Genomic DNA, 72,089 nt, shown 5'->3' with positions numbered 1-72,089 from the left:
ACACTATTTTGAAGGGAATAGACTCTTTGATAGCTTTCTCCTCCCATTTATCATTTGCATGTAAGAATGTGACTGATTTTTGTTTGCTGATTTTGTAGCCAGCCATTTGCCACTTTGATGTATTGTCTTATTATTCTAGGAGATTTATTTTAATTCTTTTGGTTCTTCTCATGCCATCTGAAAATAGTGATAATTTAACATTTTTTCCAATTTTTATGACTTTACCTTCTTTACATTGCCTGATTGCTGTTGCTAAGACTTCTAATACAATATTGTATAAAAGTGGAGCAGCATGAATCCTAGCCTTGTACCTGGTCTCAGAGTTCTCATACTTTTATTATTCAGAATAATGGCTGTGGGCTTTGTGTGTCTGTATCTTGAAGATGATTCATTTCACCCTTACCTGTTGAGGGATTATTTTTTACCTAAATTGGAGGTTCAATCTATCAAAAGCATACCTTGATATTTTCATATGATTTTTATCTTTTCTTATACTGATGTGGTGAATTATAGTAATTGATTTGCGTGTGTTGAATCATCCTTGAATTACTGGGATAAATTCCACTTGATTATATTATATAAGTTATTTTATTTGCTGTTGGTTTGTGAAATTTTGTTGAAGTGTTTTGCATCAGTATTCATCGCTGAAATTGCTTTGAAAATTTCTTTTATAGAAGTGACTCTATAGGCTTTGGATATTAGTGTAATGTTAACTTCAGAAGGTGTTTTAAGGTATCTTATTTCCTCAATATTTTGGCAGAAATTAAGGAGTAAGAGCAGTAAATCTCTGAAAATTTGCTAGGACTCATCTGGACCAGTACTTTTGTAAATGGAGAGGCACCAAATTGCTGCTTTTTTTCCTTACTTGTGAGTGGCCTGTTCAGGTTAGCTATTTCCTCCTCGTTTAGTTTAGGGAGATTATTTAATTTTAAGAAACTTTCCATTTCTTCTAGGATTCCTAGCTTTATAGCATAAAATTATTCACAGTAAGCTCTCATAATACCTTAAGTATCTGAGGCTGATGTTTCAATTCCTCATATTTTGTCTCTGATATAATTTATTTGAACACTTTTTCATTTTTTTCTAGAAAGACTGGTTAAATGCTTGTTTATATTTTTATTATTCATGAAGAGCCAGCTCCTGGTGTCATTAATTCTTCATATTGCCTTTGAGGTTTCTATATTATTGATTTATTGTCTTGTCTTTACTGCTTTATTTTTTCTGCTTCTACTCTTCGAATTCATTTGTTTTTCCTTTGTTAGATTTTTGATAATGTGAATTCAGGTTATTAATTTGGGATTTTTCTTCTTTCTTTATATAGGCCTTCATTGCTATGAATTTACCCCTTAGTTCAGATTTTGCTCTATCTCACAGATTCAGAGAGCTTGTATTTTCATCCTAATTACTTTCTTCATTTCCTCTTTCATCTAGTTGTCATTTAGCGGTGATCTGTTCAGCTTCAGTTGAACGTTTTCCTCTTCTTTTTTTGTGATGGATTTCTGTTTTCACGGCATTGTGGTCTGAGAGGGTACTCTGTATGACCTCTATATTTTCAAAAATGTGCATATTTGCATTATTCCCTAATATGGATCTACTCTGGAGATCATTCTATGTGCACTAGAGAAGAATGTGTACTTGGCATAGGGACATAAGGGTGGGCTGGAGGGCCCTGTATATGTCCATTAATCTCAGTTCTTCTAGCTTCTCATTTAGGGCTCTTGTATCTTCACTTATATTCCACCTGGTTGAACTGTATAGTGGTAAAATTGGAGTGTTGATGTCTCCAAATATTGCTGTGTTTCTGTCAGTATGTATCTTTAGGTTTGTGAGCACATGTTGTTATGTCCAACTTTCAGATCTCCAATTGCAGAGAGACCCAATTCTACACACGATAATGCAAAAGCAAAGGAACTTTATTACTAGCCCAAGCCAGTGCTAGCTTGAGCTAGGGTCCAAGTCTCAGCCAACGCAATGGAGTCTTGACAAGGATCCCCACTCCGAATCACAAGCAGTTTATATAAGGTTCAGTCAAGAAGCAGTTTATATACTGATCTATGTTTAGCATTGCCCTATTACAACAGTGGTCAGCAATTAGACAGCAGGTACCAGTAACAGTTTGGGGCTCTTTCCAAGAAGGGTGCAGTGACCTCTCCTGACTGGCCAGATCCAACTGCCCAGTTTCTTATCTAGGTGGATTTCTCAATTGGGAGTTTACCAGAAACTGCAAGTCCTGCTTTGAGGAAACAGAAACTGAGGCCTAGCTGAGACTTCATGTGAGCTGAAGCTTGTCATGGCTTCTAAAGAGCCTGCTTTTGGGCCTCACAATATATGAACTTTTATGATCCTTTATTTGGTGCATAAATGTTGATAAAAGGTAGACATTCTTAATATATTTTTCACGTAACTAGTAAGTAGTGCCTACTCCTGTCTCTAGTTACTTTATTGAGATTGAATACTATTTGGTCTGATACAAATGTGATAGTTTCAATGGTTTTTCCTTCTACCTTTGGCTTGTAAGATTGTTTTCCATCTGTTTACTATGATCCTGCACATATACTGTGAGTTTAGATTTGTTTCCTATAAGCAGAAAATAGGCATATTTTCTGTCTTTGTTTACTAAGCTGCTGCATTCTTTTTGATAGGAGAGCTTAGTCCTTGATATTCAGATATAGGATTTAGTTATCTTTGCAAATAGCCATCTGGTTTTTCTAGGTGGCCGGCCATTCAGTATCTTTCAGGATTGTTTTAATTGTTTAAATATTGCCAGCTCTAGGTCTGCATCCCCCGAGTTTCTGAAGTCACTCCCTGCTTGCCCTGCGCACCCCGTCTCCCAAACTGGCTTGTAACTGCGCACGTCCATCAGGTACGAGGACCATCCCTCGGCCACACCCTCCCGCCCCCCCCATCAACAGGAAGACACTGGGGGCGTGGCCTGTGTCTTAGTGGGCGTGGTCTAAAAGTGGGAGTGGGTTCCTCTCAGAGCGGCCAACGCTAACGCGGCCGCAGTTATTCTTTGCTACCTCAGCTCAATCGGTACTGTGTATTCCTTTGAAAACTCACTTTTGCGATCTCAAACACTTACGCAAAATAGCCATTAGCTTAGGCTGACAGTATAAAAGCTATCAGTGAATAAGGGAAGTTTAGCACAATCGGAGCCCCTTCTTCCCACAAAAAGGAAGAGGAATAAATAACTACAAGGTTCCAACTCTACACTTCCATGACAATATGAAGAAGCAGCGAAAATCCCCCCCGCGAAGAGAGGGGGAAGAAGAGATACCAGAAACCTCAACAGGGGCTTCTCACATCTACGACCTCTCAGATAAACAATTCAGAGAGGAAATCTGGAGGAGAGTCGACCTACTCCAAGCAAATATGGAACAGACATCCAATAAATTAAGGGAGGAGATGAATGAAGCGCTGGAACGGTCTACCAAGAAAATACAGGAAGAAATGAGAGCAGAAATGAGAGCAGAAATTTCAAACCTTCGAACGGAAGTCTCACAAATAAAGGAATCGGTAGATGAAATAAAAATCTCACTAGATGCCCTCAACAGTAGAATGACTACAGCCGAAGACAGAATCAGCGAGCTTGAGGATGAGCTGCAGAAAGCTTATAGACAGCAACAAATCGTGGCCAAAGACCTCAAAATGGCTATAGAGCGAATCAGAGCCCTGGGGGATGACTTCAAGAGGAACAACATAAGAATCATTGGACTACCAGAACCGTAGGGAAGCAACCCCAATGAAAAAAACACAGTCAAAGACATCATTGCTAAGAAATTCCCAGAGCTGGACAAGGCAGGCATCCAGATACAAGGAGTCCGAAGAGTACCAGCAAAAAGAGACCCGAATAAAAAGACCCCAAGGCATATCATAGTCAGAATGATGGATACCATGGATAGAGACACAATTCTGCAAGCAGCAAGGTCAAGGAAGGAAATCACATACAAAGGAGCACCCCTCAGATTTACGGCCGATCTGTCAGAAGAAACCCTCCGAGCCCGAAGACAATGGTGGGACATAGTGAAAAAACTCAACGAAATGAATGCCTCACCAAGAATACTTTATCCAGCTAAACTCTCACTCAAACTCGAAGGAACCATACACTATTTCTCGGATAAACAACAGCTCAGGAACTTCATAGACTCAAAACCAATCTTGAAAGAAAGTTTAAAGGGGCTACTGTAAGACAAGGAGGAGCCCCATAAGAACAACAAATCCCACAGAAAGATGACACAAAACCACATCACAATAATCTCTCTCAATGTCAATGGCCTAAATGCACCTATCAAGAGACACAGAGTGGCTAAATGGATCCGGAAATTAAACCCAACATTCTGTTGCCTGCAAGAAACACACCTGAACAAACAGAGTAAACATAGACTCAAAGTCAAAGGATGGAAAACAATCCTCCAAGCAAACAACCCCCTTAAAAAAGCTGGAGTGGCCATCCTGGTATCCGACAACATAGATTTCAGGATGAAAAAGATCAAAAGGGACAGCGAAGGTCATTTTCTGTTTATCAAGGGATATGTACAACAGGAAGAAATCACACTCTTAAACGTATATGCTCCTAACGAAAGACCGGCTAAATATTTAAAACAACTCCTAACAGATTTCAAAGAGGACATCACTAACAGCACAATTGTAGTCGGAGACTTCAATACGGCCTTATCGCCTCTAGATAGATCCAGAAGAACAAAACTCAACAAGGAAACACTGACTCTGAAAGAAGAAATTGAAGAGAGAGGCCTAATAGACCTATACAGGGCCTTACACCCCAAAAAGAAAGAATACACATTCTTTTCCAGTGCACATGGAACATTTTCTAAAATAGACCATGTACTGGGCCCCAGAACATACCTCAATAGAATCGGAAAAATAGAAATTGTATCAACCATCTTTTCAGACCACGATGCGCTGAAGATAGAAGCTAACCACTCACAAACACGGAAAATCAAATCAAACACCTGGAAATTAAACAATTCAATGTTGAACAATGAGTGGGTCAGGAAGGAAATCAAGGAAGAAATCAAAAGATACTTAGAAACAAATGAGAATGAAGACACGAGCTACCAAAACCTATGGGACGCCGCTAAAGCCGTGTTAAGGGGAAAATTTATAGCTCTCCAAGCATTCCTCAGGAAGGAAGAAAGGGCCCACATAGATAGCTTGACTTCACGACTCAAGACCTTAGAAAAGGACCAGAAAAAGGACCCCAAACCAGACCGAAGGAAAAAAATAATAAAAATTAGAGCAGAAATTAATGACATCAAAACCAAAAAAACAATCCGAAAGATCAATGAAACAAAGAGTTGGTTCTTTGAGAAAATAAATAAGATTGATAAACCGCTAGCAAGACTCACAAAGAAAGAAAGAGAGAAAACTCTAATAAATCGAATCAGAAATGAAAAGGGGGACATCATAACAGAAACCAGTGAGATTCAAAAGATCATTAGAGACTACTTTGAAGGTCTTTACGCCACAAAAAAGGAGAACCTAAAAGAAATGGATGGATTCCTTGATTCCTACAATCTCCCAACACTGAAGAAAGAAGACCTGGAATACCTGAATAGACCCATCAATGTTAAGGAAATTGAAACGGTAATCAAAAACCTCCCCAAAAACAAAAGCCCAGGCCCAGATGGTTTCACTGGCGAATTCTTCCAAACATTTAAAGAAGACCTATTGCCTGTTTTCCTCAAACTTTTCCAGGAAATTGAAAAAACAGGAACTCTCCCAAACAGTTTCTATGAAGCACATATCTCCCTAATACCAAAAGCAAACAAAGACACCACTAAGAAAGAAAATTACAGACCAATTTCCCTGATGAACACCGATGCGAAGATCCTCAACAAAATACTAGCAAATAGGATCCAACAACTCATCAAAAAGATCACACAGCACGACCAAGTGGGATTCATCCCAGGGATGCAAGGATGGTTTAACATTCGGAAATCAATCAACATAATCCAGCATATCAACAAAAGTAAAGATAAAAACCATATGATCATGTCAATAGATGCAGAGAAAGCATTTGACAAGATCCAACATCCTTTGATGATGAAAACCCTCCAAAATGGGGTTTGGAGGAACTTTCCTCAAGATAGTCGAAGCCATCTATCACAAGCCTATAGCAAGCATTATCCTCAACGGGGAAAAACTAAGGGCCTTTCCTCTGAGATCAGGCACAAGACAAGGATGCCCACTCTCACCACTCCTTTTCAATATAGTACTGGAAGTACTTGCGATAGCTATTAGACAAGAAAAAGAGATTAAGGGCATCCAGATAGGAAGGGAAGAAATCAAACTCTCACTATTTGCAGACGACATGATACTATATCTAGAGAAGCCTAAAACCTCTACTAAGAAACTCTTAGAAACAATAGACTTATACAGTAAAGTTGCAGGCTACAAAATCAATACCCAAAAATCCATGGCCTTCATATATGCAAACAATGAGGCAGAGGAAAGGGACATGAAAAAAGCAATCCCATTCACAATCGTGCCCCAGAAAATCAAGTACCTCGGAATCAGCTTAACCAAGGAAGTAAAAGACCTTTACAAAGAAAACTACATAACGCTACTCCATGAAATCAAGAGGACATGAGGAAATGGAAACATATACCCTGCTCGTGGATAGGGAGAATCAATGTTGTCAAAATGGCAATACTCCCTAAAGCATTATACAGATTTAATGCGATCCCTATAAATATACCCATGACACTCTTCAAGGAAATGGATCAAGCAATCCTAAAATTCATATGGAATAACAAACGTCCAAGGATAGCTAAAACAATTCTTGGGAAAAAGATGATGGGAGGCATCACCATCCCCAACCTCAAACTTTACTACAAAGCAGTAACAATTAAAACAGCATGGTACTGGAACAAAGGCAGAGCCGTAGACCAATGGAACAGGGTGGAATATCCCTACACACAACCCCAAATGTATGACCATCGAATCTTTGATAAGGGAGCAAGAGATGTGAAGTGGAGCAAGGAAAGCCTCTTTAACAAATGGTGCTGGCAAAACTGGACAACCACATGCAAAAAAATGGGTTTAGACCTTGACCTGACACCATGCACAAAAGTCAGATCAAAATGGATTAAAGACCTCAACATTAGACCACAAACCATAAGGTACATTGAAGACAAGGTCGGCGAAACCCTCCACGATATTGAAGATAAAGGTATCTTCAAAGGTGACACGGAACTAAGCAATGTAGTAAAAACAGAGATCAACAAATGGGACTACATTAAACTAAAAAGCTTCTGCACCGCAAGAGATACATTTACCAGAATCCAAAGACTATCCACAGAATGGGAAAGGATATTTACACAATACCCATCAGATAAGGGGTTGATATCAATGGTATATAAAGCACTGGTTGAACTCTACAAGAAGAAAACATCCAACCCCATCAGAAAATGGGGCGAAGAAATGAACAGAAACTTTACCAAGGAAGAAATACGAATGGCCAAAAGGCACATGAAAAAGTGCTCTGCACCACTAATCATCAGAGAGATGCAGATCAAAATAACCATGAGATACCCCCTCACACCACAGAGACTAGCACACATCCAAAAGAACAAAAGCAACCGCTGTTGGAGAGGATGTGGGGAGAAAGGGACCCTTCTTCACTGCTGGTGGGAATGCCGACTGGTTCAGCCCTTCTGGAAAACAATTTGGACGACTCTCAAAAAATTAGATATTGAATTCCCATTTGACCCAGCAATACCACTGCTGGGAATATATCCCAGAGAGGCAAAAAAGTACAATCGAAACAACATCTGCACATGTATGTTCATCGCAGCACTGTTTACAATAGCCAGAATCTGGAAAAAACCCGAATGCCCCAGAACGGATGACTGGTTGAGGAAACTTTGGTACATCTATACAATGGAATACTATGCAGCTGTTAGAAAAAAGGAGGTCAGGACTTTTATAGTTAAGTGGATGGGCATGAAAAGTTTCATGCTGAGTGAAATGAGTCAGAAAGAGAGAGACAGACATAGAAAGATTGCACTCATCTATGGTATATAGAATAACAGAGTGGGAGACTAACACCCAAGAACTGTAGAAATAAGTACCAGGAGGTTGACTCCATGGCTTCGAGGCTGGCCTCACCTTCCGGGGAATGGTCAACTCAGAGAAGCGATCACCAACTACATTGTAGTCGAAGGCCATGTGGGGGAAGGGAGTTGCGGGCTGAATGAGGGCTAGAGACTGAGCACAGCGGCCACTCAACACCTTTATTGCAAACCACAACAGCTAATTAGAGAGAGAGAACAAAAGGGAATGCCTTGCCACAGTGGCAGGGTGGGGTGGGGGGGAGATGGGATTGGGGAGGGTGGGAGGGATGCTGGGTTTACGGGTGGTGGAGAATGGGCACTGGTGAAGGGATGGGTTCCCGAACTTTGTATGAGGGAAGTATAAGCACAAAAGTGTATAAATCTGTAACTGTACCCTCACGGTGATTCTCTAATTAAAAATAAATAAATTTAAAAATTAAAAAAAAATATTGCCAGCTGTAGTTTGTCTGAAAGTTTTTAGACTTCCTTCAAATCTAAATGGTAGCTTTTCAGGGTAATGGAATCTAGGTTGAAAGTTCTTTTCAATAAGTACTGAGAATATGTCATCCCACCCTTTTTATGGTATTACATGGGAAACGTGGTGTGATTCTTATTTTATATCACTTTTATTTGGAGTGATCCTTCTCTCTTAATGCTTTAGTCTGACTCTGTCTTTTCTTTTTACCTTTTTGTTTACTATATGTCTTGGTGTTGTTTTGTTTGAGTCCATTTTGTTTCGGCCTCTTGAATCTGGGGAAACGTCTCCCACCAGACACTGGGAAAGTTCTCAGTTACTTATTGTTTCTTCTACCAGTCAGTCTTCTTATTTGTCTTTTTCTTCTCTTTCTGATATTCCTGTAATTTTGAGATTATTCACCTTGTTATCCATTAACAATCTTACATTCTCTTCTATCTTTTGCTTCTTTATTTTTTTACCTTTCATTTTTGTGCATAGCTAGTATTTTCTCTTCAGTGATGTTGATACAGTTATCTACATGCTGACATCAGTTGCTGTGGCTTTCCGTTATAATCTTTAACTCATTAAATCCATTTTGATGGACTCTGACCTCTGAATTAATTTTTCCTTGAGTTGATTGCATTCTCTTCCAATGATAATTTAACTTCAGTTGACATTGCATGTAGTTTTGACTTGTGGCCCTTCTCAATGAGGCTCTAGATTTTTGTTGAGCTCAAAGATTTCCTTGGACTTTTATCCCCGCATTCCAATGCAGTTGAATAATTTCCCCAATACTCTTAGAGTTCTGTGGATGTTTACAGTTGAGCTTTAGATTCCCAATTATCTGAGCATTGATCTGACTTTTTATTTCCTACTAAGGGGCAATTGCTTATGATCTTATTCTATTTTTGTGACCCTGAAATAGAGTATCAGTGGATAAGAAAGTATTGGTCTAGTTACACCTATTTAGATATCAAGGTAATTATAGAAATATTTTGGGAAAGAATTAAGAATGTGCAGTTACTGCAGTTACCCACTATTCTTAAAGGAGTAGAGGTGTTGCATGAATGAAAACATGTTCAAACAGTATTGGATTTTGGAGCAACTACTGGAGCCATTTGAGACTGGCTTAAAGACATGGAGGCTTTGATGGGTCTTACTGGGTGATTTCGGGTCACAGGGCAGGTGACTGCGGGGTACTAAAAACCTGGAGAAAAGGAGAAGAGCTATCTCAGAGCTTGCTGAAATGGGGGCACAGAAGAGAAGGGCAGGATCTTAACGACACATGGTGAATCTGATTCAATTTAAAGGCAGATTTCATTTATGCCTGTCCAAATGTGTGATCTCTGGGCTCAGGATGGGAGGTAGGGGTGGCAGTTTCCAATGTCTTGTGACAGAAAGAAGTCCTTGAGTAGGAGACTAATATCCAAGAAGAGTAGAAATAAGTACCAGTAGGTTGGCTCCATGGCTTGGAAGCTGGCCTCACATGCTGGGGAAAAAGGCAGCTCAGATAGAGAAGGGAACACCAAGTAAAATGTGGTGTTCATGCTGAAAATAGACTAGAGACTGAACACAATAGCCACTCAATACCCGTATTGCAAACCACAATACCCAATTGGAGAGAGAGAACAAAAGGGAATGCCCTGCCACAGAGGAAGGGTGGGGTGGGGGGGAGATGGGATTGGGGGGTGGGAGGGATACTGGGCTTATTGGTGGGGAAGAATGGGCACTGGTGGAGGGATGTCTTTGTGAACATTGTATAAGGGAAAACCAAGCACGAAAATGTGTGAATCTTTATCTGTATCCTCATGGTGATTCACTAATTAAAGAATAAAATAAATTTAAAAAGAAAGAAAGAAAGAAAGAAAGAAAGAAAGAAAGAAAGAAAGAAAGAAAGAAAGAAAGAAAGAAAGAAAGAAAGAAAGAAAGAAAGAAAGAAAGAAAGAAAGAAAGAAAGAAAGAAAGAAAGAAAGAAAGAAAGAAAGAAAGAAAGAAAGAAAGAAAGAAAGAAGTCCTTGCTGGATGAAACAAAGGGCAGTGTTCCAAACTCAGGTATCACCCCCACCTGCGACTTTGTTACTTTATGATATTCTCTTACCAGTATCTAAATTGTCAAGAGTGATTCCTTTCTTTGCTCTTTCCATAGTAGTATCATTGTCAGGACTCTTGTAAGTCTAGAGAAAATTATACAAGAAATCTCTAGAAGTACTTGTAGGTGATAAAAAGAAAAGTTTGCAGCTATTCCTTCTAAGGAAGCTGCACTACATTATAGGAAATTGTGAAATCAATTTTAAATAAAATGGGTCCATAGAAATCTTTAAGTGTATTTAGTACCCCAAGAAAAATTAAAGTTATTCAAAGATAGTTCCTACTGAAAACAATGAACAACAAAACAATAGAAAACTAGTAGAAATTATATTATCCAATTCAAGAACTATGTATTAAAAATATGTCTCATTCATCTTGACATAAATCATACTAAAGGCACAAGATGGATCATTTAAATTTTTAAGAAATTATCACAAGGCATTTATGGCTGTCAGAAATCAGGAGTGTGACAGAAATTAGCTTGATATTTAAAATTGGAAGCACTGGATCAGTGCTCAGCACACTGGCGTCACCATGCATAATAGCAGAATGAGCAAATTCACCAATATCAACAGATGGGGCGGAAGTTTCAGAATGATCATATTACATCAGATCTTTTTTTTTTCTTTTTGGGTCACACCCAGCAATGTACAGGGGTCACTCCTGGCTCATGCACTCAGGAATCACCCCTGGCGGTGCTCAGGGGACCATATGGGATGCTGGGATTTGAACCCAGGTCGGCCGCGTGCAAGGAAAACGCCCTACCCGCTGTGCTATTGCTCCAGCCCCTACATCAGAACTTTTGATTCTGCACAAAGATGAGTTTATAGTCACATCATCAAAACTAGGGGAAAAGATGAAAGAAACTTCCTCATAAAAGAAACAAAAGTGTCCAAAAGAAATAAGAAAAAATGTGATAGATCACTTATCATCAGGGAAATAAAAATCAAAGCAATAATGAGATTGCATCTTACATCATTGAGACTGGCAAATATTACAAAGAAAAAAAGACATTCAGTGTTGGTATAAATTTAGGGTAAATGCTACTGTCATTTACTGCTAGTGGGAATATTTCATTTAAATAGAACCCAATAAGATAAAAATATAATAGCATGATTTAGCAGTAGAATGAAAAAAAACAAAACTCAAATAAGTGACCCTTAGGCACAGCATCATCAATAAGGAAGAAGTAATAGAAATAATAATCAGAAAAGTGGATAAAATTTAATATATTAAATAGGCATTATAAGAGGAGCAACTTGCAAATCATAAACTTTTCAAAATGAAGGAAATATAGAAAGGGCAATAATGTCTGGTGAAAGTTATACTAGCTGAGAAATTTTTCAGTCTGTTGAAGAAAAATTTTGCACAGATCCAAGAGATGCAAGGAGTTTCAAACAAAATTAACTGAATTAGAACATCAAGGCAAATTGTTCAGAAAAGAAAAAGAATTAAAGAGATGTACATATTCCATAAGTGAGAGAAAGAATAGCTCACCTACATTTGTGGGATAAATAAAAACCTTCTTAGAGAGTAGAAAACATTTGTTGAATTTCAATGATTTCTGCATTTCTTAGTAGATTTCTATAAATTAAAAGAAACAAATGTCAAATAGAAAAAATGACTAAAATTCTGTCAATAAATGGCTATAAATTCCTTCATGTGAATAATTTCTCTAAGTGCCAATGGACACAGTGTGTCTCCACTTCCTAATTCCAGAAATTTCTCCTAATTCCTAAATATACATTTCCTAATTATTCAGTACTGAAATTCCAGTAGGAGCTCACCAAATAATATGGGAAAATAACATAGAAGCCAAGTAAGCTCAACAAATAAAGACAATAACAAATGACAATAGCAGAAAACAGCTTAATAAATTCTAAGACAAAGATTTATCAACCCCTCTATCAGATATAAAAAATTTTCACATAAATTATTTTTTGTACTTATTGATTTTAATGTTGGAGCTTTTTTATCTAACCAAATTTAATTCTAGAACTGTAACAACAGTTGTGGCCTTTTTCTACATAAAAGTAAATTTAAAAATTGTTTAAAGAAGAATCATACACTGTGATCAAGTAGGATCCATTGCAGGAATGAAATATTGGTTCAATATACACAGCTCAGTTAATGAAATGCACCATATGAACTATAAGAATGATAAAAGTGATCTTGTCACATTAAGTGATATCTCAAAAGCTTTTGAGAAGTTTAAACCCCATTTATGATAAAAATTTTCGACAATATAGGGATATAAAGAACTAATATCAAAATAGTAATGACCATTTACAACAAACCCACAGTCAATATCATATCACTCTATCACTATATCACTATCATCCCGTTTTTCGTTGATTTACTCCAGCGGGCACCGGTAATGTCTCTATTAAACTCATTCTGAGATTTTAGAAGCCTCTCCTTACTCGTCTTTCCCAAGAATTGGAGGCTCTTTCAGGGTCAGAGGAATGAGACCTATTGTTACTGTTTTTTGGCATATTGAATACGCCTCGGGTAGCTTGCTAGGCTCTGCCATGCAGGCAAGATATTCTCGGTAGCTTGCCAGGCTCTCTCAGATGTATGTATATATCTTTTACTGTATTCGGCATATGATATTCCATGGGGAGCTTGTAAGGCTCTCCCATATGGGCAATAGATTCTTGGTAGCTTGTCAGGTTCTCTAAGAGGGAGAACAAGGCTATTAGATGTCTAACAAGGGTATACCAAGATTCCGGGAGCTTGGCTTATGGTCTCTGGGTGTTGGCCATTAGTGGGATTACATGGCACTAGGGGAGGTTTGTGGGTGTGGCTGCCAAGCTACTGGAAAATGGGGTTCTCAGTGGAGAAGGCCCAGTCCAAATCCAAGCAGGCTTGACTATCTTAGCCCCAAGTTCTGGACACCTGGGTTCCTCTGCTGGTCCCTTCATGCGTGAGGCTCGAATAAATTTTACTTCTTTATTTATATGAATAAATATTTTCCACATTTCCCACATTTCCCATTTTCCACATCTCCCATCCCAACTGATTCCTCCAGCCACCATTTTCTTAGCGATCCCTTCTCTATTCCATCAGCCTTCTCCCCTCAGCTCATAAAGCAGGCTTCCAGCTATGGGGCAATCCTCCTGGCTGAAAGTTACTATTGAAAACAAAAAAGGACACCAAGAAATGGGGAAATATCCATGTACATGGATTACAAGAATCAACACGGTAAAAATGATCATTCCACCTAAAGTACTATATATATTTGATGCAATTGCCATCAAAATTTCATTAACATTCTTTAAGAACTTAGAACAGACTCTACTAAAATTTGTGTGGAATTAAAAAACTCCACAAATTGCCAAAACCATTTGAGGAAAAACAATGAACTTGGTTGTATCACATTTCCTGACTTTATAACATGCTACAAAACTGTAGTGATCAAAAAAAATCTTTAAGTGACACTGTGGATATAACTGGATGGTAACAAGGTAAATGAAATAAGTTATAAGGAGAAAGATAAATCTTGGATGATCTTATATGCCATATAAAGGAAGCAAAGCGAGAAAGAAAAGTTCAAAGTAAACAAACTAATGGACTCATACCATAGTGCTGTGTTTACTAAAAAAAGGGTGGAAAAGGGATCAAAAGAGGTGAAGGAGTCCAATAAACTATGGTGGAAGTTTATTAATATTTTGGTTTTGGTTACGGTGTTATAACTTACTACAAAGAAGCAAAAAATTGTGCCCCTAAAAAGCCCAATCACATAAGTTAATATAAAATTGAAATATATAAACATAAATAAATTACTAAATATATTTAAATATTTCCAAGGAAAAGGAATAATAGTGTTAATGTATAAAATATAAATTATATATACCAGTTTTTTGCCTCTCTGGGATATATTCCCAGAAGTGGTGTTGCTGGGTCAAATGGGAGCTCAATTTCTAATTTTTTGAGAGTGTCCATTTATCGCAGCACTGTTTACAATAGCCAGAATCTGGAAAAAACCCGAGTGCCCAAGAACAGATGACTGGTTAAAGAAACTTTGGTACATCTACACAATGGAATACTATGCAGCTGTTAGGAGAGATGAAGTCATGAAATTTGCTTATAAGTGGATCAACATGGAAGTATCATGCTAAGTGAAATGAGTCAGAAAGAGAGAGACAGACATGAAAGATTGCACTCATTTGTGGAATATAAAATAACAGAGTAGGAGACTAACACCTATAATAGTAGAAATAAGTACCAGGAAGTTTTCTCCATGACTTGGTAGCCAGCCTCACATGCTGGGGGAAAAGGCAGCTCAGATAGAGGAGGAAACACCAAGTAAAGTGTGGTTGGAGGACCCACTTTGGATGGGAGATTCATGCCGAAAGTAGACTATAGATTGAAAACAATGGCCACTCAATACCCCTATTACAAACCACAACAACGGAAAGAAGAGAGAGAACAAAAGGGAATCCCCTGCCACAGAGGCGGGGTGGGGTGGGGGGATGGGATTGGGTCAGGGGAGGGATACTGGGACCATCACTGGTGGAAAATGGGCACTGGTGGAGGGATGGGTTCTCGAGCATTGTATGAACAAAACACAAGGACAAGAATATGTAAATCTGTAACTGTACCCTCATGGTGATTCACTAATAAAAAAAAAGAAAAAAGAGAAAAGAAAATTGGGGGAAAATAATAAAAAAATATCACCAGCAGAAAAAAAATTATATATACCAGTTAAAAAGTATACACTACACTGCCTCAAAATATATGAAAATTATAACAGAGTGGCTAAATGAAATGATTCCTATTGTGTCAGATATTTTCATGTCAATCTTAAGTTAGTAAGGAAGTAGAAATCATGATTAATTGAAAAGTGTATTTAGTTGACAAAGAATATTTCACTCAGGGGGCTGGAGCAATAGCATAGTGGGTAGGGCATTTGCCTTGCACACAGCTGCCCTGGGTTTGATTCCCAGCATCCCATATGGTCCCCTGAGCACCGCCAGGGGTAATTCCTGGGTGCAGAGCTAGGAGTAACCCCTGTGCATGGCCAGGTGTGACCCAAACAAGCAAAATAAAAAAATAGAATATGTCATACAGTAAGAGCAAAATGCATATTATTTTCAAATATAATTCATTTTGTAGTATAGACCATGTTTTGAAAAACTGAAAAAGTTCAATGAATTTAAATGGGGCTGAAGAGAAACTATAATGAACAGGGCGCTTACCTTGCACGCAGCCTACCCAGGTTCAATCCCCACCATCATTTATGGTTCCTGAAGCACTGCCGGGAGTAATTCCTAAATTCAGATCCAGGATTTACCTCTGAGCATTTCTGGGTTTGACCCAAGAAACAAAAATTTAAAAAAATACATTTGAAAGAATTTTAAAATTATGGCATTAAATTAAAATTTTATATAGGATATAGTCTAACTACAACTGAAATACATAATAAAACATAAATATGATGTTTATGAAACATTTAAAATACAATTGATCAATTTCATGTAGCTCTCAAGTAAACATGTAATAATCAAAGAAATTAGTAAATATTTTGAAGTGCATGAAATTAATTGTTTTCTTTTCAGTGTTTGGCTGCACCTAGGGGTACTCAGGGCTTACTCTTGGCTCTGTACTAAGGAACCACTTCTTCTAGTCAGGCTCAAGGGACCATATAGGATGCTGGAAATCAAAACCAGGTCAACCATGTTCAGAGCAAGTGCCTTAGCTGCTGTGCTGTTTTTCTGGCCCCAAATTGGATGAAATTGAAAGAACATGAAAATAAGTGTGTTGTAGCAATCATAAATAAAATTGTAACATTAACTGATTGCATTGAATAGGAATGGAGATATCAGTCACAAATGATTTTCATCTTCAGTTTCTAGAAATAAAAGCAAATTGAGAAAATAAAGCAAATGTAAAGAAAATATAATTACTGAAAATAATAGATGCACATATGATTCACTAAATCAATAAGCCAAAATGCTCATTTATTACAAACAGTTATTAAAAATATATGTGGTATACTTCTATCAAGAACTATGAAAAATGGAAAAACACAAATCAATACTTTTTGAAATAGCATATATCAAATTCATGGGATAGTGATTAGAAGGAAATTAGGAAATATGAGGAATAATTTATAACAATAAATTCAACAATTTAGGTGAAATAGACAAATTCCTTTAGGAAAAACTTAAGAAAAAACTCAGATAAACTAAAAATTTAAATATACTTACATAAGGGCTGGAGCGATAGCACAGCAGTTGGGCCTTCGCCTTTCACGCAGCTGACCCAATTTCAATTCCTCCACCCCTCTCAGAGAGCCCGGCAAGCTACCGAGAGTATCTAGCCCGTGCGGCAGAGCCTGGCAAGCTACCTGTGCGTATTGGATATGCCAAAAACAGTAACAATAGGTCTCTCAATGAGAGACGTTACTGGTGCCCGCTCGAACAAATCGATGAGCAACAGGATGACAGTGACATTTGCAAAAGCTTTTTAGTAACATAAAATACTTTTCTGAAAGTTATACTTCAGATACAGTCAACTAAACTTATGATCTAACACTGAAGAAAGAAGTAGTTGCTATACGTACAAAATCTTTCAGAGAATACCATACAGAAAATACTCCAATATTTTTGTTAAAATACTAACAAACTACTATGAAATTCACCAAAAGTAATACCAACAAAAGAGAAGCTGCACATGCCCGATTAAATAAATATACAAAATTATTCAGAAAAACTTAAGCACACTGAATACCCCACTATGAATAATGATTGGTATTACATCATTCTTTGGAATAATAAGATAATAATAATAATAATAATAATAATAATAATAATAATAACAAGATATTCCAGGTTGAATTTTAAAATTTAATTAGCCTAATTCTCCAAATTAAAATATGTGAGAAGAGAAATCATATAATAAAGCATATCAAAATATTTGAAAATTTTAACATCAATACATAGTGAACAAAATACCCAGGATTATTTAATCACTGTTAATTAGGAGAAGTCTATGTTGTACTTTTTTTGCGGTGTCTCTGTCCGATTTTGGAATCAGAACAATGTTAGCATCATAAAACTTTTTAAGAATTCCCTTCTATTAATATTGTGGAATAAGTTGACAAGCATAAGTATTGAGACTTCTTTGAGAGTTTGTTGAACTCACTAGTAAAACAATTTGGACCTACTTATGATTTTATTTTGGGGAAAAATTTTGACTATTTCAATTTCCTTGGTTATAATTGTTTGGTTAGCTTTTACATATGTTTTTGATTCACTTTAGGGAGTCAGAATTCTAAGGATATTTTTTATTTCCCCTAAGTTCTGCAGTTTAGTGGTACAGAGTTCTTTGTTGTACAAAATCTTTTACACTACTTACTATGTCTAGAGCAATTGTGATAAATTCTCCAATTTCTTATCCAATTCTATTTATTAAGAATATTTGGCAGGATTGAGAGATAGCACAGATGTAATGTCACTTGCCTTGCAAAACACAGAGTGTGATTTGATCACCAGAACCATAAATGACTCTCTGAGCAATACCAGGAGTGATCCCTGAGCACCGAACCAGGAGTAAGCCCTAAGTATTCCACTGGATGCAGTCCCAAGACCGAAAATAATTTTGTTTTTTGTAATTCTAAGTGTTTTTTATGTTTTCTTTTTTTTTTTGATAGAGGGTAGATGTGACTACATTTGGTGAATAATTCTTGGCATTATTCAGAAGGCCATGCATGCATATCTAGTTAGTGATGGAATCAAACTTGGGTCTTCTTTATGGAAGATAAGTTACTTGATTCCTGTGCTATATCTTGGGTTCCTCCTATAGCATTTTTCCATCTTATTCATGCTTTCAGAGAACCAACTATTTCTTTTATTGAGTTTTTTGTTTTGTTTCCATACACCTTTTCTTTAGACTTCCTCTACTCTTTAAAAAAAAAAACATATTCATCCTTCTAGTGACTTTGGATTTTATTTGTTCTTCTTTTGGTTGTCTATGAGACATAAGGTTATATAATGTATTTAAGCATGATGTTGAATTTTGCATCTGTGTCAATGTGAGATATTTGTCTATAATTTTCTTTTTTGTTTGATGTCCTTGTCCAGTTCTGGAATTAGAATAATTTATCTTCATTTACTATGTTTGGCAGTTTTCTCTCTTCTTCATTTTTATGAAGGATTCCAAGAGTTATGAATATTGATGTAAATGAGCAGGCACTAAGGACTCCATCTTGCTCTCCACAGAACATCTTTTGATTTTTAGCTCAACCTTTGCTTTATCTCTTAATACATGTTTTACTGTATCCCATTAGTTTTGGTAGCTTATTTTTTCATTTTCTTTTGTATCCAGGACCCTTTATTTCTTCTGTGATTTCCTCTTTGATCTAATGGTTGCTCAATATAATAATTTTGTTAAGCACCAATGATCTGAAATACCCAATCAAAAGTAATAGTGACTAGATGGATCTGAAAGTGGAACCCAATTTTCTGCTGTTCAGGTGAGGCTCACTTGAACTTTCTTGATAAACACAGTCTCAAAGCAAAAGGATAAAACTAATATATAAGCAAAGAGTAGCCTAGTAAATTCTGGAAGAAAAATAATTATATCTGACTACATAGACTTCTATGTGAAAAATTATAAACAATTTAGATGGCTATCTCCCACAAATGTCTTTTTTAAATACTTTTTTCCAGTCTTTTGTTATTTTCTCATGGCATCAACCATCTTGTCTTCTAAGATGCTGATTAGTTATTCTGCTTCTATCACTATGTTGTTTATTCCTTTTATTGTGGTTATTAGACCACTTTAAGTGGCAAGTTCTGCTTGGAATATCTCATAATTTCTTGTTCCTTGTTAGAACTCTCCTTTATTGCTTTCTTCAACTTATTAAACATCCTAATCATTTCTGCTGTAAAATTCTATTCTTGGACAGTATGGGCCAGAGCGATTGTACAGTGTACAGACAGAGCTTGCCTTGTACATGACTGGCCTGAATTTTAACCTTGGCACCCATCTGGTCCTGGAGCCTAAAAGGAGTTATTCCTTTTAGGACAGAGTCAGGAACAAATCTTGAGCACCTCCGGTTGTGGCTCTACAACTAACAAACAAAATCCTGGTCTGGAAGATTAGAGTGGTCTTCTGCGCTTGGGATACTTCCAGGACTTTTAGGTTGTTCATGAATGCAGATGAGTTCTACTTTCTTAATATGTGGGCTGTCTTTGAAGGTTGGGACACTGAGTGGAGGGTGAAGGAGTACCTGGGGTGAAGGAGTACAGATGGGATAAACCTGAGGTTTGCACGCTCCATGAACTAGGGCTATAATATTATCAAGGCAGATTTTCTTGATCTGGCCACCACATTTCTTTGGCTGAGGCTGCCTCACTGTTGCTATAGACAACACAGAAGATGTTCTTGGTGGTGACACAAAAGTGAATACTTCTTAAGCTAATCTCTCTAACACCAACAACACTCAGCACTTGGTATAGCTTGTATATGAGAACTGAAATAAACATGCAGACAATAAGCAGACCTCCAAGAAAATAGAACGCTATTCCATAACCTGTATAGCAATTAAATGAAACATAACCTGTTAATAGAAAGAACTGTGTAAAACACATTTCTTCTTAACACAAAAATAATGAAATAGATAAATATGAACTTGATTTTCCTAGGTTCAATGAATGGAGAAAAATTAGCCCAGAATAGTCAATAAGTCATTATTAACTGATAATCATCTAAAGTTTACTCCTATTTCCTAGTCAAGTCTATTTTGACAAAACTAAACATGTTCTCCTAAACAATCATATAGAATATCCTGCTTCCAATTAAAACATCTTCTTACTAACAACTTCCGAGCAAAATCCATCTGAACCCTTTGTTTTTCACTAGAAGAGCTTTCCTTGCCTAGTTATGAAACTCTAATAAACACAAGTCAATGTGGCTGACCCCCATGCTATACAGAACATTCTGAATAAACAGTCTCTCTTCTCATTTGGCTTGTCATTGTTTGCTTTTAATTGTGTGTATGATTTTGGCCACCGCAGACTTAAAAAGCAAAGCTTTATAACATACTTCCCATATCCAGGGGCCTTGTGACCCTCTCTTATATCAAGATAAGAGGACTAATTTGACTGTGGACATAGATATGGAACCATTTGAGCAAGGACTTCTGGGTGTGAGTTACTGGAAGAGTCTAGGATAAGAATCATCTGTGGATGATACTGTCAACCCTTTTGATTTTCATTCAAGGCCTAAGCATTAAAACTTTCTAATATTTAAATGTTTCTCCTCCCAAACAGGAGTCAGGAAACCTCAGCAATTTCTTTGTACTCTACAATACTCTCTCTATTACAATCCTTATACATTTTCATAATGTGTTTGATTGTCCCTTATACTTTTAGGACGGGAGTCTAAATCATCTTTTTTGCCCTGAGATCTGATGTAGCATAAGAATTCAATGAATTCTTTTATTTATAAAATTTATGAATTTGATATGAAGACAATATATTTTCTCATGTAATAGAAAGAATAAAATTGCTAAAGATCAATTAATGGTGGTTTCACACGGTCCAACTGACTTGGACAATAACTGGGAGTAGTTGTTATGTGTACTCAATGACAGCTGTTAAGATGATCTTAGTAACTACAGGGTGAAGAGGATGTTTTCCTCTTTCAGTATGTTAGGGTGGCTATTCTAAACCCAGACCTGTCAGTTGAGTCTCGCCTATAGGGTGTTTGATACCTGCGGTGTCTCTGAGATGAGTTTCTAGTTGCGTTCTCAGGAATCCCTGAGATCACTAGTTGGGGAAAACTTTACCCTCACTTTGCTGTGGACTGTGAGTCTCTAATCTTTCTAATCTAATCTCTTGCTGGCAGGGTGGTTGGACTTTTCTGGATCTTTTTTGCTAAGGGTTTTCTGGATCTTTCTTGCTAAGGGTTTTCTGACACCCAATTTAGAGGAGTTTTTCTTGGGTTCTGAGCCTATTAGGCCACTACATGCCTATTGCAGTCTGGGTCAGCTGGAACCTGAACAGTGAGAACTGTGGCAAGCTGACGATCTCATGTTGAATCTGAGACTAGGAGCCAGTAAGGGCAGAGCTGTGACAGTGATCTCCTATTCTTTGGAGCTCAAGCTGGGAACATGCTATGTGGTGCTCACCTCCCAAATGGCTACACCCAGCCTGGGCTTGGTGCAGCCTGGTGCATCATCTACATGAGTTTTTAAAGTCCTGAGACTTAAATGAAAATCAGAGAAGAAATAAAGTCTGCGAAAAACCTAATCGCTCAGTGGTAATAGGTCTGGGGATGGGGGTAAGGTTGTTTAATTTCAGGAGGAAAGCCTGTTGGGGCAGATTTGAGACCTCAATCCTTTTGACCATGACTCCCCTAGGGGAGTGTCTGTTCCATGCTCGCACAGGAAGCAACTACCTACTGTGTTCTGGTCCAGAAAACTAAGTCTGTTTACAATTCAAACCGTGCTGGTGTAAAATTTATGTTCTGTAAGCTATTTGCAGCAGCTCCTTCCTGCCCTTAGCTGAATTTGTCTGCCCAGTACCACCTTGTCTTACTAAATTTGCCATCTCTTTTCTCCTTTAGTCTCTGTGTGTTCTGCTTCAGGAGGGGAGACATACCCACCAAAGGGGTGCTCGTGAGCTATGAATGTCCATAGTTCTGTCCTCTACAGAGCTGAGTGTCCCTGGGGTGTTTCAGGCTCTTCTCTCCAGTGAATATTCTCAGAGAATTGCCACCACGGGGTGCTGTGCTACATTCAGTCAGTTTGGGTATTCTTTTGCTGATGCCACCTAAGTGTTTACAAATTTACAAGTTTTGTATTCTTTATTCTAGCCTTTCTCTCCCTCTGATTTCCTAAATATTTTTAAGCCTTTTCTCCTAATCTGTGGACATGGAATATATTTCAATTTCTTTGTATACTTTAACATTTCTTTTAAGCATAGCATAGTTTTTTAAAGTACACATCTTTTAAACATTTTGCTAAATTTATTTCTGGATAGTTTAACTATATAATATGATAGTAAATACAATTGTATTTAAAATTTATATCTTCTGTTTTGATGCTTTCGTATATAAATACAACTGGTTCTTCACATTTTTTTATAGTTTGCATCTTCATTGCATTGGTTTAATACGTTAATAATTATTTTCATAGAAATTTTAGAATTTTACATGTAGAATGTTATATCATCTTACTGATATTTGTACTTCTTTTTACTTTGGGGAGCATCTATTATCTTTTTTTCTCTAGCTAATATTGTGACTATAATTTTAATACTATTTTCAATAATAGTAATGAAACTGTCTTTATCTTGTGTCTGATCTTAGAGGAGCATTTTTCTTCTTTTAAATCATATCATTGATTATTATGTTAGCTAAGACATATATGGCCTTTCCTATGCTAACACATTTTCCTTTAATTTTCATCTTGTGCATTTTGATATTGTAAAATGGTTAGATTTTGTTGAAAGTTTTTTGCATCTATTAACATAAATATGTGATTTATGTCTTTCCCTTTTTAATGTGGTATGATACATTAGCTTTTTCTAATTATTGAATCATACTTGCTTTCTTAGACTAAATCCCACGAGGTCATGAAGAAGTATGATACTATTGATATATTGATGCATTGTTTATGATTTTGTTTCATTAACATTTTCTTGAGGATTTTTGCACCAAAGTTCATCAGTGATATTGATCTGACATTTTCCCTTTCCAGAGATATCCTTAGTTTTGGTATTACCAAAGAGAATTCGTATTACCAAGAAAATTTTATTGTCTTTAATATTTTGTAAATAATTTCAAAGCAAAGAAAGTTATATTATTTGAAGTTTTGGTAAAATTGCTTCTAATTCATTATGGTCTCAACTTTTTGTTTTGTGGGAAGTTTTAATTATTATTTAAATTTACTTACTTGTAATTGGCTTAGTTATGTTTTAATATATCCTTCTAGTTCACTCTTGAGGGTTTGTATAATTCTATTTTTTAAATTTTTGTCAAATTTTCTAGGTTTTCTATTTTAGAAGGAGAAAGTTGTTCACAACAGTTTCTTATGACTGTATTTCTGAGGTATTTCTGTGTTGTAACTTCTCGTTGGTATCTAATACAATTTATTGGGGTTTTCTCTTTTTTTTCCCATCAACTAAGTTACTGTCAATCTTTTTTTAACCCATTAAAGGGCCATTTAGATTCTTTGACTCTTTTTACTAACTTGTCGGTTTATATTTCATAAATTTCTTACTAATACATAATATTTCTTTCCTTCTACTAATTTTAAATTTCTTTCATTCTCTTTAGCTCCTTGAGGTTTGAAGTCGAAATTTTTTGAGCATTTTTCTTATTTTCTTATGTAAGACTGTGAAAGTCCCTCAGCGTACTTTACTTACTATGTCTCAGTCTGTTTCCTAACTTGTGTACATAATTTTTTTAAAATTCTCTCTAATTTCTGATTCAGCCAGTAGTAGGATTTTTGCTTTCCACGTTTTTCCAGATTTATTTTATAGTAAATTTCTAGTTTTATAGCATTGTGGTCAGAAAACAAACTTCACATAAGAGTTTCAATTTTTCGGGGCTGGAGAGATAGCATAGCGGGTAGGGCGTTTGCCTTGCACGCGGCCGACCCGGGTTCGATTCCCAGCATCCCATATGGTCCCCTGAGCACCGCCGGGAGTAATTCCTGAGTGCAGAGCCAGGATTAACCCCTGAGCATTGCCGGGTGTGACCCCCCAAAAAAAAGAAAAAAAAAGAGTTTCAATTTTCATAAATTTATTCACATTTGTTTGGTTTCTAGACATGTTGTTTATTCTCTAAATTGTTACATTTGCACTTGAGACAGATGTGTATTCAACTATGTGTAGCAGATAACTTGGTAAATCTCTACTACAACCATCTAGTTCAACTCATTTAAGGCTGTAGATTCCTTATCTATTTTCTGTCTGATGATCCCTTCATTGATGATACAGGGGTGTTAAATTGCACAACTACAGTTGTGTTGCTATCTATGTGTTCCTCAGGTTTGTTGGTAATTATTTTATATATTTGTTGAGCCTTCTTTTGCTATAGTATATGCTGATGAGTGTTAAGGTCTCTAGATCTGTGTCTACCAATGTGGTTATAATACCTAGTGCTCCCCCAAAAGAGGTGCTAGAATGATCCAAGATGGTAGTAGTTTCCAGTTTTCTCAGGTACAATTGAAGAGAACTTAGGGGTTTTTTGTTTAAAGAAGGTACATTCCATGAGGTTACTGGATTTTGCTTTTGTTATTCTGTAAACGGTGTTGTAGGTCAAATTAGTTTTTGTAAGTTTGCTCAGGATGAATTAATCCCTTGATTGCTTCATACTCTTTGTCATTATACCTTGTTAAATTTTCTAGTTAGAAAGTATACTTTATCTATTTTCTCTCATGCAAGAGATAAATTCCTAACCCCAAGGGACCCAGCCCCGTCAGCCGACCTCCACTACCCAACCACCACCATGCTCCAGGACGATTTCCACATGCTCGGGTGGAGACTCATGCATGAGTGAATATATTCCTGGACACATCATCATAGAGGGAAATAAATACATATGCCTCTTGGAGAGCCAGCAAGCTACAGAGAGTATCCTACCCACACAGCAGAGCCTGGCAAGCTCCGCATGGCGTATTTGATATGCCAAAAACAGTAAAAATAACTAGTGTCATTCCCCTGACCATGAAAGAGCCTCCAATCGTTGGGAAAGACGAGTAAGGAGAGGCTTCTAAAATCTCAGAACTGGGAGAAATGGAGACATTACTGGAGCCTGCTCAAATAACTGGATGAACAACAGGATGACAGTGATACAGTGATAAAGTAGCATCATGCAGGATGCTACATTTCATCTTCTTTAAGTATGTCTCTTTTTGAATTTTTGCCCACCATTTTCTTCTTATTATTTTTCAGCCTTTTATTTTGTGCAAGAATTGCTATTTGGAACTCAAATCTGTCTCATTTAGACTATATATGGTAGGTTTGTGTTGGGTGATAAATCCCATCACTGTGCTATTGATTGATATATCATGGTCATTGACATTTAATTTTACATAAATGAATTTACTGCTAATTTTATTTGAATTATGGATTTTATTGTAGTATTTATTATATCTTTGCAGTTATTTTGTGGTCTTTATTTACACTTGTTATCTGTCATTTGTGTAGTTATTTGCCTTGATTTTCCTCTTCTTATTAATTTATTCTAAGTGTTTTCTGCTAAGGTACCATGAGGCTTGCGTTTTTTATACAAATATTACTGCCTAGATTAAATTGAGATCAAGTAAATTCTGAGTTAACTGCAGAAATCCCAACATTTATTTCTCCTTTCCATATTCTTTTAGGTTTCAAGAGATATTTTTCATTTTATAGAACTACTCGAAATAGTTTTTGGATGATAGGTTTATTGAAGATAAATTTCTTTAGCCATTTTTGCCTTATAGTTTCCTTGTTCTTCTTTCAAATCTGAATGATAGCTCAAGTGGGGTAGAGTGATCTTAGTTGGAGGCATTTTAAATCCTAAATGCTGTGTATGGTGTGCCATTTCCACCTGTCCTTTAAAATTTCTTCCAAGAAAAGTCCTGATATTATTATGGGAATTATCTTGTCACTACTTATTTCCTTTATTTCTTTGCTGCTTTTAGAATTCTCTTTTTATCTCTTACATAGTTTGTTTTCATTTTAATGTGTCTTTTTGCACATACTTTTTGATTTATTTTATTTGTAATTATTTGAACATTGTATATCTAAGTCATTTATCTCCGCTTTGGGAAGTTTGTAGCTACTATCTTTTTATTCATGTTGCTTTTGTTGTTGGTTTTGGGTCACACTTGACAGTACTCAGAGATGATGTGTTTCTGCACTCAGGAATTAATTCTGGGGTTCCACAGGGGACCATATGGGATATTGGGCAGCAAACTGTTGACTACATACAAAGCAAATTCCCAACTCTCTGTTCTGTCCTCCAGTCCTTGCTACTCTTTTTGATATGAATTTTACCCCTTTCTCTCAATTTCTGAATAAATATATCACAGTACCAAGAGAAACAACATTAGTATCACAAGACATTCAGAAAATGTGATATCCTGCATCACATCTTGGAGCTCCTGGATCTTTTCCTGAGGTGCTATTATTCTGCTACTCAGACCTTCTACTGAGTTTTTTATATCACCTACCATAATCTTCATTTTTGTCATTTCTGATTGAAGTATCCTTGTTTTGGCTTTCACACGTTCTTGTGCTTTACTAATTATCGGTGCCATTGTTTCTTTGAAACTGTTAAATATTTGCAACATGGTGTCACTAAAGCCATTTTCTAAGAATTTACAGAGTTGTTTGATTGGTACTAGTTGAGTCTTCTGTTTTGCCGTTCTTCTCATTGAACTTGGTGGGCTTCTATGCATATTCCCCATTGAGTGCACTGTGCTCCTGATATGCTGAAAATGAATATTTGTAGTTAGCCCCCTGAATTTGAGGGATTAAACTTGGACTTGATCTTTTCAATTTCTGGGCATATTCACCCAGTGATAGGAAGTATAATTATGAGTAGTGTGAGATTTGATGAGAGGATGATGTGAGACCATGAGATTAATCTCACCTAAAATGATGCAGAAGCGAGCAGAATCTCTACTTTTTTCTTCTTTTAGTGATCTTTTTGGATGCTTTACTCTACCTTATCTTTGAGCCCACTAGCTAATGTGGCACACATTTTAAGTTTGTCTTTTCTGCTGTTAAACCACTTTATGTTTAGTTTAGCCTTTGAATTTTTTAGCTCTATTATTTCTGCTTTGTTATCTCATATTTTCCTCACATGTTGTTTTTGTTGAAGTTCTCTTCCCAACAAATAGACTAGGTTCACTAAGCATCGGTAGGTTTGTTGCTTTAGAATTGTCATCAGGTAGCTTGCATAATTTAGTTATATTAGGAATTATTGCATAGGCTTTTGTCTTGATTCATTGATGTGGATACTTTCCTTTTTACTCCCAAGGTCTAGAACCTCTTAGAGGTTGACTGAGGACTATAAACCTGTGTCAGAGTAAATCTGGGAATGGTTATAGTTTCAAAATCATGAGTGCCTCTGTTAATGTGATTGAGTACAATTGGGTTTTACCGAGTGATTTTAAATCATGAATGCCTGAACATTCATAAGCACCAAATTTATGGTCATCTGGCAATGGCCCAAAGTCCACAGCAATGATTGCCTAGCACTGGGAAAAGCACCAATCTTGAGAAGGCCCAAAAATTTTCAGGAGCTTCAAAATTCATGACATCAGTAGTAGAACTAGAATTTAGGAGACATGACAGTGACTGGGAGATTTGGTATATTTGCTGTCACATTCTGTGGTGTTGAGTTTATTGGGCCTCAACAATCATTGAAAATTTGACATATGGTGAGTAGATGGTACCAAATGAATTTCCAAAATAAAACAGGCACAGGCCACAAGAATGGCCAGAAGCTTGTGATTATGAGCATCTGGCTGCTGCTAACATGCCCTAGTTTCAAAGATGTGGAAGTCTTTTGGTGAACTCATGTTCAAATTGGTTATGAGAGGAGGCTAGGATTCCAACTAGCAGTGGAACACACACTTAAAAACAATTTGAAGACAGAATCTATATGATTGTATTACAATTATAGAGCAAATCAATTCTAGAAACAAAGCAGTCACTATCACAAGTGACTTGGGGATGACTTCTATCAACTTTGTGAATTTAAAGCATGTGGATATAGACCTAGGCGTACATCCTCACAAAGCCCATCAATAACTATAAGGCAAGTATATAAATTGGGACTTTCTAGGTCAGGAGAGCCCAGTCATTACGAAAGAGCTCAGTTCACTATGCCCCCCTGGGAAGTGACTACTCAGGAACCATTCTGGGGTGGAGTCATAGTAACCCAATTGTAGCTGTGTCCTGATTTCATCATCACAGAGTTTCTTAGATATAATTATTCGGCAACATTTAATATAAACTGTAACCATTCTGAAAGTGTACTCACAGATACCCAGCAGAAGCTATGTGTTGAATTCAGTGATTTGGAGTTTCTTTGTGGAGAGTATTCAAAAGCTACTTGTCGCGTGTGTTTACAGATATATGTGGATAATGGCCAGGAGATTATACAGCGGGGACTGACTAATTAGGAGTCTGTAGTCTTAGTTGCAGATGGTTACCAAGAATATACTCACAATGATGATTAAGTGCAGAGACTGGCTTGTTTTGGACTGTCATTGGTGTTTTTTTTATTTTAGTGTTTTATTACTTTTTAATTTTTTATTAGTGAATCACCATAAGGTACAGTTACAGACTTATAAACTTTCGTGCTTGTGTTTCAGTCATACAATGCCAGAGTACCCATCTCTCCACCAGTGCCCATTCTCCAGCCCCGATGATCCCAGTTTCCCGCCTACCCACCACCCCATCCCTCCCACCCTGCCCCACCTCTGTGGCAGGACATTCTCTTTTGTTCTCTCTCTCCTTTTGGGTGTTGTAGTTTGCAATAGAGGTATTGAGTGGCCATAGTGTTTGAACTATAGTCTACTTTCAGCCCGCATCAACATCCCAAGCAATCCTCCAACCAAACTATACCTGGTCTTCCCTTCTCTATCTGGGCTGCCTTTCTCCAGCATGTGAGGTCAGCTTCCCAAGCTGTGGAGCAAACCTCGTGGTACATATCTCTACTATTCTTGGATGCTAGTCTCCCATTCTATCACTTTATATTCCACAGATGAGTGCGATTTTTCTATGTCTGTCTCTCTATTTTTGGCTCATTTCACTTAGCATGATATTTTCCATGTTGATCCACTTATATGCAAAGGTCATGAATTCATCTTTTCTAACAGCTGCATAGTATTCCATTGTGTAGATGTACTCAACGTTTCTTTAACCAGTCATTTGTTCTTGGGCACTTGAGCTTTTTCCAGTTTCTGGCTATTGTAAACAGTGCTGCAATGAACATACAACTGCAGATGTCATTTCAACTATCCTTTTTTACCTCTCTGGGATATATTCCCAGGAGTAGTATTGCTGAGCTGTTGCCATGGAAGTGGGGAGAAAAGTGGGCTGTCTTTGGGACACATCAGGCACTTGAACACCTTTTTATTTTTTTTTTTGCTTTTTGGGTCACACCCGGCGATGCACAGGGGTTACTCCTGGCTTTACACTCAGGAATCACCCTTGGCGGTGCTCAGGAGACCATATGGGATGCTGGGAATCGAACCCGGGTCGGCCGCGTGCAAGGCAAACGCCCTACCCGCTGTGCTATCACTCCAGCCCCTTGAACACCTTTTCTAATTCCCTTGCCTTTCAGCTGTATCTAAACAACCTCCATCCCTGACCTCCAATTCAGCCAGTCCACCTTTGTATCTTCTGATCCTCTGCTTGTTCCTTCAACCAAGATGCAGTTTCTAGCAGATATCACTGGTTCTTTTTGGAACCAGAAGCAGAGTCTCTCTCTTCCAGATGAATCCTGGAAGCCTCCATACCTGATCACTGCTATTTCAACAGGCAAACCTCCACAGCTCCGAACTTCCACATCTAATCAAAGCTCACAAAACTCATATTTGTACTTTTGTCACTGGATTAAGATAAGAATGGAAGGGAAAGTACAGAAGAAGTCTAATGCTTAAGTGGATCCAATGACAATGGTTCACCCTCAGCACAGCAGGAACACAAAGCACAGTTGAGAATACACATAGAAGCTCACAAAGCTCAGTAAGTTAAAATATTAATACAGGCTACTCTACAAGTACCAATCAGTTCTTTAATCTTTCAAAGAATGGCGTTGAATGACTTTAGTGGCACTCTAACGAGAATATTTAATAGGTTCAAAGAAATGATGGAAGGTAGTCAGCAAAGCACAAGAATTTATGAGACGGAAATTAAAAAACTGCAACCAGAAGTGACAGAAATAAAGATTACCATAGGTAGCACTGCACTGTAGCACTGTTGTCACATTGTACATCAATTTGCTTGAGGGGCACCAGTAACATCTCCATTGTGAGACTTGTTACTGTTTTTGGCATATCGAATACACCATGGATAGTTGGCCAGGCTCTGCCATGCGGGTGGGATACTCTCAGTAGCTTGCTGGGCTCCTGAGAGGGACAGAGGAATTAAACTGGGGTCAGCTGCATGCAAGGCAAATGCCCTACCCGCTGAGCTACCGATCCAGTAATACAAAAATATAATAGAAAGTTAGAGCAGTAGAATAACAGTAGCTGAGGTAGAGATAGAGGTATTTTAAGAGGAGATACAGGAAACTTCTAGAAAACAACAGAATGTGGACAAAAATTTCAAAAGAAAGTGAACAGTACATTAGAGAACTATGGTATGAGGAACAATATAAGAATCATCTATTTGCCAAAGAACAGAAAGGCAAATTTGATGAAAAACTAGTGAAAGAAATGAAAGATCATAATTCCCCAGTGTTTGTAGTTCATACACTAAAGTGCTAGAGAAACATAGGGTCTTAGTGAAAATAGAACCAAATAGAAAAGCTCAAAAACAAAATTATCATCAAAATTACAAAATCCAAAGATAGAAACATAATGTTGGAAGCAGAAAAGGGAGGAAAGGAATGTAAACATAAAAGAAAAGTCTTAGGATTCTGAACAGTTTTAGTTATCAAATAGGACTCTACATACCGGAAGAAAAAAAGTAGAATATAGTAAAATAATATTCACCTAAATGAACATCACTGATAGAGAATATTCTATCCAGTGAAGAGTACCATTCAGATTGGAAGGAATCATGCATAGCTTCTTGGGCAAGAAACAATTAGGGATTTTGTATCTTTGAAAGCAGTTTTGCAGGAAGCATTATGCTAACATCTTTAAAAGACCAGACAAACCTCTCAGTAGTTTTCCATGGAGTATAGCATTCACTCATGGTACTTATAGTTGTCCTTTACTAGATTAAGTAAGGTCTGTTTAATCCTGACTTGCTAAAAAGTTTCACGCTCTTTCAATAATAACTTAATGTTAAATTTATATTGAATGTGCTGTGTCTACCAAGATAATATTGTTAGATCCATAGATATTTTATTATCAACTATTAGTTATTATTTGAGAGACTTAACTACTATCTGTAGCACTGTTGTCCCATTGTTCATTGATTTGCTCGAGCAGGCACCAGTAACATCTGCATTGTGAGACTTGTTACTGTTTTTGGCATAAATAAATTGAATATGTCACGGGTAGCTTGCCAGGCTTTGCTGTGCAGGCAGGATACTCTTGGTAGCTTGCCAGACTCTCCGAGAGGAATAGAGGAATGGAACCCGGGTCGGCCGCTTGCAAGGCAAACACCCTATCAGCTGTGCTATCATTCCAGCCTAACACAAAATCAAAATTCCCAATTTAGGATAAAACACACTTTTATACCTTTCTAGGCCAATTCAGATTTCCCCTTGATTTTTCTTTGTCTCCTAACTCTTATTTGTATCACTCCAAATTGGACATTGCAAATTTTTTCTATTTTATGCCAATTAAAAAATTATTAGCCAGTAGCTATAGTATAGCAGGTAGTTGTGTGCCTTACAAGTGGTTCCCATATTGCTCCCCAAATCCTGAGTACTGCCAAGTGTGGACCCCAAACAAAAAATAAAACAAACTAAAATAAAATAAAATGAAATAGTTTATTGTGTATGGATCTGGAGAGTAATAGTTTATTGTGTATGGATCTGGAGAGTATCATTTGAGTGAATTTAGACAGAGGGAGAGGAATGACCTCTGACACAGAATGATCTCTCTCACATGTAGGATAAAACAAAAAGTAGCAGAAAATCAAAAAATGCCCAAAGATAATAGAAGCAAAGAGAAAGAGAGCTGTTCTTCAGTTGGAAGTTTTTCTCTGGAGTGCAGGTGGAAAATGAATATAGGACATGAAAGGTAACACCAAAATAATATACACTAGAACCTCTCAGTAACAGAATTGCCTATCACAGAACCTAAAGAATCAAAGAAGGGGCTGGAGAGATAGCACAGCGGGTAGGGCGTTTGCCTTGCACGCGGCCGACCCGGGTTCAAATCCCAGCATCCCATATGGTCCCCTGAGCATGGCCAGGGGTAATTCCTGAGTGCAGAGCCAGGAGTAACCCCTGTGCATCGCCAGGTGTGACCCAAAAAGCAAAATAAAATAAAATAAAATAAAATGCTTCCTTTAAAAAAAAAAATTAAAAAAAAAATAAAGAATCAAAGAAAACACCTGCCACAGAGGCTGGGAAAGCAGTGAGTGGGACTCTGGGGACATTGGTGGAGGGAAGTGAACACCAATGAAGGGACTGGTGTTGGAACATCATATGCTTGAAATATAATCATTAATAACTTCGTAATTCACAGTGACTTTAATATAACATGCATTAGCATAGAATTATACATGCTGTTATTTTTTAATTTATTTACTCATGGTATGAGAAAGGTATATGACTTTAAAAAATATATCAATTTATCATTGGTTTACAATATTGTGGAATTTTAGGATTGCGGACTTATTCAATTACATGTGTACAGGTATCACCACATCCACAGTGTATTTAAAAAATCTTTTTTCATATATGGAAAATAAAGAACCATAGTAAGGGAACAACAAATGGCCAAAGTCATTGAAAACAAATATTTTTGTATAGTACTGGAGTGATTGCACTGTGGGTAGATTTTTGCCTTGCACGCAGACGACCCAGGTTTGATTTCTCCATCCCTCTCCGAGAGCCCGGCAAGCTACCCAGAGTATCCTGCCCACATGGCAGAGCCTGGCAAGCTACCCATGGCATATTCGATATGCCAAAAACAGTAACAAGTCTCACTATGGAGACATTACTGCTGCCCGCTCAAGCAAATCTATGAACAAGGGGATGACAGTGCTACAGTGCTAGTGGGATTACTTTGAAAGTGGGTGATAGCTGGGAGGAGCCCTTGACATGCTAATGGAGGGAATTTGGCTCTTTGGGGATGGGTATGGTGATGGGAATGAAGCTGTATGCATAAGAAGTCTAATAAAAAGTATTTTATATACCAGAATCTCAGGAAAAATGGTAAAGAAATTAATAAAACAAATAAAAACACCTCATTTAATGCCATGTTTTTAGAAATCTATAAGGAACTGATTACTTTAGGTACACAACTTGCTTGCTAGTGTCAGATATAGGTTGGCAGAAGCTGGGTTTGTTTGTCAAAAGCAAACAGCTTTGATAAATGTCTCTCTGACTCCTGTTAGCTCAGGTATTTTCTAGGGATATGTTGGACTATCCGCAGAGATTTGTCCTCAGAATCTGTTGCCATGGTTATAAAGAACATAGAGTCTACTAGCACTAATATCAGCTAGGTTGTGAGTGGTTGACAGAATAGTATCTTCCTCAGGTCACTTCCAATGTTTATGTCCCATAGTTTCTTGGTTCTGTTCCAGTGATCAAAGTATGGGATCTTAAGATTGAGCAAATGGTCATTAGGTCATTGCTCATTCCTAGTTCACAGTGTATGTTTCCAGAGATATTCTGATTTGTTTGAATTGTTTCCTTTTAGTGAGACTTATTTTTGGATCTGTAAATTTTTCTCTGTCTGTCTCTGTCTCTGTCTCTCTCTATATATATATATATGTGCGTATATATATATATATATATATATATATATACATACAAAAGCACTAGTGGGCCCAAGCAGTATATAAAAATTGGGCTTGGGCATCTGTAAAAAATACAAAACACGCACACGGGAGGGAGTGATGATGTGATGCATGTTGTGTTGTTCGCGGGCTCTCGGGGCGGTGTTCTCTCTCTCTCTCTCTCTCTCTCTCTGTCTCTCTCTCTCTCGCCACTTGTATTCGGTGCTCTTGAGCCACTGTATCAGGATGGCTCCTCCTTGTGCTTTGCTTCTATGTATGCCACTGTGCTCTCTTCTGTCTGTCTATCTGTCTGTCTCTATAGTCTCTCCTCTGGTCTCTTCAGTCCTCTCTCTGTCTCTGCTTCTGTGTCTTCCTTCTTGCTTCTGTATATTCTCCTGTGTCTTCTGCCTTGCCTCTGTGTCTTCTCTCTGCTTTCGTCTCTTCTCCTTGTTTCTGTCTTACTGCTGCCCTTCTTCTTGCCCCTCTCCTCTCTCCCGCTTACCGTCTTAGTTTATATAGCAATTACATAGGGTGGTGGCACAAAGGTGGGTTGAATATTAACAAATGAACAAAGAGGGGTAAGACCATTTCTCCAAGAGATTAACAAAATCTCATCAAAGGAGATTACTGCAGATTACCAGGAGATCTGCTCAAGGGTGAGAACCAAACAAGGGTGTGTCACTTTCTTCCTTCCTCAGTTAGTAATCCACTTAAGGAGTTATAGTAAATTTACTTCTAACATTTATAGCAATGTCATTCTGTGAGAAATAGATCAGACTTAAAGTTTGGTTCTTCTGAGGACATTCACTATATATTCCAGACCACAGTCCTCAGGTCAGGTTAGTCTTCCTAACCGCAGCAGGGTCCTAGTCTCGTAATTACTTTTAGATCACGAGAACATTTATCTATGACCATGTTCTCAACTTATAGTTGAGTATTGTGGCGCTTTGGCCTGGCCCATTTCAGTGCCAGGATAGCTCACAGCTTGCTCTGGGCCCATTCCATCCCTCATCGGGACCCTGCTTTTGGGGTGCTGGGAACTAAGGGCAACTGAGTGGAGAAAGCAGATGCCTAGATGGAGTAGATGCTCCAATATTATTGGAGTCAATCAGCTCTCAGGTTACAAAGCATAATATTAACTCTCTTCCTGTGTCCATACAGAAAGGTCATTGCTTTAAGGTAAACTAAGTTCCCTGCGGCAAGGCTGAAAGGACAAACCCAATGTTATCCTACAGGCATATAATAATTTTGTCCAGCATTTCTGGTCTAGGTATCATTGGGCAACTGCTAAAAAAGATGAATACTTGGGATATGGTATTTTAATCAGATTTAGAAAAAAAATCTTTGCAATATCCTTCTTTAAGGTTTTTCTCTAAAACCCTCTTTCTCCTATACATCCCTTTCTAAGACTCAAACTATATTTCCTTTTTATATTATCCCAGAAGTCACTAATACAATTTTCACATGTTCCTTGTATCTTTGTGTCTTATTTATTTTTCTTCACTGTTCTTTATAGATATATACCCTTCGGTAAAATCTGACTTTATTGTTTTGTTATTGGCTTATGATACTATAAGATTTGGGAAATACAGTTTCATGCCTCTGTATGTGTATAATTCTCAACACACATAACACCAGAGTCCTGGTACCACTGAACAATCAAAAAGATAGTTCTAATTCCCTCCACATCCTTCTTTTCTCTGGTAAACATGTATTTGTTAGGGTTTGAGTTATTTTTGTTCTCTTTGGCCTTAGCTGCTTATAGTCCATCTATTAGTAAAATTGTCCAGTAACTGTGTCTCAATTTTAGACTTACCTAACTTAGCAAAATTCCTTCAAGTTCTGTGAGTTTTCACACAACATCACAAGAAGATAAAAAATAAGGGGTAGAAAGATTTCAAGGTTTGAGATAGTGAGCCCATGAGTGAATAGAATGCAGCAGTGGCATTCAGTAGCCAGGTGACTCCACCTCAGGCTCTTCCTGACAATGATTGAAGGATGGCGATGGGCATACACTCCGACATCATCCAATCTCTCCCGTAGTCATTATTATGGCTGTAGAGTTCCATCATCCAAGTCTCCTCGCAGACCTCAAAGTCCCCGAAGTTTCAGTTTGCCTCCTCATCTTCAGTGTCTTGTTGTAGACCTTTTTGTTTTCAACAGCTAGTCCTCAGCATCTTGCTTCAACATCTATTATTCAGCATCTCGGCTTCATCTAAGTCTTCTCTCTGTGTCTTCTCTATCCTTAAGTCTTTGTCTTCCCCTTCAGTCTCCTGTCTCTGTCTTCCTCAGTCTCTGTATCTCTATATCTCAGGGTCTCTAGTCTGCTACCACTGTCTTCCTTTTATCTGTTGTCTTTTTCTTTTTAGTCTCTTGCCTCTATCTTCCTCTGCCATTGTCTTCTCCTTCTTCTTCCAAGTCTTGCTCCATCGTCTCCAGTCTTCAGTCTCTGTCTCCCTCTGCAACTTCATTTTTAGTCACTCCCTCTATCTTCCCCTCAGTCTCCATCATTGTCTTCTTCTTCTCAGTCTTGCTCTGTTGTCTCCAGTCTTGAGTCTCTTTCTCCCACTGCAACTTCCCCACCAACACTTTACAGTACAGTTATACAGGAATCATGCAGGGCAGGGATACAAAAGTGGGGTTGAACAATAACAAATCAACAAAGAGAGGAAAAGGCCACTCCTTCTCAACGACAAAATTTCATCTAAGGAGATTACTCAAGATTACTAGGAGATGCACCCAAAGGCGGGATTTCATCCAGGGTGTATTGCTTTCTCCTCAGCTATTAATCCACTTAAACAGTCATAGTAAATTTACTTATAATATTTCTAGCAATGTTATTTTGCATGAGCACAGTAAGAGATATATTAAGCTTAAAGTTTATTTCTTCCTGGGGACATGTGACTGTATATTCCAGACCACAGTCCTCAAGCCATGTTATTCTTCTTAACCTCAGCAGTGTCCTTATTCAGTTACCTCTATTTTGGGTCATGACAGCGTTTGTCCATGACCATGCTCTTAACTTATAGTTATATATTATGGTGCTTGGCTTGGCCTATTTCAATGCCAGGGTATCTCACAACTTGCCCTGTGTCCATCAGTCCCTCGTTGGGACCCTGCTCTTGGAGTGCTAGGAACTAAAGGCAACTGAGGCTTAAGTCAAGAAAATATGGGTGCCCAGGAGTAAATATTATTTTGGAGTCTGTTAACTCCCATGTAATTGCATGGAGAAGCCTCACACCGACAGAGCCCCAGGCAGGCATCAGGCACTGCACGAGAGTTCAACCAGTGCTTTGTATATCCTTGATATAAACCCCTTGGCAGAAACTAGCAGGCTACCCATGACATATTTTATATGCCAGAAACAGTAACAAAACATGCTCTTTGTGTTCCTGGAGTGAGCAGACACCATTGGGCTACACTAGCATGCGACAGGGACAAATAAAGACATTATTGGCACCCACTCAAACAAATTGATGAACATCGCGATGACAGTGACAGTGGTACAGTGATAACTCCCATGTTATATAGCATAGTATCAATTGTCTTCTTGTGTCTATACAAAAAGGACATTACTAAATGAACCACATAAATGATATAAAGGAATGAAAAAGCTGTATAGGTTTAGTAGTTGTGCCTCAGTTTCACTGTTGTAGGAGTGGCACAATAAACCCTAAGCTCCCTGTGGGACCATTAAGTTATCCAACAAAGTTATATTCATATATATTCATATTTTCTTGTCTCAAAAATCAAGACACAATTATTTTAATTGCTGAGAATTAATAGTCTATTGGCATGGCAGAGCCTGGCAAGCTCCCTGTGGTGTATTCGATACACCAAAAAACAGTAGCAATGATGGTTCTCAATACCCTGACCCTGAAAGAGCCTTCAATGTGGCACAATTGGAAAGCAAAAGTAAAGAGAGGCTGCTAAAATCTTAGGGCTAAGACGAAAGGAGATGTTACTGGCACCTGCTCGAGCAAATCGATGAACAACGGGATGACAGTAGCAGTGACAGTGACTATTCTATTGAGCTTACATATACCACAAATTCTTTATCAAGTGTAATATTTCCAGCCTTTTAAATGTGTTCTTAGCATCTTACACCTTATTTCATTTTTTTTGCTATAAATGTTTATCTTTATATATGATCTGAGTTTTTTATTAGCATAATGTAGGTACAAGTTGCTTTTTAAAAATCCAGCCAGCCACACAGTGCCATTACATTGGTGATATGGACCTTTCACATGAAGGGAGATTATTGATATGTGATGCTTAAATATCACTGTTATATCTTTTATTTTCTTGTCGTATAATAGGTTGAGTATTTCTTCTCACATGAGTTATTACCTGGTTTTCCCTTTCAATAATATTCCCTGATGATACTCTCAACTCCATTAATTTCTACTCTCTATATATTTCTACTCCAAATCTTTGTTTTGCGGTTACAGTATATCTGTACATAAGATAGTCTTTCCGTGCTGATTTCAATGAATTATATGCAGACTAAGAAAATTCTGCCCTATTTAATATCTTTTTGATATTTATTCTATTGTTTTATTTGATCTTTATTATGTATTATTATTTTAGACTACATTCAAGGTTTTATGCTTAAGTTACAGTAAAAAATTTGCAACATGTCTTGCATTGTAGCCTCTAATTAGTATCTATTTATAATTATCACACTGATATTTTTGTTTTCTTGTTTTTGCCATAGCATGCAGTATTTAGGTCTTACTCCTGGACCATTTGGGATGCAAGGATGAAACCCACCTTGGCTTCATACAAAGCAAACACCCCACCCACTGTACTATTTCTCCAGTCCCCACATTTTACATTTATCACATAGAATATTTGAAGATATGTTTGCAGAATACATCTGCTGACAGTTTTTGTCTTTAGGAGTTATGAATATGTCATTGCATTTTCTCCTTCTGTGTAAACCAGTGTTTCCCCAAACTGAGCATAGTGATACCCCAGGTGGCATTAGAATGATCGCCAGGGAGTGGTAGTAGCCTCTGGAATAATTTGGAGTCACTTTCTTTTTGTTCACTTAAATATCAATATCCAAAGGTGTGATGAATAATTTCTTTTCAGTAAAGGGGAAATAAGGTCAAATAAATTTAGGAACCTCCAGTATAGATTCTATGCAGAGAAATATGAACTGTAGCACTGTCGTCTAGTTGTTTATTTATTTGCTTGAGCGGGCACCAGTAACATCTCCATTGTGAGACATGTTACTGTTTTTGGCATATCAACTATGCCATGAGGAGCTTGCCATGTGAGCGGGATATTCTCAGTGTCTTGCCAGGCTCTGAGAGAGAGAGACAAAGGAATCGAACCCAGGTTGGCCGTGTGCAAGACAAATACCCTACCCACTGTGCTATCGCTTCAGTCCATACAGATAAATATAATGATATTATAATTATGTATAACATATATCATTAAATGTAATAATTTTGTACTGGATTGTACCAGTGCCCCTCAAGTGTAGTATGACCCACTTTGGAAAACACTGCTTTAGGTCCTATCTCAGGTATATGCAGGTGTACTCAATCTCCTGCTGATGGGTCAAGCTACAGTTTATGGTTGGTAGGTTAAGGTGGTGACTGCTTCAGAAGCTTAACATTAATAGCACACCACATCTTCCCAAATGTGTTATTTTCAGAGACTAGTCACGGTGTCCAGATTCAAGAATCTGGATGAGTCCTTCAGTTCTCAAATTCCTACTAGGATTTTGAAAAAACGAGTGTTCCCAGAGTCTTGCCCCTCTTTGTCAACAATTTGGGAAATGATGACTTTGTCTTCCTATAACTAGGTAGCAGCAGGAGCTTCAGCGTTTGTTATTTCTACTCTGAAAACACCAGGGACTTCCAACCAATCTTCAAATATGCTGTTGTCTTCTAGTATTATTCACATATTGTGGTGGTTTTTTTTAATATCCTGCAACTTGAGTGCAATCATTCTACCTCTGTAACTCTTCTGTTTACTCATTTCACTCAGCATGATACTACTCATGGCCATCCATGTATAAGAAAATTTCATTTCATTTTTTCTAATGGCTGCATAGTATTTCATTGTGTACCATAGTTTTGTTATTCATGATAACCTTTCAATAAGAGTCTTTCAAATAATATTGCCTAGAAGGAAAGGAGAGCGAGAGGGAGAAAAAAAATTCAGTGCAAGATGGGAGATGAAGGAGGAAAACTGGGGACATTGGAGCCAGAAAATGTGCACTGGTGAAGATATAAGTGTTGGAATATTGAATTACTGAAACCCAATCATTAACAACTTTGCAACTGTGCATCTCATGATGATTTGATTAAAAATAAGCAGCTGGTTAGATTGTTTAGAAATCCTCTAGCAATAAATTGGTGCAAATTGTATGGAAAATATAGTTGGCTTTATTTCTTTTTAAAGGGTGTTTTTGCCTCTCCGGGATATATTCCCAGGAGTGGTATTGCTGGGTCAAATGGAAGCTCAATTTCTAATTTTTTGAGAATCGTCCATATTGTTTTCCAAAAGGGCTGAACCAGTCGGCATTCCCACCAGCAGTGAAGGAGAGTCCCTTTCTCCCCATATCCACGCCAACAGCAGTTGCTTTTGTTTTTTGGGATATGGGCCAGTCTCTGTGGTGTGAGATGATATCTCATTGTTGTTTTGATCTGCATCTCCCTGATGATTAGTGATGTTGAACAATTTCTCATGTGCCTTTCAGCCATTCGGATTTTCCTGGTTTTTTTTTTTAGTTTGTTTTTCATTTTTTTTGGGGGGGTGGGTGAGCACACCTGGTGGTTCTCAGGGACTACTTCTCATGTAGTACTTGAGAGTCACTCCTGGTGGTGCTTGTGGGACTAAGAAGGATGAGGATTGAACCCAGGCCTCCTACATTTAAAACATACACTCCATCCCTTTGAGCTATTTCTCCAGATCCCAAAAAATAGATCCTTAATGTAGTGTGTTCCCCTCAGTTTTTTGGGTGTGTCCGCGTCCCATATCTCATGTCCCAGGGATGGAGCGATAGTACAGTGAGTAGAGCGTTTGCCTTGTACGAGGCCAACCCAGGTTTGATTCTACCGTCCCTCTCAGAGAGCCTGGCAAGCTACCACAAGTATCCCGCCTGCACGGCAGAACCTGGCAAGCTATCCGAGGCATATTTGATACACCAAAAACAGTAATAACAAATCTCACAATGGAGATCTTACTGGTGCCCACATGAGCAAATTGATGAACAATGGTATGACAGTGAAAGTGCTGCTTTCTGCTGCTGTCTTAATGATTAAATTCTGGGCTTAGGGACATAGCACAGAAGATAAAGAGCTTGCTTTCCATACTGTAAGCCTGTTTGACCCCAGGCACTGCATATGGTCCCTTAAGCACTACCAGGAGTAACAGCTGAATGCAGAACCAGGAGTATGACTTTAGCACCTTGTGTGTGCCCCAAAAAGGAAATAAAAGACATTGTTTTTCTTTAATTCAGCTTTATATAACATGTTATTAAACCCATTGAGATTTTATTTTCCTCTGATACTTGATTTGAAAGTTTCAGTCTAGTCTTGTAAAAATACTCCTTTTCTATTCTTTTTACTTTTTTTGTTTTGCTTTTTGGGATACACCTAGCAATGTTCAGAGGTTATCCATGACACTGTGATCAGGAATTAGTTTCTGTAATAATCATTCATGGAATGTAGTAAATTTTTATTCTTTTATTTTTATGTGATTCATCTTTTACTTTTACTTGTTTCAACTATAAATTAAAATAAACCTATACTTAAGCAGCATATTTAAAATAATTACACTCTAAATTTTTGTGCTATTTACGTTCGATGTAATTATTGCAATTATATGTGCTTTACAGCTTTCTATTTTTTAATAAATGTCAGAGTGCTCTTAATATCTTTGTTCCAGTTTGATTACCTTTTGTTTTTGATTGCTCAGTCCCATTTTATCTTATCCACTAGATTTTTAGATACATATTCTTTAAAATAGTTTTAATGGTTTACCTAGAGATGGTAACATTCAAGTTTAAACTATTATTGTCCACTTAATGTAGTTTCATGAAATCAATTAAAAAAACTTTAATAGGAGCAGGCAATAGTACAGTGGGAAGTACTTGCCTTGCACATGGTTGACCTGGGTTCAATCGCCAACACCATATATGGTCCCTTGAGCCTGCCAGCAAAGATCCCTGAGCACAGAGCCAGGATTAGGCCCTGTGCAAGACCAGGTGTGACCCAAAACAAACAAATAAAAAAAGAAAACTTAGTTTGAATCCACTCACTCTGTAAAATTAGGTATTTTTATTTTATGCATTTACATACCCTTGAGACATTGTCAATCTTGACACTTTCAGCTGCATAGTCTTTATATATAGATAATTCATAAATATATGCAGATAAATATCTTATAAATGTATGTGTATCTTTTTATATAGATAAAAAGATTTGTGTATTGGAAAATTGTCTCTTGTTAGACCCATGTGGGATCTATTATTTTCATGTACATAGAAAGTCTATTTAATTCCAACATAAATATTTACACATGTGATATGAAATATTTTATTTTTCTATTATCTTATTTTGTGTTATTTTTCTATTTAACTTAAAATAAATTTATTATTTTAATTGCATATTATGTTTCTTATGATTGTTAATATCATCTATGATTTCTACTGAATTTTTAACTATACCATTTTGTAATAAAAACTTAAAATCATCCACATCCATTGGTTTTTCCGAATATTGTGTTGTATGTAAGAAGGAAAGGAAGGAAAGGTGGAAAGAATACTAAAAAATTTATATGACAATATATGTAGCACTGCAGCACTGTTGTCCTATTTTTCATCGATCTACTTGAGTGGGCACCAGTAATGTCTCCATTGTGAAACTTGTTACTGTTTTGGACATATGGAATACGCCATGGGTAGCTTGCTAGGCTCTGCTGTGCAGGCGGGATACTCTCGGTAGCTTCCTGGGCTCTCCGAGAGGGAGAGAGGAATTGAACCCGGGTGGCCATGTGCAAGGCAAACACCCTACCTGCTGTGCTATCACTTCATAATGTAAATCTCCTCATTTTCACTGCTATTTCACATTTTAGGGTGATACATACGCTAATACAAAATAAATTGAGACAAGTTCAAAGTTAAAAAAAAATCTGCCCAGTCTTTCTGGGAAAAACATTTAGTCTCATCTTGTTCTCCCCAAAGTCTAGGAAGAGAACCAGTTGAACTCTTAGAAACTTTTGCCTTGGGTCTGCAAATAAAATGGGATGTATCTCAAGAAGCTAGCCAATGAGGAAATGTATACTTCACCCTGTGACCATCAAGCTGCATCCCATCCTTCCTAAGGCAACTTACCTATTCTATTTTTATAAAACTACGCTTGTGATGGCCTCTCAGTATCTGTACTGCAAACCCTAATGCACAAAAGTAGAGAGAGATTATGGGGAAAATTGTCTGCCAGGGAAGCAGGGGGAGAGTGGAAAAGGGGGAGATATACGGGGGAGATTGGTGGTGGGAAATGTGCACTGGTGGAGGGATGGGTGTTGGAACATTGTATGATTGTAACTCAAACATGAAAGCTTGTAACTGTATCTCATGGTGATTCAATAAAAAATAAAAGTATGCTTGTGACTATGCAGACAATGCTGTTCCTTTAAGGACCAGAGTTCATTCTCTTCCAACCAGCTCTCTTATTATCAATAAAGCTATTTCCTTTATTAACTTATTACTGTTTTTTTCTGGATTTATAAGCACTGAGTGGTAGTAAAATTGGTACTTTATGGATACAACATCAAATGCTATATGAGGATGGGAGATGGGAGATGACTCAAAGGCTTGAAGTGAATGTCTTGGATATGAGGGTCCTGATTTCACATCCCTAGTACACGTTCCCTTAGCAGTTCCTAGATCAGGCCAGCAAACATTCGAGCACTGTCTTGTATACCCTCCAAAGGGGTGCATGATATTTATTAAATTGTATGAAGAATACCAACTTTTTAAAAATGTAAAAATACTTACTTTGTCTTTTACAATGTAATCAATATTATTGTGCAAATTATTTTCCATTGAGTGTGTTGGGTGGTAGATCAGAAAGGTACATATTTAAAATGTAATATATATAAAATCTTAACTAAACGTGTAGGTTAGAAAATATACAACTTTTGTGGCCTCAAAAATTCATTAGGTTTTTAATTAAAAAATATGTAGTAGTTTAATGACAGTTATTCATTTTGACTAGCTAAAAATACTCTGCAAATACCCTGTTCATATGTATTTATTTGGCATTTGAAAGTATATTTGAGGATATTCACAGAATTATTTGATTTGTAAAATTCTGGCAAATATTAAGAATACACAAAGGAGAATCATATTTAAGTTCATTTTTGTGATATCTGTTGACTGTTAGGTTTTTTTCTGAAACTCTCTATTCCATTCTTAATACACTATGCTTAGCATGCAATAACAAAAATTTATAGTGCTATTTGACCTAAAAAATTTCTACAAAACAGGATTAATACAAAAGAACCTTTACAATTAGAGTGGAAGAGGTAGTACAAAAGTTAAGGTCACGCTTGTGGCTGTGGCCAAAACCCTGGTTAGAGTCTTGGCACCATGTAGAGACCCCCAAGCATGCACCCGGAGAACAGAGTCAGAAGTTGCCCACATACACTACTCAGTGTGGCCCACCCCCAAAAAAAATATTTTTATGGCTAGAGAGATAGTAAAGCAGGTATGGTGCTAGCTTTCTTTTTTTAATTATTTTATTAATTCACCATGTGGAAAGTTACAAAGCGTTCAGGTTAAAGTCTCAGTTATACAATGCTCAAACACCCATCCCTTCACCAGTGCACATATTCCACAACCAAGAATCACGATATACAGACTGGGGTTCTATCCCTGGCAATAAGTTTCCTGAAGCACTGCTGAAAGTGATCACTGATCATTGAGCACAGAGCAGGGAGTAAGCCTTGAGTATCACCAGTATCTGCTTCCCAACACTTCCCACACCCCCCAAAAGAAACCAACTCTGTATAAAGGCATGTTCAGTTTAAACTATTATTACATTTTCAGAAAGTGCCTAGACACAAGTAATCATTGAATGTATTTGTTCTCGGCAAAAGTTGTGTCATAATAATATTGATTAAGATGTCACTCCATTGTCCAGTTCCTTTACAAAGTTGTATATATTTTTTTCAACTGTAGTTTTGGGGTGTGGGTGCTGTGAATTTATACTCATATTTTTCACAGTTTAATGTTACAAAAACATCCAATTCCTTGCATTATACTCTGTTTCATTTTGTTTTGTTTTGGAACTACACCTGGCAGTGCACAGGCTGTACTCCTGACTCTGTGCTCAGTGGTCATTCCTGGCTATCTTGGCAGATCAAATTCACTGCTGGGGACTGAACTCGCATCAGCTTAGTGCAAAGCAAATGCCTTACTCCTATGCTATCTGCCTGGACACATTCCTTGCTTCTAGGTTAAATTTGCTAATGCCTGTGATTATTTCCTTTCCTCTGCTTACCTTGATATATAAAATAATACATTTCCCAGCCACATAACTAATTCTAGTTAATTGATTGTGACTGGTAATAATATGTATCACTTCAGATATAGCACACTTAAGAGCTAGCCTCATGCTCTCTTTACCTGATAAAATGGATCCTGATACATCATGCTGAAATGGATGTAGCCATAATAAGTAGCCTTGAATATTTAATTACTACACAGAATATATGTCTTTAGGACTTGCAGCCAAATTTGCATAAGCAAAACATAAATTTGTTTACTATTAAGGAACTGAGATTTTGGTATTGCAATCACAGTATAAACTAGTGAATCCTGACCACTACACATCTTAAAGAATTAAAGTGAAGCCAAGAAGTGTTCTGGGACCTGGAGGAGTTTTCTGATATGTTACTCCGCTTTACTTGTCATATCTAAGGCCTTGCTAAGTCCATAAATTTTAGTTTTATTATGTGATTTTCCTTTTCTCTCTCTACTTCCACTTCCAAACCCTCTAACATTTATCTCAGATTATGTAAAATACTTTAGTGATCAAGTCAGAATGACACATATTGTTGTAGGGAAAATGAATATATCACGTCCAAATTATTTCTCATTTTTACCACAGTTGTTGCATCACGTCAGAAGCTGAGAGTTTATGCTTTATTTACTATAGCTTATAAATATAAAAATGCAAATATACATGTAATCATGCATGCTACAAAACCTTCACTCTCTAAGAATTATAAACTGGCAAAATATACCTGCATTTTAGAAATCAAGATAGTATGAAACAGTTAGTTATTAATCTTTACTAATAATAGAATATCTCGGTTATACCTCTAACAACAGCCTTTAATGACTAAAACATTACTACGTGAATTTTAAAATAAAAGTAAAATAACAGAAAAGTGGAAAACTTACACGGTTCACTAAGAATATTGGTTAGATATTTAGAAGTGCTATAAGCTTCCTGTTCCTAATTCTTGTCTGTTCTTTAGCTAACTGATATTATTATGTAATTATTATCAGGAAAAAAACATAGCTGTTGGTTGTTGAAAATAAATTATTATGCTTAAATTGTGAACTATTGTATTGCTTGACAAGAAGATAAATGAATAGATTGCATTATTTTATAAATCCTTTAATCTCACCACAAACATGTCACCAAAAATATATCTATTTTACTATTTTTAGGCACTCAGAGTTTATTCACACTTTAATTTTAATGACAATGTTTTTATATGCACTTTTTATTGAACACAATCATCTATTTGGTTCCAAAAGTGGATACTCTTGGCAAGGAACGCAGATAATAAAAATTAATAATGGGTCTTATTCTTCAATGTAAATAATTTTATCTTTGAGTTGTGAAAAGTATTCACTACCATTTGCAAAAACATTTATTAGATATGACCTAATTACTAATTTTATCCTAATTCTAACCTTTTTAGAAACATTTAATTGTCACTAATCTCTAGAAAATTACAATTCAAAATGAGTGAATGACCATACATATATTTTTGAAGGTTTGCATAAAAATGTTAAGAAATTGAATATTTGTGGTCCTGTCATTTTCATTCCCAGGAAACTAGGGTTGCCACGCTCTGTATTGACCTTTATTTTAGCTTTCTCAATGTAATTTTTCTATTGTCCTCTGGTAATCATTGTGTTTCTTTTTGAAGAAAAATTGAATCACTGTGAATTTAAAAAATTATAAAGATACTTATGATTGAGTATCAGGCTTAGAATGTTCCAACACTAATCCTTAATCAGTATCCACTACTAAAATACCCCTACAAAAGCCTCCTGGAACTGAAATGGGGGAGCTATATTCACTCCCGCTGTCCTGATGAGATATTTTCACCTAGGAATAGAGGAATAGAGGAAAAGAGATATAAGAACAGAGGCACAAGCAGCAGTCTGTTGGTATAGAACAACGGATCAGGTCAGTACTCAGATGCAGACACCCAGGAATCTAAAACTCCACTGTCAGTCCCCAGAAAAACTCGAAGAACAATAGGAAAACAAAGAATTCAATTGCTTCAGCTGACAGGGAAAGAGTTCATCCAGGTAAGTCCTTAACTTCATCAAAATTTGCAGCAAGTTTGACGAGGTGTCCAAATCAACATTTATGTAATGATATGGAATTTAAACAGTCACTGGAGGAAAAATTCACTCAAGTCAGAGAGAAATTTATTTATAGTACAAAATAATTTATTCAAATGTAATTAAAGGAGTTTAAGACTACAATACTGAGCCACAGCAACAGAATTCTGAGTACTGAGAAGAAAATCAGTGAACATGAAGAGAAAATAGATGCCATCAACTATAATGAAGTGAAAGAGAAGTAAAAATATGGAAGATAATGTAAGGTGCTCAATGTATAATAGCAAGAGGGATAATCTCTGAATTACATGAATAAACTTGAGAGCCCAGAGATAGATCCTTGGCTATAAGTGTATTTAATCTTTGAAAAGGAAGCAAGCAACGAGTATGAAGCAGAGTAATAAAAGTCTCTTCAACAAATGATGTGAAAACTGCTCAACCACATTTTAAAAATAAACTCAGACACCTATCTCATGCCATGTGCAAAAGCAAATTTAAAATAGATTAAAGACCTAGATATCATACCTGAATCAATAAACTATATTGACAAAAACAGAAGACCAAACATTTCAAGATATTAAATTTAGAGATATCTGCCCTGATTTAATGCCAATGGCCAAACAAATAAAGCAAAGGCAAACAAATGGGACTACATCAAACTAAGAAACATCTGCACCACAAAAGAAATGATGACCAGAATAAAAAGACACTGCACTTCTGCACAGTCTGGGAGAAAATATTTGGACACTATTCTAAAAAAGGGTTAGCATCCAAAATATCTAAAAACATTTAACAATTAAAAAATGCTCATCAAGAAATGGGTGAAAGTGATGAGCAGAAAACCTTCTGAAAGAAGACATCTAGATGGCTAACATCAAAACTGATGTTCTGCATGAGTTACTATCAAGGGAAATGCAAATAAAAACAATGATATGTCATATGAAACCACTGATCCTGGGTTACATAACAAAAAACAAAGGCAATAAATGTGATGGGTGTGGGGAGAAAGGAACCCTCATACACTGCTGGCGTGAATATTGACTATACCAACCTCTTTGAAAAATGATATGAATACTTCTCAAAATCTATAGAAATTTAGCTTCCATAAGACCCAGAAATTCCACTTCTAGAAATCTACCCCAAGATTTCTAAATTCCATTCAGAAAGGACATTGGTATTCCTATGTGTTTTCCTCGATGATTCACCAACTCATCATGGCAAGGGGGTGGCAACAGTGCAAACCAGCGAAGAGCGAACCAACAGGTGCTGTCCAACATGCAGGAAGGTGCAGGGCTGGATGCCTTGCATCAACTATGTCAATCTGGCCAGTACTTTCTTTATGTGAGCAGCACGTCCATGCACAAGGTGTGTGGAGTGTTTGTCAGTGTGTAGATAGTTACAACACCCACACAGCAGATACCGGCAAACTACCCATGGCGTATTTGATATGTCAAAAACAGTAACAAAAATGGGCCTCATTCCCCTGACCCTGGAAGAGCCCCCAGTATGGCAGCATGGAGAAGGTCGAGCAAGGAGAGGCTGGTAAAATCTCTGGGCCGAACTAGGCTGCCAAAACGAAGAAAGACTGAAATGACTGTCTGCACTTTTAGTACATGTACACTGGCATCAGAAGCATCCAACGAGGACCTAATGGTGCAAGCATAGAAGATCAAGTACAACATCATTGGATTGACCGAGACGAGAAGGCATTGATCACATCATGCAGTTTTTGACAATGGAGAAGAACTGTTCCTTGGAACATGTGACAGTAGAGGCGTCCATGTTTTCGATGTCCTTGTCAACACGAAGTTGGCCATGAGCATTGATTCGAATGCCTAACAACCCAAATCAGACACATTTAAACAGATGTGACTCATTTTCAGCAGTTTATTTTCGTCGTCTATGCACCAACATCCAACTACGATAAGAAGAAGTTGCGAGGCTGGAGCAATAGCACAGCGGGTAGGGCATTTGCCTTGCATGCGGCCAACCCGGGTTCGATTCCCAGCATCCCATATGGTCTCCTGAGCACCGCCAGGAGTAATTCCTGAGTGCAGAGCCAGGAATAACCCCTGTGTGTTGCCGGGTGTGACCCAAAAAGAAAAAAAAAAGAAATTGAGAAGTTCTACATGGAGCTGGAGAAGTTCTATAAAGAAGACCACACCTTCTACAAGGTCATTGTCTGTGATTTTAATGCCAAGGTAGGACCAAGAAGGTCGCCGGAAGAACTCCACATCAGGACACACAACCTAAAATAGAACGAACAGGATGAGAGACTGTCTGAGTTCATCATGTTGACCAAGAACATCTATGGTAAGTTGCATTTCCAGAAGGCCGAATCTAAACGCTGGACATGGGAGTCTTCTGGTGGACAGTTCAACAATGAAATTTACCACATCATATTCAATTGATGGTTTTGTCTGCCCAATGTTGTTGTGTCCCCAAAATTCCAAATGGGATCAGACCACTGTCTTCTTCATGCGAAATTCTACTTCATGAAGCGGAGAGACAGGGCTGCAAAGTTTAAGAGAACTCCCAGAATGACCAACAATTGGGAGCTCTTTCGCATTATTGCGGCAATATAGGAAGATGGTGTCATCGACAACATCAATGAGGAATAAGATTAAATGGTTCAGCACCTTCAAAATTGTGCGAGGAACACCAAAAGACAGCCACAAAAAAAGCCTGTCTTCAGAAACTCTGGAATGAGCATGAATGTGATTTGGCGCAAGCCTCGGGCAATCAAAAGCTAACGTCTGAGCTCACAGAGCTGTGCAGAGAAGGGATAAAGGGAAACCTCAGAGAGAGAAGAGCAGCAGCATTGGCCAATGTGGCAGAAGCCGGGGAAAGTATTTGCAACACACAACTGTCCTTTGCCAACTTTAAGACCAGGATGACTTCCATCCGATGTCTTGATGGATCTATCATATCTTCCAGAATGTCAATGGAGAAGGTTATCCATAACTTCTACTTGGATCTCTTCAATAGCCACGTCCATCTGCCCACATACCAAATTCCAAAGGATGGATATGTTGTTCCCAGTGTTCTACCTTCCAAATTCGACATGCCATTTCATCGGTAAAGAAGTATACAGCACCCGGTCCAGACAAGGTCAGACCTGAACACCTGAAGAATCTGCCGCAAGTACTCGTCAATACATTGCCTTGGCTCTTCACACACTACTTGTCTCAATGCAAGGTTCTGTCCCAATGGAAAACCAGCAGGAATGTTCTGTTGTATAACAAGGGAAACATCCATGACATCGGCAACTATCACCTGATCTGCCTGTTGTCCATTATCTACAATTATTCACTCAAGTCATCCTGAATAGGATCCGCTGAACACTAGACAAAAGACAACCATGCGAGCAAGCAGGGTTCCAAATAGTATTCAGCACGATCAACCATATACACATGGAGACCAAGCTCTGGGTTGGAGTGATAGCACAGTGGGTAGGGCATTTGCCTTGCACGTGGCTGACCTGGGTTCAATTTCTCTGTCCCTCTCATAGAGCCAGGCAAGCTACCAAGAGTATCCTGCTCACAAGGCAGAACCTGGCATGCTACCCGTGGTGTATTCGATATACCAAAAACAATAACAACAAGTCTCACAAGGGAGACGTTACTGGTGCCTGCTCGAACAAATTGATGAACAACAGGATGACAGTGATACAGTGACAGTGACCAAGCTCATTGAGGTTTCATGAGAGTTGGAGGTGCCACTTTGCCTAACGTTCATTGATTTAAAGAAGGCCTTTGATTCTGTTGAGACTGGAGAGGTCATCGAAGCCCTAGCCAAACAAGGTGTTCAAACTCAGTACATCAGGTGCCTCCATGAGCTGTATTATGGGTTCACCACCAGAACCTCAGCATTCTACAAGGAAGTGATCATTGATGTAAAAAGAGGGGTTTTGGCAGGATGATACCATTTCACCAAAACTCTTCAGTGCTACCCTCAAGAACATCATGTGATGACTGAAATGGGAAGGAATGGGAGTGTAGAAAGACAGTCAGCAACTCCCCCACCTCCGCTTCACTGATTGTAGGATGACATTACTTTGTCCTCTCCCCCTTCGCCACAAGTAGCTTGTCCCAGTTTTCCCCGGAGTCTAGGCTTACCCCAGTCTCACCCATCAAGGTGTTCCCAAATCTCTCCCATCCCTTTGTTTAGCTATAATCACTTCTCTATGATCTCTTCCCTAAAATAGTTAATCTGCGGCTTTTCCTTAATCTGACTCTGCTAATTTTTAAGGTCAGACCTTCTTAGGATACTGAATTTATATTATATAAGTTAATATTGCCTTTCTCCTCTTCTTGTGCCTTTTGAATAATTTAGTTTAAAGCAATGTCCTTTTTTTATGGACACGAGAAGACAATATCATGCTTTTGTAACTTGGGATTTAATTGACCCCGAATATTATTCCCTCCCGGGCATCTGCTTTCTCCACTTAAGCCTCAGTTGCCCTCAGTTCCTAGTTTTTAGGGTCCCTTGTTGGGACCCTAAAAGCAGGGTCCCAACAAGGGACGGGACAGATCCAGGGCAAGCGGTGAGTTATGTGCTACCCTGACATCGAGATGGGCCTGGCCAAAGTGCCTAATTCTTAACTGTAATTTAAGAGCTTGATCATAGACAAATGCTGTCATGATCCAAAAGTAATGATGAGACTAGGACCCTGCTAGGGATAGGAAAGACTGATCTGGCCTGAGCACTGTAGTCTGAGATTGAGATGGCTCCAGGAGAGCAATTCTATAAGCTTTAATGCATCTCTTATTGTGTCCATACAAAATGATTAATATTATGAATTCTTATATGTTTGCTGGCTGAGGAGAAGAGAAACACACTCATGGGACTCCACCCCTGGGTGGATCCTCCTGTTGAAAGAGAATTAAGTCCTAGGAGAAGCATCCCCTAAGGGAAAGGAACCTCAACCCTACTGATGGTGACCACACCTATGTGTACCCCCCAAACCCCTAGTGCTGGGGAGATTTAACTAGGCTGTAAGAGTGGGTTGGGGGCCAGATCCACAGATCCAGAGAGAGACCGAGAGTGGGAGAGAAGCAGAGAGAGAGAATGAAATAAACTGATCGAGCAACCAGTCTTGCCTTCTTCCATCACCTGCCCTTGACCGACAGCACACACAGCGGTTCCAGGGCACCGAACGCGGGCGGTGAGACAGAGCCGCCTGGAGAGCCCGCGAGTGTGCGCGCCCCTCGGCATGCTTTAGTTTTTTACAACTGATGACATTGTTCTAATAACACCAAACCTTAGCCAAGCAGCATGAATGCTGGCCAACTTCTACAATGAGTATGGAAACGTCGGACTACAGCTGAATCTCATGAGACAATGTTCATTTGAGTCAGACTATTTTTTGACGTTCCATTTGCTCTCAACAGAACGAACATCCCCAAATGCAGTAGCATTCAATCCTGCATTCAATCCTGGGTTTAAATTCAATCATTCAATCTTGGGTTGAGAACTCAACATGATGAACGACCTGGCTCCTGAGCTGCACACGATGAAGAGAGCGGCGTGAAATGCCTTCAAGAGCATTGAAGAAGTTGTTAAGAGGACGAGAGCCTCTGGTTCTAGGCACATCTTTTTGACTCCACTGTTCTTCCTGTACTAAAATATGCCACAGAGACCTGGGCCCTACGAAAACAGGATAGGAATGCTATTCGATTATCCTACAGAGAAATAGAAAGAGCTATACTTGTAATATCACATTTCACTCAGGTGAGAGAAGGAATCTGGAGTTCCGACCTCCGTTGACCACCGGGAATCAGGGACGCTGTCTAGTTTGCCAAGGTTTCAAAAATCAGATGGGCCAGACACCTAATGTGATTTGGAGATTACCACTGGACTAGAGCTGTTAGTGACTGGATTCCACAGGATGTCAAAAGAACACCTGGCCACCCATCCACGAGATTGTCAGACTTCTTCATCAAGACCCTGAATGAATGGTTTGAGTCTCTTAGTGTTCCTGGAGCGAGCAGTTGCCATTGGCTTACACTAACATGTGACAAGGACAAATGGAGTTACTGCTGGTGCCAGCTTGAACAAATCAATGAGCAACTGGATGACAAGTGATACAAGTGATTACTCAGAAATTCCACTTATTAGAATCTACCCCAAGGTTTCTAAAATTCCATTCTGAAAGGACATTATTATTCTAATATGTTTTGCAGCACTATTCACAGTAGCCAACTATCTGGATTGCAAGTCTCCAAGAGCAGATGGCTGGATAAAGAAACTACAGTATATATGAACAATGCAATATTCCTTATTTGTAAGGCTAGATGAAATCGTACAATTTGCTGCTATGTTGATGGATCTCGAAAGCATCATACAGAACAAATTTAGTCAGAAGGAAATGGGCAGATACAGAATGATGTCTCTTGTATGTAGAATCTAAAGGAAAAATAGTAAGAAATGACAAATGCCTAAAGGCAACAGAAGCATAGAACTTCAGTAGGAAGCTTACAATGGTCTTAGGACAGGAGAGAAAAAGTGGGGAAGAAAACTGGTACTGTGATGAAAGAAAGTCTGCAGTGATGGAAGGTATGGAAGTTATATACTTGAAAAAAGGAATAACTTACAAATGATTGAAATATTGAAGAAAATCTATTGGTATGTAGACTCAGGTATATTGGGAATACACACTCAATACAGACATTTCTACATGGATGTCAATGAACATCAAAAATATTTTAATGAGATCTTGAAAAAAATATCCCTCATAGTACAAGTCTAGGTGAGGGAAATAGTAACGAATCCCACTCACACAATTTTTCCTGTTTCATCTATGGAACAAAAATTTAAAATTGTCTTGGAGGAAAGAATGATAATAGGATCAAAGAGAACAGTTAAACCCTTCATTATTAAGCTAACAAGAATCAAATAACAATGGGAGAATGCTGCATTATTTGAACCTGAAGTGAATGCTATATTATACAAACCTGATAAAGGAAAGTCTCAACACACTTGACGTAATAGCCATTTATAGAGCCTTCAGCACAATAGCAAAATATGTTCTTTTCAAATAGGCATGTAACGAACACCAAAACCAATTTTTAATATAAAACAAACTTGGAAAATAAAGATTAAAAAAGAAAAGAGGAACCAGAGAGTGAGTAAAGCAGACAAGGGGAATTCCTGTTAGCTGGGTTTGATCACTGGCACCATAAAGGATCCCCCTAACACCTCCAGGAGTAATACCTTAGCACAAAGCCAGGAGTAAGCACTGAGCACCTCTGTGGATGACCCAAAAGCAACAGCAAAACATTAAAAAGAAGAAATCATAAAGTGTTCAATAAAATCAAGTCAAGAAGTAGAAATCAATTAAAGATATTAAAGATAAGCAACATACTGTAGAGGAGTCATTGTGTATTCATTAAGCCCTTATATAAGAGATTACTAACTTCACACACTTTCCTCTAAAGAAACTTTTTTGGATCATTTTTAGTAGATTATTCATAATAAGTATTAAAAATAAATGATTTAGGTCTTGCTTTGGGGGCAAGCTTTGGTGGTACTGGTGGTGGTGGAAAAATTTGAAATATTGTGGTGGGAAGGTGTAATGGTGGTAGAATTGGTTTTGGAATGTTGTATATAATAAATTATTGTGAACAAATTTATAAAAATAAAATTAAATTCTAAAAAGAAGTCACTGTGTAAATGAGGATGTCTCTAGAGAAGTTGATAAAGTATTTTGAACTGAGTAAAAAAAAAGAGTATTACGTCTAAGTATACTTGTGGGATACAACTAAAATAGAACTGAGAAAATAATTTTAATGGCTGTTCAAAACATCAAATCCTCAAATCTTTAACCTAAACTTCCAACTTTTAGACACTAGACACTAAAATTACAGTATATCATTAAACTCCAAGCAAGCAAAATAAAGAGAAATACACTATTAGAACTTAAGTAAATTAAACAGGAAAATACCCCTAAAGTTATTTTCTTAAAATAGTAAATTGCGGGCTGGGGTGATAGCATAGCGGGTAGGGTATTTGCCTTGCACGCGGCCGACCCGGGTTCAAATCCCAGCATCCCATATGGTCCTCTGAGCACCGCCAGGAGTAATTACTGAGTGCAGAGCCAGGAGTAACCCCTGTGCATTGCCAGGTGTGACCCCAAAACCAAAAAAAAAATAGTAAATTGCTCTACCTAGAAAAAAAGAGATGTAATACAGTATTAATACTAGGAATGAATTGTGGCATTGGTAAAATACCACATTAAAAGGATAATGAGGCTATACAAAATAGTAGTATTATAAAACACTGCCATACCTATCAATTTAAGCATCATCAGAGATGGAATGAAAAACAAATTCCCTGGATATATATTAAGTTCGTATAAGTAGACACATACTGTTTTTAGACTAACTCTTCAATAAATTGAATTATAATTTAAAACTTTCACACAAGGGCAGCTAGAGGCCCAGTTCAAACTCTACCAATTAATTACTTAAACATAATACTAATTACAATTTTTTCTTCTGGAAAATAGTTAAGCCATTTTCATATTATTTTATGACACTAGCATTACCTTGGAAACTAGCTAGGCAAAATAACACAAGTAAAGGAAAAATACCAATTAATATCCCTAATGAACTGATACAGGAAAATTTCCAACTTAATATAATACAAATAAATTTATTAATTTCCAAAAAGTTAATAAATCCTATCCAAGCTGTTCATATTTTAAAATCAATTAATATAAATCATTTTTTATAGATTGAAGAAGGAAAATCATATGACCATCTCTGTGGAGAAAGAAATGAATAGAATCTAACATCCTTTCCTGATTTAAAAGTCTATATGTATGCGGAATAGAAGGCAACTTGTTTTAACCCAAGTGTCATCATCAAAATACTGATACCTAGCAGCATGTTAAGTATTGAAAATCTGAATGCTTTTTCCATGATATAAGGAATAAAATGAGGATGTTATGCTCAGCCAGTGCTATTCAGTCTCACATATGAAGTATTTGTAATGCAATATGAAAGATATGAAGATTAAAATGTAAGCACTATCTCTATTTGTAGATACTCTCATTAGTTGTGTAGAAATCCCCACCTCCTAATTTTATCGAGAATAATCTTCAAGAGAGTTTAACAAGGCCACATGAACTAGGTGAAAATGCCACAAGTGCATTCCTATACACCCGTAATCAAATTAGATTCAAAATTTAAAAGCATCATTAAAAACAATAGTAGCAAAAGTTAAACATTTATCTTCGGTCTCAAAATATATCCATTATTTTTGTGCTTAAAGTTACAAATGACTATCTGTGGCAACTGGAACTGTCATAGCTGCTGTTGAAAATTTAAAATGGTACAGGTACCTTGGAAGGTAGTTTTGCAGTTTCTCATAAAAGTAATCATATATTTGTCATATGACTTAGCCTTGTACTCCTCACATTTACCTATGGGAAATTTAAACTTCAGTTTAGAAAAACACTTGTGTGAAATTGCTCATAGAAGTTTTTCTCAGAGTTGGCAAAATCAGGAAACAACCTAAATGTCCTTTAAACTCTGGTTAGATATTCAAATTATTTGTCAGAAATCACACAACGCACACTACTCAGCAATAAATCAGAATGAACCATTGATACGTGCAACAACATCGGCTCTCAAATAGGTTTTTGTAAAGTCAGAGGAATCAAAAGCTAACATATGTGACTCTGTTTACAAAGAATTTCCCAAAACTGCAAAATTATATAGATGGAACAAAGATGAATGAAAGCCATGGTTTGAGGTTAGAAGAGCTATCATTTACAAAACATTGCTGAATGGAAACTTGGGGAGAATGTCTTATTTATTTTTATTTGTTTTAGCTTTGTTTCTTCAGGCGGCGCCCAGCTGTGCTCAGAGATTGCTCCTAGCAAAGCTCGGGGGACCATCTGCAGTAGTGGGGTTCAAACCCAGGTCAATTGCATGAAACACAAGTGCCTTACCTGCCGTACTGTCTCTCTGGCCCAAAGTTTGTCTGTTTTGATTATATATATATAAATGACAAAGATAAAAGCAGCAGTAAATCCTTCATAGATAGGATCAGAATTAAAAATATGGTTTACTTTGGTTACTGTGCATACATATATTTCCTCTTAGAGACGACATACTAGCTGAGATGAGTCAGATGATAAATCTAGAGTTGTTTCAGGCTGGAGATATAGTACAGGCTTCAGGTATTTCCACAATCTCTTTCCTGCAATAAATATGGGGAAAGAGTTCATGTCTTCTGTAAATTTCTATTTCTTGAGAGTCAAATAACCTGGATGTCTATAACATATTTGATACTCAAACCAGAAGAATGCCTCTAAAATGATTTCTTTCCCTCACAGGGAAGAGAGTTTTATTGGGATGGTTGGGTGAGGATTCGTGCATGGTGGCTGATGAATGTTTACCCTTTAGGCTCTTTCAACATCCCCACCACTGGTGAATTCTTCCATTTTCTATTTCTCCTTGGACCCTTATTGGTCACCCTCCCAGATATCCAGATATTACCTATCTTTTCTCTTTATCTTTCTTTCTTTCTTTCTTTCTTTCTTTCTTTCTTTCTTTCTTTCTTTCTTTCTTTCTTTCTTTCTTTCTTTCTTTCTTTCTTTCTTTCTTTCTTTCTTTCTTTCTTTCTTTCTTTCTTTCTTTCTTTCTTTCTTTCTTTCTTTCTTTCTTTCTTTCTTTCTTTCTTTCTTTCTTTCTTGTATATTCTTTCTCTTTCTCTCTCTCTTTTGCTCTATCACTCCTCTCTTTCTCTTTCTGTGTATGTGTTTGTTTGTCTCTGTGTGTGTCTTTATATGTGTGTTTGGGCCACACCTAGCAATGGTCAGATGTTATTCCTGGCTCTGCTCTGATTGATTCCTCCTGGTGGGCTTGGGGAACTATATGGGATGCCCAGAATCAAACCTGGGTTGACCACATGCAAAGCAAGTGCCTTCCAACTGTTCTATGGCTTTGGCCCCATCCAATTACCTATGCTCAGCCACTGCCACTCCCCAGATACCTGCATCATACCCAGACCTTTCTTAGGACAGACTATCGCTTTAATCTGCCTGCTAAAATTCCCTCTGAAACTAGCTGTGGCAGGTGCTAACACTCAGACCATGTATATTCAAATGAGGGACACATCCTATCTGACCATAACACCTGAAAGGCTGCCAAGAGGTTCCAAAGCAAAGTAGAACCCTGCTGTGAACTCTTTCTGTCTCTTTTATTCTCTCCCTCCAAGCTTCTCCCTCTCTATTATTACTTTTCTTTTCTTTTCTTTTCTTTTCTTTTCTTTTCCTTTCTTTTCTTTCCCTTTCTTTTCTTTTTTTAGCCATACATGCTTCTCAAGATTTACTCCTAGCTCTGTGCTCCAAGGTCATGTCTGGTGGAGTTCAGGGGGCCAAAGCATCCTACTTGGATGCTTACAAGGCAAGTTCCTTCTGTGCTTATTATCTCTATATCATGTCTCTCTCTTTTTTTGCAGGGTTTGTGGCCCTATCTGAACAGATTTATGTCTATTTAATAGATCTCAGTGTGTACCTGGAAATGTGGACATATTAAAATGGGATAAAACAGTATGTTTCCAAGGATTATTCCTCAAAGGGGAATACTACAGTAGGATACCCCTTTTATTAGAGCCTCTTATGGAGGGTGTGAGTCCATTTCTGCTGATATTTTTCTTTTCTCTGATTACATTTTGCTCTTCTCTTTGATACCCACTCTTAGACACTGGTCCTCTGAAAACTGGAATTTTTTTTAAGATTCTGTTCCTTCTTTGAGGTTCTTGTTTCTTTTTTCTGTTGTCTTTTATTGGAACTGCAGTGGTGCTGTCACCCAGAAAAGCCTATTGTTGTATTAGTGAAAGCCATCATTTATGCATCACACACGTAAGAGCAAAGACATATCCCACTCACTCCCCCGCCCCCACAGCAGGATACCTGTTCTAACAAAGTGAACTGAAAATGGGCAATTACAAAAAAGCAAAATAACTTCATACACTATGAGAGCTTTGGAAAAAAATTCTGCTTAATCTAGATAGAAAATCCTCTGTGTTTGGGTAATCTAGTTTAACTGGTTAACAATATGAGCTGGATCATCCCTGAAGAATCAAGTAATGGGGAGCCAGTAAACTAGCTAGCAATCTGAAGAAACTCAAAATCCCTTAGCTCATTATTTTCTCTCCTCATTGTACAGTCAGGATCTAAGTGGAAGCCATCCCTTTGATGAATTTTGATGAATGTACAGGAAGGGAATTAGTATGACTAAGAGAACTTAAAAGGACATTAAGGATCTGTACTCCTAGTCATTGTAAGTAGAGGTCCACTGGATGCTTAGACTTTTGATGACATGCATCTTTCATGGTAGATATTACGCAGTGTGAGGTTCAAGTTTGTATGTGAGCAAAAAGCAGTTTTCCCTATTGCTTCATCATATTTAAGAATTAAAATTATATGTTAACAAAGATTATGTCCTTATTTTACAATGATATAAAAATTACTTCTGAGATCCCAATGGCCAATGAGGACTCTTTTAACTTGGTTTGCATGCTTGGTCAAAACTGGATTTTTAGAGAAAAATGGAATTTAGTCATGAAGATCTATGAACACCATAAATTAAGATAAGAGATATGATCCTTTTCTAAGATCTTGAGCTGCAAAGGACATACTTTTATGTCCTTTTAGGGAAAACATCAGTCCTAATGCTTAGGCACTAAAGGTTTAGTTACCTTCCCCACCTAGAAAAGAAATTCTGTAGAAAGTGAAATGGTGAAGCAACATAGTTTTTACTGAAGGAAATTTAGAGAGGTGGCATGGGGGAGAGAAAGAGAGAGAAAAATATGTGTTCAAGACAGAACAGGTTGAAAAATGTAAGCAAGCCCTGAATGACTTTTGTGGGGATGTTGTATACAATTACTCAAAATTGTCATGGCCCCAAGCTTTCCCCATACATACAAGTCAATCTAGACTTTGTTACACGGAAAGACATGCACTGGTGTTAGTCCTTCTACAATCTTATCACGACCTTTAAGTTCTTCTGTAGCTTCTCCTTTTATGAGGAGTTCATCCTTTTCTGGTTTCAGGCTCTATCTCTGCACCTGGGTATTATCTCATTTTCTTCCTCTCTAAAGAACTCAGGATTTACATTTAAAAGATGTGATGGATTATGTTGATTGATTTCCATATGTTAAACCATCCTTGCATTCCAGGGATGAATCCGACTTGGTCATGATGTATAATCTTTTTGATGAGCTGTTGGATTCCATTTGCTAGTATTTTGTTGAGGATCTTTGCATCTGTGTTCATCATGGATATTGGCCTGAAGTTTTCCTTGTTAGCAGTGTCTTTATTTGCTTTTGGTATTAGGGAGATATGTGCTTCATAGAAACTGTTTGGGAGGGTTCCTGTTTTTTCAATTTCCTGGAAAAGCTTGAGGAGAACTGGCAACAGGTCTTCTTTAAATGCTTGGAAGAATTTGCTGGTGAAACCATCTGGACCTGGGCTTTTGTTTTTTGGGAGAATTTTGATTACAGTTACAATTTTCTTGATATTAATGGGTCTGTTCAGGTATTCCAAGTCTTCTTGGTTCAGTCTTGGGAGATTGTAGGAATCCAGGAATTTATCCATTTCTTCTAGGTTCTCTTGTTTTTTGGCATACAGACTTTCAAAGTAGTCTCTGATGATCTTTTGAATTTCATTAGTTTCTGTTGTGATCTCCCCCTTTTCATTGCTGATTCGGTTTATTGGGGTTCTCTCTCTTTCTTTGTGAGTCTTGCTAGTGGTTTGTTGATCTTATTTATTTTCTCGAAGAACAAGCTCTTTGATTCATTGATCTTTCAGATTGCTTTTTGGGTTTTCATGTAGTTAATTTCTGCTCTAATTTTTATTATTTCTTTCCTTTGGTCAGGTTTGGGTTTTTTCTGGTCCTTTTCTAAGATCTTGAGCTGCAAAGTCAAGCCATCTATGTAGACCCTTTCTTCCCTCCTGAGAAATGCTTGTAGGGCTATAAATTTTCCTCTTAACACAGCTTTAGCTGAATACCATAGGTTCTGGTAGCTTGTGTCTTCATTCTCATTTGTTTCGAGGTATCTTTTGATTTCTTCCTTGATTTCCTTTGTGACCCACTCATTGTTCAACTATGAGTTGTATAACTTCCAGGTGTTTGATTTTGTTCTCCTCGTCTGTGTGTGATTAACTTCGATCTTCAGCGAATCAAGGTCTGAAAAGATAGTTGATACAATTTCTGTCTTCCCGATTCTATTGAGGTATTATTTGTGACCCAGAACATGGTCTATTTTGGAGAATGTTCCGTGTGCACTGGAAAAAAAAGTGCATTCTTTCTTTTTCGGGTGTAAAATAAAAACCATATGATCATTTCAATAGACACAGAGAAAGCATTTGAAAAGATCCAACATCCATATATGATGAAAACTCTCACCAAAATGGGTTTTGGAGGAACTGTCCTCAAGATAGTCAAAGCCATCTATCACAAACTCATGGCAAGCATTATCCCCAATGTACAAAAACTAAAGACCTTTCCTCTAAGATCACGGACAAGACAAGGATGTCCACTCTCACCACTTCTTTTCAACATAGTACTGGAAGTACTTGCGATAGCAATTAGGCAGGAAAAAGACATTAAGGGCATCCAGATAGGAAAGGAAGAAATAAAGCTCTCACTATTCACAGATGATATGATTCTATACCTAGAGAATCCTAAAACCTCCATTAAGAAACTTCTAGAAACAATAGACTTGTACAGTAAAGTTGCAGGCTATAAAATCAATACCCCAAAATCCATGGCCTTCTTATACGCAAACAGTGAGATAGAGGAAAATGACATAAAAAAATGCCATTCACAATTGTGCCCCAGAAAATCTAGTACCTCGGAATCAGCCTAACTAAAGAGGTTAAGGATCTCTACAAAGAAAACTACAAAACCCTACTCCATGAAGTAAAAGAAGACACGAGGAAATGGAAAAATATTCCTTGCTCATGGATAGGAAGACTTAACATTGTCAAAATGGCAATACTCCCTAAAGCACTATACAGATTCAATGCAATCCCCATAAGGATACCCATGAAATTCTTCAAAGAAATAGACCAAGCAATCCTGAAATTCATATGGAACAACAAACTCCCACGAATAGCTAGAACAATTCTTGGGAAAAAGGCGATGGGAGGGATTACCCTCCCCAACGTTAAACTCTACTACAAAGTGGTAACAATTAAAATAGCATGGTACTGGAACAAAGGCAGAGCCACAGACCAATGGAACAGGGTGGAATATCCCTACACACAACTTCAATTGTATGAACACCTAATCTTTGATAAGGGAGCAAGAAATGTTAAGTGGAGCAAGGAAAGCCTCTTTAACAAATGGTGCTGGCATAACTGGTCAACAACATGCAAAAGAATGGGCTTAGACCTTGACCTGACACCATGCACAAAAGTCAGATCAAAATGGATTAAAGACATCAACATCAGACCACAAACCATAAGGTACATTGAAGACAAGGTCGGCAAAACCCTCCAAGATATTGAAGAGAAAGGTATTTTCAAAGATGACACGGAACTAAGCAATCAAGTAGAAACATAAATAAACAAATGGGACTATATTAAACTAAGAATCTTCTGCACCGCAATAGACACAGTGACCCGAATACAAAGGCAATCTACAGAATGGGAAAGAATATTCACCCAATACCCATCTGTTGCATGAACGTTCGTGCGGAGGCACTGAAATAAGGAACGTGGAAGAAATGTCTTGATTGGAGGATTAAAGCTGTCTCTGGCTCTTAACAAAGGCAGAGGGCCTTGTGGACCTCCTTTTATTGATCATGGCGCAATATAGTGACGTCACCAAAGACATCAAAAGATGTTACAGGAAGAACATTGAGGCAAAATTATTTCCTTGTATCTGCAGGCCAGTAATCTAGACCTCTGGAAAAAAGATGCAAAACCAAAACTGAAACCTTTCTTGGGCTAAAAGCACTTGGATTTACATCCCAAAGACAAAACTGGGCCTTGCACCTGAAATCTACATCCCAAAGACTGGGATGGGCCAGAGCCTACAATTTAAAATCTCAAAGGTCAGGCCTGGCTAACACTACCTGCATGTCAAAGACCAGCCAGGCTTCTGTGAGAGAAGGAAAACTGCTCTTTTCAGTATACTGAAAATATTTTTCTGAAGGAGCTTGAAGGGGGAAAATGTTCAGCTTCATCCAAACCAGTCAGGACACAGGAGAAATCTCGCCCATTTTAATGGGTCCCTATGTTCCTGTCTGTAGTACGGTACAGTATACATGGGCTCGCCCTGGTAGCTCAGTCCAGCCCCAACACCCATCTGATAAGGGGTTGATATCAAGGGTATACAAGACACTTGTTGAGCTCTACAAGAAGAAAACATCCAGTCCCATCAGAAAATGGGGCGAAGAAATGCACAGAAACTTTCTCAAGGAAGAACTACGAATGGCCAAAAGGCACATGAAAAAATGTTCATCATCACTAATCTTCAGGTAGATGCAGATCAAAAGAACTATGAGATATTTCCTAACACCACAGAGACTGGCACACATCCAAAAGAACAGAAGCAACCGCTGTTGGCATGAATGTGGGGAGAAAGGGACCTTCCTACACTGCTGGTGGGAATGCCGATTAGTTCAACCCAACTGGAAAACAATATGGTCGCTCCTCAAAATATTATAAATTGAGCTCCCATTTGACCCAGCAATACCACTTCTGGGAATATGTCCCGGAGAGGCAAAAAGAAATAGTTGAAATGACATCTGAACTTGTATGCTCATCACAGCACTGTTTACGATAGCCAAAATCTGAAAAAAAAACCCGAATGTTCAAGAACAGATGTCTGGCTAAAGAAACTTTGGTACATCTGCACAATGGAATACTATGCAGCTGTCAAAAAAGATGAAGTCATGAACTTTGCATACAAGTGGATCAACATGGAAAATATCATGCTAAGTGAAATGAGTCAGAAAGAGAGAGACACATAGAAGAATTGCACTCATCTGCGGAATATAAAACAACAGAATGGAGGACTAACACCCAAGAGTAACAGAAATAAGTACCAGATTTGCTCCATGGCTTGGAGACCAGCCTCACATGCTGGAGGAAAGGGCAGCTCAGATAGAGAAGGGAATACCAAGCAAAAATGTGGTGGGAGAACCCACTCAGGATGGGAGAGGTGTGCTCAGAACAGACTATAGACCGAACACATTGGCCACCCAATACCTCCATTGCTAACCACAAAGCTCAAAGGGAGAGAGGGAACAGAGGGCAATGCCCTGCCAAAGAGCTGAGGTGGGGAGGAGGATGGAGTGGGAGTGGGTGGGAGGATGATGGGGTCATCAGCGGAGGACGGACACTGGTGGAAGGATATATACTCAAACTGTATATGACTCAAACACAAGCACGAGAATATGTAATCCTGTATCTGTACCCCCACGGTGATTCATTAATAAAAAAATAAAAAATAAATAAAAATTTTAAAAAGAAAAAAATAAAAGAGTTGTGGTCTTCATGTCTTTGCAATATATTAGAGCTGGGCAAATTTTCCTTAAGCTCTATTTCCTAAAAGCTCATTAACTTAGCACCCTAACCACACCTTTCTGCCTGCAATAGCATAATTAAAATTAATATCATTCATGTTTTTTAACTCATTTAAATATTTTAATGTAAATGGGAATTATTTTTTCTGAATGAAATTTTGTAAGAATTATACATTTTTTTAAGAAATAAATAATACCACGATGGGAATTTAAAGAAATTGCCAAATTAACAGCATCGAAGTAGCCCAAAGGCTGGAAGTACTACCACGTGCAGAAACGGAGGTACCACCCAAAGAAGGGTAGATCCCCTTAGAAAAGTAGAAACTCCAAGAAAAATGAAAGGTAAAATTAAGATTATGAAAAAGAAGTGAACAGACAATTCCTTAAACAAGGCATACAGATAACCAATAGGTATTTGAAAAAGTCGTCTTGAGCAAAAGGGGAAACTCAAGTCAAAATGACAATGAGTTGTTTCCTCACTCAGTGAGGTAAGCACATGTTAAAAAAGACAAAAGCAGTCAGTGTTTTTTTGGTGTAAGTGAAAAGTAACCCTCGGTCACTGGTGGTGGAAAGGTCCACTGATACACTCTCATTGGAAAATAATAAGGATATCTAAAATCAAATCTAAGAATTGAGCTTCCATATGATCTAGGAATTCCACTTCTCAACAGTGAGTTTAAGGACTCAAAGAAAACTATTTCAAAAAGACTATTGCATCACTATTCACAATATGTCAGGATTTGGAAGCAACACATATTCGATAATTGATGACCAAATTTTTAAAAAAATCATGGGTATACACACAATGTGATATTATTCAGTCCTGAGAAAGATATAATCATACTATTTGTTTTTACAAGACAATTATAAGGTTTGATGTTGTTGAGTGACATCAGTCAGAGGAGAGATACAGATATAGAATAAACTTTTTCATATGTGTGATACAAAAAACATAGTAAGGGAGCAAGAAATGACCTTAGTTGATGCATAGAAATGGAGTGCTTCTATACAGAACTGAGTTTATCTAGCAGTGAAAGAATCTTAAAAGGGTCCCTGGGTCACTGGTGGACAGAAGTGGGCACTCTTCCACCATTAATATTGTGAATGTTGTTATGGGCATGGATTTGGAATACTGCACACATCAAACTACCACTTTTGAAAATCACAGAACCTCAAATAAAATGGAGGGTGAATGGAAAATTCCTCCTCCATTTTATGGGAAATACGAGAAAGAAACATGCTCTCTTTAAATTCATAAAAATCATGTATAATACATGTACTCTGTCTGTATTTATTAATCTTAATGAATTTATGTTGACAGAAAAGAAATAATGACTAGGTCCCAGAAGGTTTTTGACTAATATGGATACAATTTGGAGTCACATATTCTAAAACTAAAAATGTCCCACAAATATAGATATATAAGACAAACTTGCTTTTAGGGATAAAGATTAAAGCAAACTAAAAGAAAATCTCAAAATAATTTTTTATGAGGTTTGTGGTAACTCAAACTTTTAAAGCTATATAATGGAATATATTAAAGAAAAATTATTTCAGGCAAAATAATATCTCTCCTGTGGTTCCAGTGAGATTCTGTACCTGGGAAAAGCTGAAGCTACATTATTGAGTCTTAATACAAATTTTTCGCTGGGAACCGAATTTTGAATGTGTTTATTAAATGGTTTTCTAGATATCTAGGGAAAAGTCAAATTTTCTAAGTTTAATAATGAGAATTCATTCACTGTTCTGATAATTATAGTAAAATATTCATTCTTGGACTTAACGTCTGTGTGGAGTATAAAAGTCAAAGAACAATTTATGATTAATGCATGATCGAATTTTTAATAACATGTGTAGGTGCATAGGTATTTAAATTGGTTGGCATTCCATGACCATTAATCAGAGTCAAATATATGAAAGAAAAATTTCTGTTGTAGATCTAATTTCCTTGGACTTCATTTTTATTTTGGCAATGCCAGGAATTGAACCCAGGTCTCCAGAGTGCTCAATCTAGCTCCTGATCAAGAGTCTGTAAGTAAAGTGTTTCTGTTCCTGAATATGAAACAATATCATTGAAACCAAACCAGGCCAAAAATAAATATTAGACAATGACAACAGTCTTTGTCACTAAGCCACAAGCCTAAACGACGAGCAGCCTATTCTCAGATTAAGCTTCTACTCAAAACTTCACTCGTTAGTTACTTCCTTGTTTAGGTTTGCAGTTTAGACATGGTGCCTTAGGGAACCAATTCATGAAGTGGTTTTTATTGCATATAGTTATCCACAACACACAGTTTCTTCCTTAGACTTTCCCTATAAGCACCCTTTCGTGTGATCCTACAGAGAACATGATTTCTTTGAGGACATGAACCACCCACTTTCCACCTTGCCAGCGCATCGCCCATAAAAATCTTTCTTAACCTATCACCATGTCTCTTGTTTGATTGGCTCTGCAGTGAATGGAACTGGACCACCGTGGTTCTAATTTAGTGATTGGGGTAGGCATGGAGTCTACTGTGATGAGCCATGCTCAGATGGGGAAACATTTATATAAAATCCCTTAAATAAAAAAGCATTCTTCACCCTGGAGACTGCTCCTTTTCTCTTTTCCTTTCTGACACTGGCTGCTTCTCAAACAACTTCAGACCAGTCAGAGAAATAGTGGGGGTACATTATTACCACTTGTGTGTGATCACTTGTACGTAATTAGAGTTTAGGTGAACTAGGAATTTTAGGGACTTAGGTATCAGTTGGCTGGATACGTATGAGACTTCCTACTCATCTACTGAGCATCAATGATTTTGTGATGACACTAGCTGGGTATTTTATTCAGTTTTCTGTTTTGTTTGTGTTGTATATTGTATACTATGATTTTTCGACTTGTCTTTGAATCTGAGGATTGGACAGTTTTTCTTTCAAGCTTATCTCTTTGATTTCTGTGTTGGGGAACTCTATTGTCAAACGTGGAAAATATTGGTAAGTCTCATGGTAATTCTAAACTTCAAGGATGAGCTAAAATTATTAATAAAGAAATTCTTTCTATTTCCTGTCTTTTTCCCCCAAGGAGGGGGGATGGTCACTGTTACAGAATTCTAACCAAGGAAAGGCAGCATGAAAGAAATTTGAGGAGGCATTCAGTTTATTATACATGCAGACTCTACCTGGATACTGGCACAAGAGTGCAGCCGCAGGCACAGTTGACTCAAGGCTTTTGTATATTTCTTCTTGGGTCAGTGTGGGGGTGTCTTACAGCTATGCTTTGCATGATTGATACATCTTGTCACAGGTTTATTTATTTTTAATGATTATTTATTTTAACTTTATTATTTTTGTTTGATTTACAATAGTATAAATAACAGTTTCTCCTGGGTATAATTCCATCATCGCACCTACCACCTGTGTACTTATCTTCCTCCCTCAAAGACCTACCTTGAGAATGGCACACATCAAAAAAAATGTAAAAAGACAGTGTTGGCTGGAATTTGGTAAGAAAGGAATCCTTATCTACTGTTGGCAGGAATGTAATCCATTTCACCCTCTATGGAAAGCTATATGGATATTTCTCAAAAACTATATATATATATGTATATATATATAGGAATAGAACTCCCATATGATCCAGTCATACCAATTCTTGGCTTCTGTCCATAAAAGACAAAAACATTAATTTGAATGGATATATACACAACTATGTTCATCACCCCACTTGGTACAATAGCCGAGAATGGAACCAGCTAAAATGTACAACTACAGATGAATGGATAAAGAAGTTGTAGTACTGTGCAGCTCTAAGAAAGAATAAAATCATGTCACTTGTAGCGACATGGATTGAACTTAAGAGTATCATGCTGAGTGAAGTTATTCAGAGAGAAAGGAACAGATATAGATGATCTCTCATGTGAGAATTTTAGATACACAGTGAGTTGGCAATCCTGTTACAGGTATTACAACCGGTTTGCTTCTCTGGTATTGTTCTTGCAATCTAGACCCACCAAGTCTGCTTTCATGATGATTCACAACCCATCTTTCCTGTTCATGGAATGATGTACTCAGTGACTGCGTTTCTCCTTCCCATTTTATGGGTAGTTCTCAAACATAGCTCAGGAGGTTTAAGAGCCCCTCTCAGTGATTGTCAGATAACGGGGCATGTGATTCAACTCAAGGAAGGGCTGAAGGATGAAGCTCAGTCCTTTTAGTATCATAGATGAACCAGTTCATTCTACCAGTGGTCAGGGATCTGCATGGCCACACCTAATTATGCAAGGCTGCATGAACCTTAACCCCTCAACTGTTTGGGGAACCATTTTGTCCTGGCTTGAGTTAACATTGGATCTGTCAGAATAACCAAAACAATGTTTACTGATTTGTTGGATATAGAAATATAAAGAAATAATGAAAAAATATCTTGCCTAACAAAGCAATTTAAAAGATGAGAGATCAAATTATAACAAGTATTATGATCATTTGTAGTAACACCAAAATGTCCCTGAGATTTAAGTGGCTACCAGAGGCTCTTTCTCTCTTGAGTTTAAAAAACATGTAGTAAGTTAAAAACATTTGACCTGAGGGTAAACAAGAAATAGGAGTTTTAGGGTACTAGAACTACAGAAAATAAGGTAAAAGATCACAACTGACCGGCTCTAGGGCTTTTTTATGTGCATGGACTTAGCTGTATCAGAGCAGACTTTCTTTGTGTTACAGATGGAAGTATTATTTGAGAAACCTTAAGAATTTTGAAGCAGAAACAGAAACTATTGAAATCAAGTCACAGCAATATCTATTGTCTGGTTTTACAAACATGGACAATAAGATATTTTCTTTATAGATATATAAATTTAAAGAAAACTAGGGGATTTTTCTTGTCTCAATATGCTTGGATTTCTTACTTATTTTGGCTTGTTTCCTGACAGAATTAAAATATCTGAGCCAAAATTCTTACAGTGTGAGGGAAAAAATTCTTGAAAACTGATATGTTATGTAGTGTTCTAGTTTGAAATATATAGCATAGAGGTCTCTGGATTCACAAAATTGCATATAAAATGTTATCCTACCTGTATTTGTTAATCGGAATTAGGTCAAGTTTATTAAACAGAAGGTAACCAAGTGTCTTACAAGGTTTTGGATTACTGTGAAGATAAAATGGAGTTGCTTTTGTTAATTCCAGTGGAATTTCAAAGTCAGGTAAACTTGCTCAATTGGTAAAAAGATTAAAACATATGATATAAGTACCGATCACTAAGTGATTGCGCCACTCAATATCTCTATTGCAAACCACAACACCCAAAAGGAGAGAGAGATATCAAATTGGAATACCCCGCCACAGAGGTGGGGTGGGGTGGGGGAGATGGGATTGGGAGGGTGGGAGGGATACTGGGTTCATTGGTAGTGGAGAATGGACACTGGTGGAGGGATGGGCTCTCAAACATTGCATGAGGGAAAAACAAGCACGAAAATGTGTGAATCTGTAACTGTACCCTCACTGTGACTCACTAATTAAAAAATAAATAAATTTAAACAAAAAACATATGATATAAAAATTTGGACATATATGGTCTCCTATTGTTGGTAACAATTTTTAGAGATATTTATTTAGAGATAAATAATAGATTTTTTCAGGAAGTATAATTATTCCAAGCTGAGTGAATTAAGTTTCACCCTGATATAGCTAAAATTGTAATATTGAGGTTTGGTAACTATTTAGAAGTTGTTTTTTAAATTTTTACCAAATATTTTAGGAACTTAGTTTAGTAATATGATCTCATCGAATACTTTAAAAAAACCCAGAAGCTTAAACCTCTAAATGCAGGAGCATAATTTAATTAAAGAAAGATAATGGATGAAGTTATCTCTGTTGGTGTAAAAGAAGGAATTCTGACTTAAAGAGAAATTGGTTGTTTTTGAAATAGAATAAAGAAAAGTTACCATACAGAATGGAAAAAAAAGAAACATGTAGCCTTGAGGATTGTGTTTTAAGGACAGAATCTTTATATGACAACTGAATTGTTATAAGGTTCTTAAATTTAAGTTTTAATATTGTAGTTTTGAGTAAAGCCAGATTTTAACATTCCTTTTGTCAAAGGACAGAAAGAATCATAAAGACTTTTAAAGACTGCTTTTTGTTTAATCATTCTGCCTAGAGAATTAAGTTATATGTTATTAAATTATCTCATATCTGTTTTATCATCAGGTATCCTACCAAAACTTGTCACAAAAACCATAACTGGGGCTAGAGCGATAGCACAGCAGGTAGGGCATTTGACTTGCACAAGGACAACCTGGATTCGATTCCCAGCATCCCATATGGTCCCCTGAGCATCGCTAGGAATAATTCCTAGTGCATGAGCCAGGAGTAAACCCGTGCATTGCCAGGTGTGACCAATGAAACAAATGAACAAAAACAACGAAACAAAAAAAAACCCAAACTATGTAAACTATGTTTCAGTTGCATGTTTGAAATAATTGTCTCTTTAAATAGGTAATTAAGTATAATTTCATAGTAATCTGTATGTTGAGGTGGGAATAGAAGGGAGATGTACCAAGTAAACAAGTTAATTTCATTAATTATTCTAAATTTCAAATGCCCTGAAAAGGATTTTCCAAAACAAATAGTAGGGCAGTTAGAACTTGGAGCTAGTAGGAGGTATAGAGCAGCTATCATCCAGGAAACACTCTCTTTGCTGTTTGTCTGCATCCATAGTGAGGTGCTCATTCAC

The sequence above is a fragment of the Sorex araneus genome, chromosome X (assembly GCF_027595985.1).
Source record: "Sorex araneus isolate mSorAra2 chromosome X, mSorAra2.pri, whole genome shotgun sequence".
Taxonomy (NCBI): domain Eukaryota; kingdom Metazoa; phylum Chordata; class Mammalia; order Eulipotyphla; family Soricidae; genus Sorex; species Sorex araneus.
The sequence above is the reverse complement of the archived record's forward strand: the minus strand, read 5'-3'. Positions refer to the sequence as shown.